The following is a 71,281-nucleotide window of genomic DNA, read 5'->3' as shown; positions in this document are numbered from 1 at the left end:
TGGGCCTCACCGCCTCACCTTTGACGCATGGTAGCTCCTCACTAGCTCCCAAGGTCGGTTCCAAGGGGAATGGCTGCATTCTCCGGACGAAAGCAGCATGTACCCCCTCTATAAATATGAGGGGAGGGGTTCCATTTGAAGACATCCATCATTTGCTCACTTCAATCCTTCTCTTGGTTTAGAGTTGTCCTAGAGTAGGGAGAGGGTAGAGGTACTCCGAGGGGCACCGGTAATCAGCACTCTTCTCCATTTTGTACCTCTACAAGAGTGAGAGAGTAGTTCGGAAGAAGTGCCGGGGTGTCGGAACTCTGCTCCCAGCTTGTACCTCTGCGGATGCTGCTACATTCTTCGAGTTTACTAAGTATTTGTGGTTCCTATCTCTAGTTTTATACTTGGTATAGTATATGCTAGTACTGCTTGTAGTTGAGTGAGATCAATTCTCTTACTTTCGGGTTCATCTCTCTATATTCATACAGAGTGCTGTAGTTTGTTATGGGATATCATATGTAGTTAGACTACAGTAGTAATCAATAGTGTAGGCGTGGTGTCTAGGCTAAGGGTTATCCTTCGTTTGCCTTATATCCCACGGTTTGTAGAGGTAGGCTGTAGGTGGTGGCAGCCCTATTGGTCCTCTGTACTCCTCCACGTTCGGATATAGCGTAGAACTGTTGGCCGGAGTCCACTGGCAGACTAGTTGTAAGCCGGTGCCTGTTGACGGTCACTAACGACCTATTTTGATCGTCAACTATCGTGCAAAAGTCGAGCATCAGAAGGAATAAATGTTAGCATAGGATGATTATTTGACAAATTCCACAGATGCTGGTCTAAGAATGTGTGCAAAAGAATTTGGGCCAAAACCGCATGTGACAAGCATATTATCCAAGGCATAAATTCTTGGGCCAAGCACAAGCAATCCCAAAGGCCAAAAGGGCCCACTTGGCAGCTGCACATGAGAGGGAAACTCAACCCACACGCGTGACACGTTATCGATCCAAAGCAATTCCACCTCGACCAATCAGATGCGAGCAAGAAGATCCATGGACCCACCAGGGCATGCAACCGACATAGTTTCGCGCCAAGTCACCAAGAACCGACCTAAGGGCCCACTCATCAGTCACGTGTCCAAAATTGGGGGCGAAAGGCGGTGGCCAGAGGTCGGCCGACCAAGTGGTCGCCGACCTGGCACTGGGCCCTCTCGCCTCCAGCTTCCACGTGTCACTTCCCTATTGGCTCTAGAAGGTGGTTTGAGGAGGATTGGCTGCATTCCCAGGGTGGCTCCCTCCTATAACTACAAGGAGAGGGGGCTCAAATGAAGACACACTCAGACACACACCACACACCACATCATCTCTTCTCTTGAGTCCTCACTTGAGGTGAGGAGTTGTCTTAGGGAGTTTAGGAGTAGAGGTACTCAGGAGGGGCGCCGGCAACGGCGCTCTTCTCCAAATTGTACCTCTACGAGAGTGAGGGAGATAGTCGGGGGATGTGCCGGGCTTGTCGGCGCTCTTCTCCGCTTGTACCTTGACGAATGCTTATTCGGTTGTAAGTGTTCGAGACTTTCTTTGATTATTTAGAATTAGAGTTTAGATCGCAAGTTATCATCTCTGCCTTATATTAGTTGATGTGTATGCTAGCGAGTAGCATTTGACTCTAGAGTTGGGCTCCGGATAGAAAAGGATAACCCTGTATGCCTCTAGAGTTAGTAGGGAAAGGCGTAGACATGGTGTCTAGGCTGGACTATACCACTCAGTTGTCTGATAGTCCCATGGTTTGTAGAGGTAGCTGGCAGGTGGTGATAGCCCTGTTCGAGCCTTTTAGTAATCCTCCACGTTCGGATATTGGATAGAGCACATATTGGAACTATCGGCTTGTATAAGCCGGTCGATACCTTTAGCTCGAAGTATAACGGCGATGTGATTTCTTCTTCTAAACATAGATTCTAGATCTTAGAAAGTCATCTCTTTCCTATCCTCCTACATCCTTGTGTGTGTCCTTGGACAGCCTGAACCCGTAGGTAGTGTACTCACGTTCCCTAGTGGATACGATACCCGGGAATACTCTTGGGTGAAAGCTACAGCGGTATCCGTGCGCTTGCGGATTTTATTCGTGACGTTACAAAATACCAACAGTGCCCGAAGCGAGTATTGTGCCCGAGAGATCGACCTTTAACTTATCTGTAGTGTTATCTTAGGAATGCTCTCTTCCCTTCAACCTATCTTGGTGTGTCCTTGGATTGACTAGATTAGAAGATAGTGTGGATTCGATAACCCTTGGAATATTCTGAGGTGAAAGCTACAACAGTATCCGTGCGCTTGCGGATTTATTCGTGATGCTAAAATACCCAACACCAAACAATTACACATACAGGTTCTATCCTGGCGTTGCGATGCTGTCATTTGGTCTTTGGGTCTTGTATCGTGTTGGAACCAATTAGGGGTGAGTACAGGGGGTTCTTGCGCGACCCTAGAGTCTTTACAAACAGTATCCGCCACACTATTAGTGTTTGGATTTTTCTTGGATTAATCTGTCAAGAACCGTTTTTTCATCATCGGTTTGTGAAACCCCACATTTGAGTTCTTAATCCATGGATTTCTGCAATTGAGTTGCCTTCTTCCTTGTTCTTGTTTGTGTTCTTCGATTCACAGGTAAGGATTAGTCTGCGTGGTGAGGTCAACCTACCAGCACATGGTTGACAACCAAGAGATGACGTGATGCCTCAATTTCGAGCTCGGATCTTGTTAATCGGAAGCTGGATCACTTGTGTTGTGCCATCGACCAATTGATAGTTATCTCATGACGGAAGATTGGGCATCCCTCACTTACCAATAAGTAACTTTTAAGGAATTGCGAGCCAATGGCCTAGTTGCAGGCTCGTGGCTGCATGAGCAAGAGCAACCATTTTCATTCTCCCTCATCGCCACAACTGCTGTTGGAGTGCCTATATGCTATGGTGGGTGCATTTGCAACATCGACACACTGTCGTGGCTGAGTCCTGGCACATGAACTTCCAGCGTCTCCTCTGCCCCGCCGGGCGGTGGTGAGAGGACATGAGGCTACGACTACAACATAGTACAGAAGCACGGCTAGCGGTATTTTTAATTTGATATCCTAGATCTACCACGTTGGCATGGGAATCAAACGATGATGAAAACGGCAATGTGGCCTAATGTCTAGCTTGAGCTTGGTGCAGATTTCTGGATGACCACAAAAACTGCGCGACGTGCATGTCTAGCTTGAGCTCGGTGCAGATTTTATGTAACACCCTAATTTAAATTTCAGCATTTAATAATAAATTTAATTGGCTTTATTTAATTTTCTAAGGTTTATTGGGTTTAGTTGGCATTTAATCTAAATTTTGTTCCTTAAGTAATTAAAATTTTATCATAGGTTTAAATTTTGGTGTTGCATTCATGCTGGTGCATGGTTTTAATTATTTGAGTGTGGTTTGAATTCAAATTTTGATTTGAATTCAAACTTTGTTTGAAGTAGAAATAGAAAAGAGAAAGGAAAATAGAAAAGGAAAGGAACCCAACAACCCAAACCCAGCCCAAACCACCTTCCCAAGCCCAGCCCAGCACTCAGCCTGGCCCGCTCCCTTTCCCGCTTAGCAGGCCCGCTCGCCCTCTCCTCCGCTGGCCCAGGCCGTCTCGGCTCCGCTCGGTCCAGCCCAGAGCGCAACACCTCCACCAGCCCAGCGCCCGCGTACTTCGGCCCAGTCCCGCGTCGTGCGGCCCGCTCACCCTGCTCGGCCTGCAGCCGTGCTCGCTCCGCCCCGCGCGCTGCACCCACTGCCAGCCGGGCCCGCAAGCCAGCGCGCCCGCTCTCACCCGCCTGCCACCGGGCCCCGCTTGCCAGGTCCTCCTTCCTCCTCCCGCACCCCCTCTTCCTATTGCACGAGTTGTCGTAGCCCGTAGGCCACCCTCGCGGCACGAACACGCTCGCCGGCGCTGTTCCACCGCCGCCGAGCCACCCCTGTCGGTGAGACTCCCTCTCCCAGCCCCGCAACGCCCCGCTTTACACCTCAGTGGTTTGCGCATACCGCGGGCATGCTTCCCGGCCCATCCCTGGCTCAAACCCACCCCCGGAGCGCCGGATGGGCGAACTCCGGCGGCTCCGCGGCCGCGCGCCGCCGCGCTCCGTGAGCAGCGCCGCCGCCCCGCGCGCCCAAACCCCCCAGCCACCCGATCCGAAAGCGACGCCCTAGATTAGATCTAGGACCGAGCCACCCTGAGCCGTCGGATCTAGATCCAAGCGCCCTGAATCAAAGATAACGGTTCGGCCTATGTATTTTCCTTAAGAGCCCCTGAGGTTTTCCACAATCAACCCGCGGTCCAGCCTTAGTCAAAAATAATTACGTATAGGTCCTGTTTTTAATGTTTAGGCCCCTGCTCTTTCCGGAAATAGTGCCCGCCGTCCCTGTCCTCGTGTTTTTGCACGTTAGCCCCTATAGCTATGCTTTAATTACGTTTTAGCCCTTGGTTTTTGCAGAAAACCCCCTGGAACCCTGTTTTTCTTACAAATAAGCCCCTAGAACTTGTTTTTAGCCTAGAAAATGCGTTTTAGCTCCGATTTTAGCGTTCTTTATATCCACGCGATCGTTGTAACGCGTAGAACAGTATTAGAGTAGTTTAGTGCGCTGTTTTTATGTATTGATGTACTGTTTCTTAGCTTTTTGTTAGTGTTTGCTTGTATGCTTATTATTGTGCATTGTTTTGGCCATGTGTTCGTGAGTAGACGCTGAGTTACCTGAGGAGCCCCAGTACCAGTACCAGGAGCAGCCGTCTTTAGAGCCCTTTGAGCAGCAGCAGGAGCAGTACGAGGAAGGCAAGTATAACATGAACAACCTATCACTTTTAAATACAATTTCATACTGCATCTTAATACTGTATGCCTATAAGGATTTCCTAGCCACTTGATATCCTTTATATATACCTTTGGGTTGCATTTTGGTTAGTTGTGCTAGGTTGCTGCGCTATAACACACTCTGGTCCTTTTTAATTAATTTGATTAATGGTTTACTTGAACTTAATTCTGAGAGTGGCACTCTGTGTGGCTTGAGTGGCTCACGTCTCGTTAAAAGATGGTTTTTGTAGAAACATGGTTTAGGGGGCCAGCACGGTGCTTACTGCCTGGTTGGCCACTCTCCATAAGGACCGGTTCATAGAGCGACAACCTGGGACAACAGCGCTACCACAAGGCTAGAATGGGATAGACTTGGCTTACTAATTAGATCTTTTTGGTTTGGAGTAACTTACCTGCGGGGCAAGAGTAGTAAGCTTCAATGGTCCCTGCTCCTCCGGCTGGTCTGTGCTTGGATTGCGCTCCTGTGCTTGTACCCCCGGAGGTGGGCCCCATCGTCGCTGACCTATCTCTCGCGGTTACGCCTTACCAACGAGATTCTTTGTAACGGCCTCGTAGTGAGTCGCTAGTCATCTCACCTAAGGAAGTGTGATGAACCTCTAGCGTAGCTCACGACTTGTGGGTAAAGATGTGCAACCTCTGCAGAGTGTAAAACTGGTATACTAGCCGTGCTCACGGTTATGAGCGGCCCAGATCCTCCTTTTGATTAGTGGAGTTATCTCCTTCCGACGAGGGAGGTGCTTCTCGGGGTGACTTTGGTGGCTTGGTTTTGGTTTGGATCTCAGTAGTATCATATTTAATTTGATTAATTACTATGTAACTGGGTTAATGGTAATTCATCAACTCGTAGTAAATAGCTTTAATAAAATTTTGCCAACACTTAAAAGCTAATGCAGCTGAGTCAGCCAGCCTTAGAGCCTCATAGTTTGTGTTAAACTTGTTGAGTACAAGTTGTGTACTCACTCTTGCCTCTTCTCTACTTTTTCCTCTTGGCTACGCTACTGCTGCTCAGTTCCTGCCGACACGAGGGAGTTCGTCCAGCGCTACCAGGACTACGAGGACTTCTAGGTGTTCGTCTCCCAGTCGACGTCCCTGTGGCGCCCTGCTTCAGCTTCGGAGAGCTTTATTCGTATTTTGTACTTCGCTTCCGCTGTATCAGACATTCATGTCATTAATGTAATAAATAACATTCGTATTTCGATTTATTATATCTTTTTACGTGATATGTGCTATGATATACTGTTCATTCTGTTGTATATACGTGTGACTTGATCCTGGCACGTATATGATTGCTCGGTTTATGTTCTTTTATAAACCGGGTGTTACATTTTACTATGTCAGAAACCCATTTGCTGACACAGCTCAAAGTTTATTCTTCAAATTCATGTCACTGATGTGGGGCTCATCAGCGACGCACTTTCTTACATAGTGTTTCCTTATGCAGAGATTCATGCATAGAACAAGACTTCTATTTTAATCTGAAGCATAACTCAACTTTCTCTTGGACCAAAATTAAAGTTTAAGGATCCATTGAATGAAATGTTTTGAAACATTCAGAATTAACCATTATGCATCAAAGTTTTTGTTTATCTAAAGTTACCAGATGGAATATTGATAAATTCATCATCAAACAAACCTGTACATCAATCTTACTCATCTATACTTTGCCTAGATACCGCCATCACCTAAACCACTGTTGGATTGTCGATGGTTTGGCTAGGCGAGGTCTGCCACACCCGACCACATTTGGTCACTGTTGACGCAAAAATCTGGTCACACACTCGAATGCGCTAGAATGCGCGGATCGTCGATATGATCTTCACCAATGGGCTCCCTACGCACCGACCGGTCAGACCGGTCAGGGCAACCGGTCAAACCGGTTCTACAGAGAACGTCGCGAGGACCTAATACCTCGAGCTTAGGAGGGACTCCATCAGAGCTTGTGGATCTAGGGTTGCTCTGAGGTCGGCAGGCCACTCAGAACGCCATCAAACACCGTAGAGACGAGCGAAGAACAGCAGATAGGGTTCAAAAAGTTAGGGTTTAGAGACAAAAAGTAAGGTACGAGTTGATGAATCGATTGGGATTACCCTCAATCGGATGTGGCCCTTCATATATATAGGGTGGGGAGGTCTGTACCCATTAGGAGTCGAAACCCTAATAAATCTTGTGTCAAAATACAACTCCTAACTCGGATTGTGACATTTTGGATCGGTCTGACCAGTCTCTGGACCGGTCTGACCGCCCCAAGACCGGTCTGACCGGGGTGCAGGTCTTCCGGGAGGCATAACTTCCTCATCCAGACTCAAAATTGGACGTTCCATATATGCATATCAATCGTCTCGACGAGATCTACATCATGGTGCAGTCCAATTGGCAATTTGACAAACTTTTTCTGACCGATTTGTATAAGAGGTCTGACTGGTCTTCCCAGATTGTCCAGAAAACCTGAGTCGTGCCAATTTTGGGTGTCAACACTCACCTCACGTGTCGATGCTACACATGGAGAGAGCGAGGTTTGGCATAGATATATATGTTGCTGACAAACTTTGGCTGGCCCGATAGATCTAGCAGCACACTGATCCAAATGGCTTATCTTCAACAATGGAGTGTCATCATTAAGGAGACTAGGTGCATTTGGTTGGAGAACGAGATAGAATCGATCAATTCCATTCTAGATTAGAGGGATGGAATGGATCTATCTCTATGCTTGGTTCGAAGGATGGAATCGCTCCATTTTTTGCTTGGTTGCAAGGATAAGGATCAGCTAGTTCTTGTTCTGTTAACTACTGTTTTATTGGGCCCATCTGTCATAGACTAGTCTACGCCATCCACTCTCCTAAGCATTCCTGCCCACTGCCACAACCATGCTTGGTGTCTAGTTGCGCCACCGCACCGCAGCAGGGGCTGCTCCACCGCTGCAGCTAGGCCTCTCCTGGTGCTCGAGCAATGATAACATGGACATTGGGAGGGTCTGTCATAGCTTGATTTGGTCCGCACTGCCGCATGATTCATCTCGCCATCTTCCAATTTGTCGCCCCACCACCTATGGATTCATCGGTCACCGATTAAATCAGTCGGCCGCAAGCCAAATCGGCCCGTCGTAGCCTTAATCGTCACCCCGCCGCTGGATTCGTTGCACTAACACCAAATCTAAGCTGTGTTGCCTGTGGGAGGCAAAGCTTGGGCACATCGCTACCCAACGCACCTGCGCTCAGGTATCGGTTGCGGGGCCTGGCTCCAAGCAGTCTAGCGTCCCGGAGAGCAGGGGATCACGAGAAGAAGGACAATGCAAAAGGAAGCAAGAGAGGAAGAGGTGGGAGAGACATGGTTGAACAGGGATGGACTGGTTAGGTTTTTTTGTGAAGCGAGTCCATCCTGCATATTGAGCAAATATTCCCTTGCTGGTAAGGCTCTGCTCGCATGTCTGCGAACCAAATGGAGGGTGGAAACTCTCGGTCCCGATCGGCTCCCCAACCAAACCCTTAGTTATAGGATCGGATGAGGAGGATGTGAAGCAATGGATGACTATAGTGCTTTGGTGGAGCTGAGACTTTGTATCCTAATTGTGAAAAGGATGAATGTACCATTGAAAATGTTTGAGACAACATGACAAATAGTTGTTTTGCGTGTTGGAGAAAACAAAACCGACACCAACACCCACCCACCCATCATAACCACCACCAAACTTAGCAGGATAGTTGAAGAGATTAATGTACCATTGAAAATGTTTGGTACAAAATGATGTGCTCCAGTATGAAAATGTTATGTGTTTACAATCTAGTTGCGGTACAATTTACATGTCATATATATATGAATGGTGTACGCTAGATAGTGTCTCATGTAAATGAATGTAAAGTATATGACATGTATTAGTATGACATATACTAGACAAGTGATGAAGATGATAAGCCATCTCCATCAACATGCAGTTTCCTAGTATATATGTATACTAATAATGTCAACTCTTGTACGGAAGCCATCTCCCATCACAATGCTGCTCAAGCAATGTTTTTTCTGTTCTATCTCATTTTATTGGAACAACGTTTACCACATGCATTCTCATTGACAGCTAACCATTTGATGGTTTAGCTATGGCGAGTTTTATATACACTCGTGTGTAGCTACTGTCATCATCAGTATACCATCGTGTGTATGTCCGCATACTTATTTATCACTTTGAGTATGTTTATATACTTATTATAAGATGCTTCAAAGGTATATATATGAAAATTTTCAAAAGCAGCCTTTTTAAAAAATGTATAATGGTTATATCTCATGCTTGTAGCTACTCCACGCAATGCGCGGCATGAGGCGCGTGCGTAGGAGGTCCGCGCAGGGCCAAGCCGGCTACGACGGTGCAGCAGAGGCGTATCGTGCGAGGAGCAGCTGCAGGGAGCGGACGAGCGGCGGCGGGCTTGTGCAGCAGGCCACGGCAGCGCAGCGTGGGACGCACGCAGGCTGGAGGTGGTGTGGGGAAGCGTGGAGCAGAGCGCGCCGGCAGCGTTCGCGACAGCGTTCTCCCCAAGTAACATGGTGAACACCAAGGCACGGCAGTCGCGAAGTGCGCCGAGGCAGCGTCCCTCGTTGGTGTTCTGGTTCGCGGCGGCGTCCTCGCTGTCCCTGTCGTGCTGCGAGCCGCAGTCGCTGAGTCGGGGCAGGAGTTGTGGGAATAAACCCATCGCCGTTGACACGATCATGGCGACGGAGTGTGCGTGTGTTCAAGCCTGGTGGCGTGTGTGCGCGCCAGGGCGTTGTGTGTGTGCGCCAAGCGCGTGGTCTGTGCGCGCGGGCGTTGTGCGTGTGTCCAGTGCGTGTGTGCGCGCTGCGTGTGCGTGCGTCGTGCACGGATGGCTGTGCACGAGCCAGTCCGTGGCGCGCGTGTGATTGCAGGTGAGCGTGTGTGTGCGCGGGAACTGTGGCGGAGCTGATCGTCTGGCGATCGGGCGGCGGCGTGATCGGGAGCCGATCACGTGGATCGTTGAAGACCGGGCCGTGCGGGCGATCAGGACGGAGGAAGATGGCGGCCGTTGGAGCGGGCGCATTGGGCGGGAGCAGTTCCAGCACGCGGCGTGTGCGCGTCAGAGCGTGTCATCCGCGTCGTGGCGAGGCTGGCGGTCCATGCCGGCGTTCTAGGCTAGATGGTGGATCGTGGGTGCGTCCTTTGGGCTTTATATGCCCGTTGTACTCCGGTGATGAAGCTTGCGAGTTGAATTGGAGAACGGTGTGCGGCACCGTGCGTTAGAGCGCGAATTCCTCTCGTGTCTACTGTTCATCTTCTTCCTCCCGCCGAGTCAAATTCGTTGCGTGCGTGAGTGAATTCGCCTAGCGATCGGTTCGGTGAGATTGAGTGTGAACTGGTGTGTCGATTACGCATCAAGTTCCTGGCCGGGGATCGCCGGAAGGGTGAGTTCACCGTCGACCCCCCCGGCGGAGCTCTGTTCGTCTCTGTTCGCCGTCGTCGCGGAGCAAGGCTAAGCTCTAACAAGTGGCATCAGAGCCGGTTAGTTCCGGGGGGCAATGTCATCCTCACCACGGCACTCGGCGACTCCACCTCGTCAGCGATCGCGTGGTCGTTCTCCACCGAGGAAGCTGCGGACGCGCGAGGTCATCGTCGAGCGGGTGGCGACGTCCGGCTCCGTGAGCTATCCGGTGCTAACGCCGGCAGGCTACACGGCGTGGGCGATTAAGATGGAGGCCATCCTCGACGCGCAGGGCCTCTGGGAGGTCGTGTCTACGTCAAGCGGCGCCGAGGTGGACGCACGGAAGAGCAAGACGGCGCGGGCACATCTCCTGCAAGCGTTACCGGAGGATATCTTGATGCAGGTGTCGACCAAGGCCACGGCGCAGGAGGTGTGGGAGGCGCTGAAGACGCGATTCGTCGGCTCGGATCGTGTGCGGACGGCGCGCCTCGCCACGTTGAGAGGGGAATTCGACTCCCTGATCATGGCGGACGGCGACGCGCTGGACGTCTACGCCGGCAAGATCAGTGGAATGAAGGCGAGCTTCGCAAGTCTCGGATCGACGCTCGATGACGCAGCGCTAGTCAAGAAGCTGCTCGACACCGTGCCTGACCGGTTGTATCCGGCGGTGGCCGGCATCGAGCAGTTTTGCGACGTGGCGTCCATGCCGTTCGAAGAGGCGCTCGGGCGGCTCAAGGCGTTCGACGAGCGATCAAGGCGGCGGGCTCAGCTGATGGGCGCACAGGCAAAGTCCGGTGATCAAGGCAGCGAACGACTTCTGCTCACGGAGGAGGAATGGCGGGCACGGCGCAAGGCGAAGTCAACCATTGGCAAATGTTTCAATTGCGGCGTCCGTGGCCACTTCGCGCGCGACTGCCGCAAGCCGAAGAAGGAGGTCGTCATGGCCGCCACGGCAGATATCGGCGACGAGTCGACCGAAGCAGCTCTTCTCTGAAGAGTCCGGCGTCGGTGGCGCTGGGATCCGGCGTAGGGCGCTGGGTTTAGGGGGTGAATGTGGGAATAAACCCATCGCCGTTGACACGATCATGGCGACGGAGTGTGCGTGTGTTCAAGCCTGGTGGCGTGTGTGCGCGCCAGTGCGTTGTGTGTGTGCGCCAAGCGCGTGGTCTGTGCGCGCGGGCATTGTGCGTGTGTCCAGTGCATGTGTGCGCGCTGCGTGTGCGTGCGTCGTGCACGGATGGCTGTGCACGAGCCAGTCCGTGGCGCGCGTGTGATTGCAGGTGAGCGTGTGTGTGCGCGGGAACCATGGCGGAGCTGATCGTCTGGCGATCGGGCGGCGGCGTGATCGGGAGCCGATCACGTGGATCGTTGAAGACCGGGTCGTGCGGGCGATCAGGACGGAGGAAGATGGCGGCCGTTGGAGCGGGCGCATTGGGCGGGAGCAGTTCCAGCACGCGGCGTGTGCGCGTCAGAGCGTGTCATCCGCGTCGTGGCGAGGCTGGCGGTCCATGCCGGCGTTCTAGGCTAGGTGGTGGATCGTGGGTGCGTCCTTTGGGCTTTATATGCCCGTTGTACTCCGGTGATGAAGCTTGCGAGTTGAATTGGAGAACGGTGTGCGGCACCGTGCGTTAGAGCGCGAATTCCTCTCGTGTCTACTGTTCATCTTCTTCCTCCCGCCGAGTCAAATTCGTTGCGTGCGTGAGTGAATTCGCCTAGCGATCGGTTCGGTGAGATTAAGTGTGAACTGGTGTGTCGATTACGCATCAAGTTCCTGGCCGGGGATCGCCGGAAGGGTGAGTTCACCGTCGACCCCTCCGGCGGAGCTCTGTTCGTCTCTGTTCGCCGTCGTCGCGGAGCAAGGCTGAGCTCTAACAGGAGTGGCGGTGCAGGGCATCGCTGGTCCTGCCGGGCACACCCCGGAGCTCCACAGGGCGCTTGGAGCAATGCGCGTCGCGGACAGTGGTGCCAGCCCGCGCGAGCATGGGCCCTGACGCCGGCACATCGCTCCGTGGCTATGAGTGTCGGTCGTCGAGAACTGTCGGTCACCGTGGTAGGGTGTAGGAGGCATGGTATAGATGACCAATGTTCACGCGTGTATATACCACCTTGCTGACTTCTGTGACATGTCTTATATGACCTGTATTGTTGTCATCACGGCCAATTATGATTTGTATCGCTGCTTCTATGACATTTCTTATATGACCTGTATCACTGCCTCCTATGACATCAGCAGAGTATAAACTGCCTTCTAGGACCTTCTATGACCTGCCTTCTATGACCTGTATTGCCTCTGCCTTCTATGACCCATATTGCTGTCTTATATGACGTGTATATCGTACAAACTGCCATCTATGACATGTATCACTGCATTCTATGACTTGTATAATAGTGTGATTTCTATTGATCAAGAAGATTCGAAGTTCAAATTCTATGACATGCTACTGAGATTTCTATGTGCCAATTAGATTCAAAATCCGAATTTTTCCATCCCCTAGCTTTTATATGCACTTCTGTGGGTGTACGTACAAATTTTTATGACATGCTAGATATTTGTTTCTATAGTGTAGAAACTTATTATAAATTCTAATAAGATGAAGCTCAATTTGTCTGGATGTTTTTCTAATATTGATTATAAAAAGTGCATAGGTTCTGTTTATTTAATAAATTTATCCAAAAATGAGAGTTAGCTGGATCCTTGTGGAGGTACAGCGGCTAATGAGTACGGGTTCTTATCATTAATTAAGAACCATTTTCAAAAGAAGATCGAGGAATATTTTAAGATGCATATCTACTTAGTTCTTGACTGATTGTGAGTACGCATATAATCGTAGCGTTTCAAATGAAAAGAGGGGCCTTATTATTCTGAGCTTTCCATTGCATGCATCATTATCACATATTACTAGCTTAGCTGATGCCGTCCATGATGACCGTGCAGATATTGTCGATCATATTATTATTAAAAGGTGGCTCTAGCTGTCAATGTACATGCGTGTGCCGTACATTATAGTCCACTGGATAAATTTATAAAGAGTTGATTCCATCGGTTGGTTGAGGTCGTACACAAGTACGGCGACTGACCTAGTCAAGATAGTTTTATAAGAAGCTCACACTATTTTTACTGAGATGTCGACATTTAATTTTAATTTCTTAATCTCATGCTGTCAGTCCGTTCAACGTAACTTGGATGTAGCTTGTTTCACCGTACCAACCCCTTCAGCCATACGTATTATTTTACCTAAAATATGTGTACTTGTCTGTCACCTGCTAATAATAGTTAATACGACTATATTCACCTCAACAATATGTTTATTCATAAATATTTAATGCAAATTAACCACCTTCTTGTTGGAAATGTGAAAATCTCTCCAAAAATGGTCCTACGCGAATAAACTCATAACTTTTTCATACAATAGCGGATGAAGTCAAACTTTATATCAAAATTGTGTAGAGACTGACGAGACCTAAAATTTTGTAGTTGATAACTTTTTCATTTAACGTTATTCAATAGTCTAGAAACTTATTATAAGTTCTCGAATTTTAAAATCTAGAAGTTTTAATTTTTGTCCAACAACCTCGATTGTAGAGTAGCGCCATATCAAAGTTGTAGTGGTAAGATCTAAAATTTTATAGTTTATAAATAATTCATTTAAGACTGCTTAGAGTCACAAGATCATTTAATAATTGTGCCCAACACATGGTTATGACTATATAGTATCTCATACTACAACTCAAGTCATACTTTTAGGTTTCCACAATCTTAATTTTTATATACACTAAATTTACTTGGCATTTTTTCTATATCTATAGTTCACAATAATCATAGTGTAGAAGTTTTAGTTTTTTTATTTATTTTCCTATATTTAAAGATATAAATGAATTTTTGGATTAAAATAGAAAAATATTTTCAAAGGTGGGTGGTGGCATCACCCGTCCCTGGAAATGGATTTCTAGGGGTGGGGCGGGTGATGGCTACATGTAGTTTCAAAAGGTAGAAACCGGGACTGCAGCATACGTCTCTAAACATGATATTGTTTTATCCGCTCCTAAAATTTAAAAAGTCTTGTTATCGATTTGAAAGAGCCCGGAGGTAGGAAGGAAGCTTCGTTGTTTGGTGTTTTGTGTGACACCATGCTGGTGACGCTAGAGAAATTATTCATTATGGTGAACATCTAAGTCAAGATCTACTAACTTCGTTTTGGGATGATTAGATAAAATATTTGTAGCTAGTGTTTTTCATGAGGGGCTGGCCGGCTTGCAGCACCACTGCACTAGCAGTCGCCTGTGGACGTACGGTGAGAAGTACGGCACCTTATCATGCCAAAGAATATAATGGTAGTATACCCCGCAGACCGCAACTCGTTTTGAAAAATAAAGGTTGTCGTGACATGTAATCTTTTAGGGAGAAGCTAGCCAGTGGTGAATTTAGGATCTAAATTTAGGGGGGGTTTATTTTTCTCTTTTTCTTCCTTTCTTCTCTCTTTTTCTTCTTCTTCCTCCTCTTTTTCTTCTTCCTTTCCATCATCATGGTTAAAAATTGTTGGGGAGGCTTTGGGGGGCTCCATGAGCTCCATGGGAGTAGAGGGACTGGAGCACCCCCAGCACCCCCTCGCTCCGCCACTGAAGCTAGCTATGTTACTTGTAATAACGAATGAGTAGTGTTATTTGCTATACTGGTCGCGTATACGTATCTTTAATTCTTTTTATTTCACATACTGACACACATATTTTCTTGTAAATAGAACCACTAAGTAGCATATAAATCTTTTTACACATCTATAACATTCTACCTAATGCGAGTACACTTTTGTGTGTGTGTTCCTCTGGAAAATGTGGAGAGGGAAAAATAGGCAAAGAAAGAAACCACCATGACTATTTTATATCTCGCCCCTTTGACATTTTCAGCAAAGCTAAGTGACCATGCTACCCCCACCCCTTAAGTCACTGAGAGGCTGTCAACCAAACCCCCAATCAGCCAAGCCGCCATCGTGTTGATCCTTTTTTGCTTCCGGTACGCCGTACACCCCTCTCTCTCTCTCTCTCTGCAAGTCAACGCCCGCTCGATCTCTCCTCCGTACGGAAAGAACTCAAGAAGCTGGGCTATGGAGGGCGATCTGCCCTGGTGCTTTGGAAGCAGCAGCAACAACTGGGACCTGCACGCCGTTGTGCGTTTCGCCTGTGGCGGTGGCGGCCGAGTCACCCCGGCGCCGGACTCAGACGAATCCTTCTTGTCTTGGCTGCCGCCGCAGCCGCAGCAGCAGATGGACACCGCCGCGTCGTGGCAGCCGCTTCCGGCTGACCCTGCCCTCGAAGACCTCTGCCTCCAGGCCCTCCTCGCCGCCGCGCCCAAGCCTGAGACGCCGCAGCCAGCATCGCCAAGAAACGAAACGCCGCCCAAACCACCCACTTCCTACCGCAACGCCGGCGGACCCACACGATCGAGGAGGAAGTACGTATCCGCTGTCAAATTAATAACCTCGATTGTCGATGATTTTCTTGCCAAATGCACCAGCTCTTCGGCTCATCTCATCGCGGGAAGTATCTGGATTCTGTTCTGTAGGAAGAAGAAGAGTCAGGTGAGCAAGGAGGTGACGCGGGTGCCCGCCGGCGCGCCGTCACCGGACCCCTGGGCGTGGCGCAAGTACGGGCAGAAGCCGATCAAGGGGTCGCCGTACCCGCGCGGCTACTACCGGTGCAGCACCGACAACGACTGCAAGGCGCGGAAGCAGGTGGAGCGCTGCCGCGACGATCCGGCCACCTTGATCGTCACCTACACCGGCGGCGACCACAGCCACCCCGTCCCTCTCCACCGCAACTCCCTCGCCGGCACCACGCGCAACAAGGCGCAGCCGCCAGCGTCCACCTCCCCCGGCGAGGAACCTCCGCAGCCGCAGCCGCAGGTTGCGCCAACCGCGTCGTCGGCCGACACCAAACAGCGGCAGGGCTCGCCGTCCGCGCCTGCCGGGATGTTCCCCGCGACTCCGCTACATTGTCCGCGGACGCGGGCGGGTGTGGAGCGCGAGGAAGAGGACGAGGCAGAGGCCGTCGCCGCCAGTCTGCTGCTACAAGATGCGGAGATGGAGGGAGAAGATGACGTGCTGCAGTTCCTCAAGCCCGCTGCGGGTCCCGATGACGGCACTGGCTGCAAGGACACCATGCTATTCCCGGAGCCCAACGAAGCAGATCTGGGCGGAGGCTGCTGGGTGGACGACGTCAAGCTCTCACCTCTCAGTCACGGGCCTTCCGCCGTGGGAGGCTGCTGCAGCGATACCGGCAGCGAGCAGCTGGGCGCCTGGGCCTGGGCCTGACTTTTGCATACACTGATACACATCTCGATCTCGATCTCCATGCACAGTATGCTATTAAATCTTGGCTCGTTGTAGCAACATCCAATAGTATATATATATATATATATATATATATATATATATATATATATATATATATATATATATATATATGTATATATATACACACACACGGAAGCTATATTCTATAGCCGGCCACAAAATAGCTATTTTGTGGCCAGTCCACATGGCGTGCTGTGATTTACCATCGTAATGCCCACGGCCACTAACACCCACGAGCCGAGCGTCCAGGATTCCTTTATGCGAGTAGCGCGAGCCACGCATGTGTCATGCGAGCCGAGTGTCCAGCGAGCCGAGCGGGATGATCATTGATGGCCTCATAGTAATTAGCATATTCCACTACTAGAAAACGGGCCTTGGGCACCGGCTGAGAAAGGTCAAAGGCACCGGTTTTCCAACCGGTGCCCCGCAACCGCGACCATTGGCCTCTACTTAAGACACCGGGTTTTTCAACCGGTGCCTTAGGCCTCCATTGGTACCGGTTGGAAATACCAGCCGGTACCAAAGAGGCTGCCACGCTGACGTAAGGTGGCAGCCCCTTTGGTACCGGTTGGTATTTCCAACCGGTACCAATGACATTTTCTCTTTTTTTTCCAAATCCAGTTTTGTTTGTTCTATTTATTACTGTTTATTCTTTTATAATTGCTAAACGCACTCAAGCTCTACAGTACTCTATGTTCATTGGTTGTTCGTGTTCGTTTTCAGAGAATGTTTGAAACTAACTAAAAGTGAAATGCGAGCATATAATTAAGCTAATTACATGAACTAATATATTTACAAATTTACAAACATCAAGGCATAATGTTTAAAAATATTTACAAATGTACAAGTCATGTTAGCCGTCCAACTACTAGTCCCCTCAGGATGTCGATGAAAGTCCTCTATCGATGTGACTGTCGTGGTAGAACTCGCCTCTAGGATCCAAGATCTCGTTCAAAATGAATCCGGCGAGCTGCTCGCACACGGCGTTGATCCGATCAGTAGAGTAACATTCATCCCCCATTTGAGACATCTATCATTTAGGAAAAAAGCATTAACATTCTGTGCGTTAGTACAATTATGAAAATATACTAGTGAACGGTTTGGACGTACTCTCGTTTCTTCATCAGTAGCCTTCCCGCATGGAGTCATGATGTGCAAGTAGTCGCATACGTAGTACCCGCACCAATCAGTTCATTGTTGTTGTCTCGCACACTTAAGGAGAAACAAATAAATTACTCAATTTAGAACAATTTGGGATTATATACTTAACTAGACAAATCTTTATGAATGAACATACCGGATAATCCATGTTAACGTTCAGTTCGGGCCTCCATTAACCACGTCCTTTGTTATTTTTCACAATTTTTTTCCAAACCCTGCGCTCAAAGTTAAGTTTGATATTCAGGAATTGTTATTAACAGAAAAAAGATTTGATTGTGCAAACTGAACTTACTTGTTCAAGGGGTCTATGATATGTTGGATTGCGGAATATGGATTTCTCATTGAGTCAAAGACTATAAGATTGCCGGTCTCTACGGAAAGTATGAGTAAAATCCAATGATAACTGCAGATATAGATAGGATATATACATAAATGTATTAGACAACTTAGTATTTATTTAGTAATATAATAGAGGTTTGAGTCGATCAAGGCTTACCCAAAGTTGTATAGTATGAATATATAGGATTTGTAACTTTGCCTAGTCAACGAATCGTACATGTTTTCGCACGTTTCCTTGTAACTTTCGTTGATCAATTTCTGGTTGACTAGCAAAGGAGACATAAAGCCAATCTGATGGTGCCATCCATGTTTTCAGCTTCTTTGGATCTTCTGTCTAAACGATGCAATACAAATTTTATAATGCACACATATAATTATGTTCTTGTTAACAAAAAGTATTAATGTAGAGGTAAGTGATACTTACAAAACCCAAATGGTGATGATAGAGGCGTCGAGGGCTTGTCGATGATAAATGTGATATAAATTTTGGAAGTACACCCAGAAGTCGTCCTCCCCGCGGAAAAAATCATGGTCACGATACTTGACTCCAAACATTTTCCCTTCGTCTTTCGCCATTCGCAGGTATCATCTATGCAAATTGAACATCTGCGTGCCTAGACTTTTCTCCTCTTCCTCAGTGACAAACGGTTTTCCATGCTGGAATGGAGTAATAGTGCGAGCGACAGGGATTTTTGCCTCCACATGCCCCGTTGCCTCCTCTAGCGTTAATCCAGTTTCAGAAAGAAATATTGCGGCCTGTAGGTCCACCTGGAGTTGTACGTCCGTCGGGTGTAAGAGTGCCAACCCTGGCACCCGGAGGGGCTCGAGTTCTTTTTGTTGTGTGCCAAGCTGAGGAATGGTCTTGCCACATTTTTTCTTCAGATTTCTCACCCTGTGTGCCTTTGTCAGAGTACGATCATAGTACGAGGGTAAGCTTTTCGGTATTGGTGGGTTGTCTAGGTTTGCGAGAAGCTTTTTCCCTAGTTCTAGAGGTACCTTTTCCCTCAGCGAGGGGACTTTAGGCTTCAATTGTTCTTTTATATATCGAGCAGTCTCCTCTTCCAACTCCTCAGCGGTTTTCTCGTAGGTTAATTGTCTTTCGACCATTTTCTACTTCTTCTTTGAGGGTCCAGCCGCTAGGAGGGATGCTGTCTTTTTCTTTCCCTTTTCTAGTGTAGGAGGAGTTGGAGTACTCGTGGCCCTTTGCGCCGGCGGAGACGGTGGTGAAGGAGGTGGTAGTGGGGACGGCGGAGAGGTAGGCCGCGGAGACGGGCGATCGGTCTGCACGGGAGCCATTGTGCTTGCAGTAAGTTTGATGTCGGCCTTGCGCCATAGAACGACCCCGTGCAGTGCGTCTCCCAATGTCTTCTCTCCATCCCCTCCAACGAAGTCGAGCTCAAGGTCCTCATTGTTTCCAACTATCTGCTCGACTGTGATGGAGGTGTAGCCAGGAGGTATCGGCCTTCCATGAATTGTAGTAGAAGGATTCAGGGGCAGGGCTGACCCGTATGCGACATGAATGGATATATTTCTTGCTCGCACATGAAGCTCGCACGGTGTCGGCATGGTGACATCATCCACTGGATACCTCTAGTCATCTATCGCCGTTGGCTCAATCTGGGGTTGCTGTTCCGCTTGTACGTCGGGCGCCATCGTGGATGCACAGCTGCTCCGTCGCTGACAGGACGGGCTTATCACAACATCCGGGTGCGACCCAGCAGTGCCCCTTTGGTTCAGAGCTAGCTGCACCGCCTCATTGACCCTGGCGTCCATCTGAGATTCCAAGGACGCAACCTTCTTGTTCATCTTTTCTTCTATGGCACGAAGTTTCTCTTCCTGTTCGGCTTTGCTCTTTCGGTGAGTCTTGTAAGAGGGATCTCCGGCCCAAGCAACTTTCCATGGGACCACGCCGATGCCGCAGGCTCGTCCAGTGTGTTCCGGATTCTTTAATGCCCTTGTCAGCTCATCATTCTCCCTTTGAGGATGGAATGTTCCTTATTGAGTCTCATCTATTGCAGCGACTAGATCGCGGGACACTTCTTGCATATGCTCGGGCACGACCAAACTTCCATCCAACTGGTTTAGTGTCACGCCATTAGCAAATAACCACCACTTGGATCTATCCGGCCAATCCCAAGTCATCGGCCTGATGCCTCTATCTATAAGGTCCTGCTCCATCCTGCTCCATCATCTGCCATTTTTTAACTGACTTCTTGTACCCGCCAGCCCCAAGGTGGTGGCTGTACTTCTTATTTGCAGCATTCACCTTGGCTTGTTTGGATTTTTTTTGGGCTTCCTCTGATAGTTTGTATTGTTTGAACTCCTCCCAGTATGGTTTAACCTGAGGAAGATCGTCCCAGTTCGGCTCCTTATCCTTCTTGATGTAATTGGTGTACAACTTCTTCTTGAAAGTTGCAAAGGCAAGGGCCATCTTTCTCAAGGCACATTTCTTCACAAGTTCTTGGTCAACTCCTTCACAAAGAGTGAACATATCATTGAGTTCTGCCCATAGCATTTCCTTCTGATGTGCAGGCACAGCGTGTTGCTATTCTTCGGGTTTGGTCGTTTTCCATAGTCTTGTGGTGATCCGAATTCTTGCCCGAACAATAACCCCACATTGGTTGACAAATTTTGTGCTAGCATCCTCTGGAGCACTTGGACAGCCCTCTACGTCCACTTCTCTGATGACCTGTCTTCCCTCCATTTTCTTGGTTGGCCGGCGTCTCCCTTTTGACTGGCTCAACGAAGTCGATGCGGAGGTCGACTAAATTACAGAAAAGATATGTTAATCGCAAAACTAATCTACCGAAGTCACCATGCATATAGTTTTAAGATTCGTACTGGAACATGCTGCTGTTGATTGGGCGGCGGCGCAAAGTCATCATCTTCTTCATCGGCATCTCCAGACATATTCAGGAACGAATCAGCTGTCCGAGCATCTTCTTCAGCGATTGGCTGGGTGGTGTTGGCCCTCGTATCTTCGTTTATTGCGTCCAACATGTATTGCCCGGCGGCCTGCTCATCACCGAAGGGGTCCATCCTTAACTGAAACCGTAAAAATGTGTTAGAGTATTTGTCCATCCTTAAATGAATCAGGAGAATAAAATTCTTTGAACGAATATGCGTGTTTGAGAGAGAGAGAGTGTGTGTATGTTAGAGGGACAGAGAAAGAGAGAGAGAGTTAGTGAGTGTGTGTGTGAGTTAGTGTGTGTGTGGGTGTGGGTGTGTGTGTTTGTGTGTTAGTGGGACAGAGAAAGAGAGAGAGTTAGTGTGTGTGTGAGTCAGTGTGAGTGTGTGTGAGTGAGTGTGTGTGTGTGTGAGAGAGAGAGAGAGAGTCTGTGTGTGTGAGTGTGTGTGTGTGTGTGTTCGAGGGTCGAGGGTCGACGGTCGATAGTTTATACAATTGCGGTACGAACGGGGTCGAGGAACGGAGTCGAGGGTCGAGGGTCGAGGGACGGCGAATGCATTAGTGAGTTAGAGAGCGAATATGAACGGGTTCGAACTCGAGAATTAATTTAACTCAATCTAAATTACACATGCAATACAAGTACATCTAAATTACACATATCGAACAACAGATTAGAAAGACTCTTTTTTAGCTCCTGTTCTAGTCAGGAACTGGGGCTCAAACTTCATGTACAAGCTAAACTATCCAAAAAGGTCACTCAGAAAATATTTTCATGATTTAACATCAGCATAAACTATTTATCATGATTAAAGTCTACTAAACAAGGATTAAATTAAATAAATAGCTACACAAGAGAACTGATCATGAAATTTTTATAGCAACACTAGTGTTACAAGAACAAACTACCATAAAAGTTTCACTGCAAGACATGGCTTCAATCATCAGTTAGGAAAAAGATAAAACATCTAGTATTTATTTACCTAGTGACACAAAACCATTTATACAGCAAAAACTTGCAACAAACACCTACCATATTATAGTTCTACTGCAAAGAGCTTTACACAAGGATTCCAGAACATCAAGATTTTCTATTTTACAAATTTCCTACGAATTTCTACAGAATTTCAAATTCACTGCTAGAAATTACAAAGAAGTCTTTAGAGCACTATTCAACTGAGTCACGGTCTACTCAAATAACCCCCTGGGGTTTCTGGAATTTCAAACCCGAAGTCCTTGGCCGCAGGGGAGAACAGGGGAAAGGGAGGCCGGCCGATTCCCGGCGGCGTGGGTCGCCGGCGGCGAGGGGAAGGAGGCCAGGGAGGTGAAGTGGGCCAGGGCGAACCTGCTGATGGGATCGAAGTGAAAGATTGGGGGTTGGATGGTGCTCGTCGACGTTGAGTAGGGCGCGGCGTCGGAGGGTGCTTGTCGACGGGGTGGTTCCAGTAGGGGATTGGCGATGAGAGGAGGGGGATTAGCTTCACTAGAACTTGGTGAAGCTCTCCGAGGGGTTGTAGTGGTCGGGCTCGGCTTGGAATGGCTGGTCCACGGCGGACAGCAGCCGGCGGTGAGCTGTGCTCGTCGGGGATGGGATTCGGGTGGAGAAAAGACGCAATTGAAGGGTCAATGAGCTTTACTGAGGCACCATGAAGCTTCCTAGGGGGGTGATGGGGTCAATGCGGTGTTGTGGTGGTGGATCCGGGGTGGAGGGGGGGCGGCGTCGTGGTGCTTGCCGGCGCGGTGGAGGGGGGCGGCGTCGACGTCGGCGTCAAGGCGGGCTAGGGAGGGCGATCGAGGATGGCGTGCGGCGTAGAGGCGGGCCGGGGAGGGCGACCACCGGAGAGGATGGCCCGACGATGTGCGGCGAGGGACGGCGGCACGACAATGCGGCGGGAAGGTAGACGTCGACGCAGTAGGGCGGCGGAGGCAATTCTCAGATGAGGACTTAGGCGAGGAAGAAGGGGATGGAATATATAGGGAGGGCCTTTGGTACCGGGTGAAAACATCACCCGGTACCTATGGCAGCCTTAGGCACCGGTTGGAATCTAACCCGGTGCCTTAATAAAGCTTTAGGCACCGGTTTCTGTTTCACCCGGTGCCTTAGGTCCCCAACGGGCGGGAATTGAAATACCCTTTGGCACCGGGTGAGGACAACAAACCTGTGCCTAAGGCTTCCTTTCCCTTTATTTGGACTGATGGAATGCTAAAAATTGAAATCTCTAAATGGCGCAATGGTTTCTCAAAGTGTCTTTGGGCGCCGAAGCCGGGGTTCGACTCCCGCCCAGAGCACCTTTTTTTTTGACGAAAAAAGCCTTTGGTACCGGTTGAAACTACCAACCGGTACCAAAGGAGTTTTATTTTTCTCTTTTCCCCATTTAGTTTTCTATTAATTCTTTTAATATTCTGTGAATTCGGTATTTGCCTAGTAAATCAATTAATTGCCCAATAAATATTATAATTGTCTAGTAAATCATTTATTTGCCTAGTAAATCAATTACTTGCCCAATAAATCTCAATGGTAACTCGCGGAATTCGTTAGTATCTCAATGGTAACTCGCGGAAATTTGGGCTTCGCGGCCACGGTTCGACTCCCGCGCGACGCCCCACTTTTATTTTTTACCCAAATAGGACCCAAAGGTACCGGTTGGATTTTCCAACCGGTACCAAAGGTTATCTTTTCTTTTCCCCTTTCTTTTTCTCTTGTAAATCTATTAATTGCCTCATAATTCGTAATAAATCTGATATTTGCATAATAAATCTGATAATTGCCTAGAAAATCAGATAATTATCTAATAATTTAAATAATTGTCTAATAGTTAAAATAATTGTCTAATAAATTTGTTATTTGCTCAATAAATTTATTAACTGCCTAGTAAATCATTCAACTAATTATTTGCACAATAATAAATCATTTAAATGTACAATAATTTTAATTACTACATAATAAATCATTTAGGTGCATAACTAATTATTTTAATTGCATAATAAATCAAATAATTGCATAAGAAATCTAATAATGTTCACAGAAAATATTACAAGACATAATCATTCAACTAAGGGAATATTAACGATGGTTCACTTTACAATCGTCCCTTCATTATGATCATGACGTGCATACGGAGCCTCCTCTTCGGCTAAAAGAATACTTGTGTCAACCTCCACTGCGAACGGAGTCATATCTTCAACCTTATTGTATTCTTCTTCATCTGTGACATCGTCGACTCCCACAATTTTTCTTTTTCCTGCCAGAACAATATGGCGCTTTGCCTCATCTCCGGCACCTACAAAACTTGATTTATTCCTAGACTTGTCCTTTCTCGTTTTGCTAGACATGTCCTGTACATAGAAAACTTGAGTGACATCTTTAGCTAGGACGAATGGTTCGTCTTGATAGCCAAGCTCTTTGAGGTCTACCGTTGTCATTCTGTACTCGTCGATATCGACACCTTTTCCTGTGGGTTTAACCCATTGACAACGAAATAGAGGTATCTTCAACGACCCATAGTCGAGTTCCCAGATCTCTTCAATGTAACCAAAATATGAGTTCGTTTGGCCACTAGAGTCGGTGGCATCTATACGGACACCACTATTTTGATTGGTGCTCTTGTTATCTTGGGCTTTTGTATAAAATGTGTAACCATTAATTTCATATCCTTGGTACATCAGGATTGAATTTGCCGGACCCCTGGCCAGCCAAGCTAGCTGCTCATGAATTTGATCGTTGGCCATGACTTCCTTCTGCAACCAGGTGGCGAATGTATCGTTATGATGTTTTGTCATCCATGTCTCAGACTTCAAAGGGTATATACTTCGCACAATTTGTATGTGCTCCTCCATGTATGGAGCCACCAAGGCTGATTGTTGCAGAACTGTGAGATGTGCTTTGCTCAACGTGGCATGATCTGTGGCATTTACTGATTTTCTTCCAAGTGTGCCCTTTCCAATCAGCCGCCCCTCATGACGTGATACTGGAATCCCAATTGGGCAGAGTTCTTCCACATAGTCAACACAAAAATCAATGACCTCCTCTGTGACGTAACCCTTCGCAATGCTTCCTTCTGGACGAGCCCGATTACGAACGTATTTCTTTGGTACTGCAAAGTATCGTTCAAAAGGGAACATATTATGAAGGAAAACAGGACCGAGAATACCAATCTCTTTGACCAGGTGAACTAGAAGATGCGTCATAATATTGAAGAATGATGGAGGAAATATCATTTTAAGACTGACTAAACTTTGGACAACATCCTCTTGTAGCCTGCTTAAACTCGATGGATCGATTGCCTTCTGAGAAATTGTGTTGAGAAATGCGCATAGCTTTATGATTGTTGCTCGAACATTAGCTGGTAGAATACCTCTAAGTGCAATTGGAATCAATTGCTTCATCAACACGTGTCAGTCATGGGACTTTACGTGTGCGAATTTCTTCTCTTTCAAGTTCAGTAGCCTCTTTATATTCGAAGAGTAGCCTGATGGGACCTTGATACTATTCAAACAGTCGAACATACTTTGCTTCTCTTCCTTACTAAGAGTGTAGAACGCAGGACCTAGATAATGACGTCCTTTATCCCTTTTTTCTGGATGTAGGGCGGCCCGTTGTTTCATACGTTGAAGATCTTGCCGCGCTTCCAATGTATCCTTTGCCTTACCGTAGACACCAAGGAAACCTAGAAGGTTCACACAAAGATTTTTTGTTAGGTGCATCACATCAATTGCGTGGCGGACGTCTAAGACTTCCCAATAAGGTAACTCCCAAAAAATACTCTTCTTCTTCCACATAGGTGCACGTCCGTCATCACTCTGCACTGATTTGTTGTTGGGTCCTTTTCCGAATACTACTTTTATATCTTTGACCATTTCAAACACCATTTTCCCACAACGGTGCCTAGGCTTGGTACGATGATCTTCATTTCCATCGTAGTGAGCATGCCTCCTCCTTAATGGGTGCTTGATCGGAAGAAATCGACAATGACCCATATACACGATCTTCCTACAGTGCTTGAGGTACATGCTGTCGGTTTCTTCTAAACAATGGGTGCATGCCCTATAACCCTTATTGGATTGTCCGGAGAGGTTACTTAGTGCTGGCCAATCGTTGGTGGTTACGAAAAGCAATGCACGCAGGTTAAAATGATCCTCTGCGTGCGCATCCCACATATGAACACCCTCATCTTTCCACAACAATAGAAGATCCTCAATCAGTGGTTTCAGATACACATCTATATCGTTACCGGGTTGCTTCGGGCCAGGGATAAGCACCGGCATCATAATGAATTTTTGCTTCATACACAACCAGGGAGGAAGGTTGTATATATAGAGTGTTACAGGCCAGGTACTATGACCACTGCTCAGCTCACCGAAAGGATTCATGCCATCCGTACTTAAGCCAAACCTTATATTCCTCGCTTCATTTGCAAATGTTGGGAATGTTCTTTCCACTTTTCTCCACTGCGACCCATCAGCGGGGTGTCTCAACATATTGTCTTGCTTACGTTCTTCTTTGTGCCATCGCATCAATTTAGCATTCATTTTGTTCATGAACAAACGTTTCAGACGTGGTATTAGAGGAAAATACCACATCACCTTGGCAGGCACCCTCTACTTGACACGCATCCCCTCAACGTCGCCTGGATCATCTCGAGGGATCTTATACCGGCATGCGTTGCATACAGGGCATGAATCCAAATTTTCATACTCACCTCGATATAAGATGCAGTCATTAGGACAAGCATGTATCTTCTGTGCCTCTAATCCTAAAGGACAAACAACTTTTTTGCCTCGTATGTTGTCTCCGGCAAGGTGTTATCCTCAGGGAGTAAGTTTTTTATAAGTTTCAGCAACTCCTCGAATCCCTTGTTAGACAAACCATTTGATGCCTTCCATTGCAATAATTCCAATGTGGTACCCAACTTCTTTTGGTCTTGTTTGCAATCAGGGTACAACAATGTTCTGTAGTCCTCCAACATACGCTTCAGATCTCTAGATTCCTTTTCTGTTTCGCAACCTTCCTCAGCTTCGCGCAGCATCTGACCAAGATCATCTTCTACAACGTATCCTTCAGTATCTTCTTCAGGCTCGCCCATTGCAGTGTCGTTGAAAAAGGAATTATAATTGGCTGCAAAGTCAGGAATCCTGTCCTCTTCTTCTACATTATTATCCAGCTCAATTCCTCTTTCGCCATGCTTGGTCCAAACATAGTAGTTTGGCATAAAACCACTATTGAACAAGTGACTATGGATGGTTCTTGATGATGAGTAATCCTTCTCATTCTTACAGAATTTGCATGGACAACGAACGAAACCGTCATACTTGTGTTTCTCGGCCGCTTCTATGAATTCATGCACGCCATCAATGAACTCCTTTGAACGCCGATCGGCCATGTACATCCATTGCCGACTCATCTAGGTCCACAATACATTTATATACATCATTGTAGTGTACAAATAGTACATTCATACTATAATAAATTTGAATTCAAATATATAATTGATAATGCTTATAACTATAATAAATAGATACTATTCACTTATCAAATAAATTAAATGATAACTGCTTCTAAAAACCAATTGCTAAGTTATGGAGAAAAATAACTAACCTTTTTTGAAAAAAAACAAAAAATTCGCCTCCCCTCCCCTCACTCAGCTGCCATGAACATTGAGTTCACGGCAGCTTGGAGGGGGGAGGGGTTGGGGTATTTATAGGCGTGGCTCAAAGGCACCAGTTGGTGCTCAACAACCGGTGCCAAACAAAAGGCATAGGCACCGGTTGATGTTACTAACCGGTGCCTTTGTTGTGGACACGTGGCGGCACCGGGCTATGGCAAAATCCGGTGCCATTGTCTACCCTTTAGGCACCGGTTGGTTCCACCAACCGGTACCTATTCCTCCTTGTGCTTTTGGTACCGGTTGGTGGCACTAACCGGTTCCTATATTGAAGTTTTGGTACCGGGTGATGCTTTAACCCGGTACCAAACACCTTACCTTTGATCACCGCTGGCCAAAGGTACCAGCTGCTTTTGTAGCCGGTACTGATGCGTGGCATTAGTACCGGTTGCAACACCAGCTGGTACCTTTGGCCAGGACCTTTGGCCTGTTTTCTAGTAGTGTTCATGAGCCTTTAACTACCTGCGTAGCCCATGCTCTCTAATTGGGTTACCAATTCCTCTCGTTTTTTTAGCTTCTGTAGTAGTAAAAAATCAGATTGAAAACTTCCAAGATGAAGCCTACTGAGCCAGCACTTTCGTTCGATTCTAGTGCACCTTAAGGAGCTTCAATGGTTGTCATCAACGGCACGTCCGCCGCAGTACAACCTGCATCAGCAAGTGCTCCTGCACCAATGGCGCTCTCTCAGGAGACCATGGAGGTCTCGCCGTCGGCTCCGCAGGTCTCGCCGTTGGCTCCGCAGGCATCGCAGATGATGCATGGTGATGTTGCGTCCCACTGCATTGCAGATGTCGTAACCCCAAGGCTGAGGACATGCAACAGAGTTGGCTCGATCGGGCAGGGCACATCCTGTCAATCTCTTGGGACTTCGACCAAGTTGCCAGCCGGGACATTTCCACAAGCCGTATCACCGTCGATGATGATGACTCCTGATCCATATAAGACGTGCATGCATGTAAGTTTTCTCCAACCAATTGATTTAGCTTAGTATTGACTCTTGCAACAATATTATACTATAGTAACTTACGTTGATTAGTTTGATTCAATTTAATTTTGTTTATGTCGGCTGTAAATGATGAAGGTACCAGGTTGATTAGGTTGTAGGTTTCAGATTTATTTTTGGATTCCTGATCTCTGTAATAGTCCATAATACCAGATGGCATAGGTGATTTACTTTTTTTTTGCATTACGTTTCTATCTCTATAGGCATTCAGTAGGCATGGTTCATTTATCCGAAATTTGGACAGGCCTCACCAGGCTGATTTACGTCAGGATTTAAGGTTCATAAACCATCCTAATCTAAAATGTGCGTCAATCTAATTGTGTGACCATCCTTGCAGGATCCCCTGTTGCCTGCCGAAGTTGTCCCAAATGAAGATCTTCATTTCGAGAGCAGCGCTGAAGCTTACAAGTTCTACTACTACTATGCGGGCAAAGCGGGGTTGATGTATGGAAGACAAGGACTAATAGAAAGACTGTTGCAGAGTTTTCATGCAATAAACAGGGCCATTGGGAATTCTATAAGCCTAATGAAGAGAGGACACGTGAGAAGATGTCAATGAGGTGTGAACGCAAGGCATTTGTGAAGGCTAAGAAGAACACTAAAAAGTGATATTGGTTCTTTGAGAGGATTAGGTTGGAGCACTCCCACCCATTGCATCCATCACCGCGACTAACACAGTTCATGAATGCACATAAGAACAAGGATCCGGTGATCATGGGAATTGTTGACAAGATGCAACATGCTGATGCATCCCACAATACCACAGTCAATTGTTTATCAGATATGTATGGTGGTGTCCAGAACTTCACATTCACTGAGATGGACCTGAAAAACAGGTAATGTATATAATAAATTTCTTGAGTGCATAATGATATAGTAATTATTTTAGAATTGAAAATTGCAGTAACACATTCTCCACATTTTATAGGAGGGCTGCATCTGCAAGGTCGGAGAGGGAGAATGACATACCAAAGCTGATGGAATTCTTCAAGGAGATGAAGGCCCGAAATCCATACTTCTACGAAGAGGTGCAAGTGGATGAAAATAATGTGATAAAAATGTATTTTGGAGTCATGCAAGCCAGCGGGCAGAATACAAGGATTTTGGTGACGTGATTACGTTTGACACCACTTATCGCACAAATATGTATAGCATGCCTCTAGCTATGTTTGTCGGCTCAAACCATCAACTTCAGAATGTAGTGTTTGGCCAAGCACTTCTGCACGACGAGAAACCTGACACATTCGAGTGGCTGTTTAAAGCATTCAAGAACTGCATGTCAGGGAGTGAGGACCCACAATGCGTACTTACTGGTGAGAACAATAAAACAATGGTTTTGTCGTAATGACATGTCATCAACTATATACATAAAGTTTTTACTAACTCTGTGATCAACTTTGTGGCTCAGACCAGGACAGCTCTATGGCTGCTGCAATATCAAGGATGTTTCCAAATACGCAACACAGGATACGCCAATGGCACATGCTTGAGAAATACAGAGATGATCTAAAGAAGCTGTACAAGGAGCATGAAGGTCTGAAGATCAAGCTCCTGACAGTGATAAATCACCCACTGAAGATCAAGCTCCTGACAGTGATAAATCACCCACTAACACCTATAGAGTTTGAGGCGGCATGGAGTGAGCTGCTAACAGAGTATGGGTGTAAGGAACATGGCACCATTTATGCCATTTCAAGTGATTTTGGTGACCGAATGACAACAGAACACTTGGACTAATATGATTGTTAAGATGACCATTCTCAGGTTTTTAGGTTCAAGTGATGACAAAGAGAAAGAAAAGATAGGCAAAGTGAGGCCCGAAGGGCCGCCCTCAGGAGCACCAGAAGAACCGACGCCAAGGGCATCGGTGCATCCGACGCTTGTCGGAAGAACCAGCGCTATGAAGTTTGGTGCATAAGGGAATCAAAGCCAAGTCAGCCTATAGGCACCGGTTGAACCGTCGGGTCAAAAAGGGGCATCGGTGCATTGGGCGTCCTATGTTCCAGAGACTATGTCAAGAGCCCAGGAGAAGTTTCTTCAGCACCGGTTCAACCGACGGAGCATCGGAGTATACCAACGGTGCAATGACGTCAGCGCCCAGGAAAAGATCCTTAAGCACCGGATGAACCGGTGATGCATCAGAACAAAGCATCGGTTCAACCGGTGGTCACTGCGTCAGCTGTCAGGACTTCAACGGCTACTTCAGTTTATGAGTGACCGGAAGAACCGATGCTACCCCTGCCAGAGGCATTGGTTCTTCCGATGATACGCAAATTTTAGCTGACCGTTGGAGCAACGGCTACAAGACTTGGTGGCCTATATATACGCCTCACCCCGGCCATTTGAAGCTTGCTGGAGTCCCAAGACACCTCATACACATCCAAGAACATCTCCAAGCCATACAAGAGCTCATAGATCATATCCTTAGCTTATAGCACTAGCTTTGTAAAGTGTGAGTGCTAGATTAGCTCTTAGTGAGTGTGATTGCAAGGCCTTGAGCCTTTGTGCTGTGGTTCTCTAGTGAACCAAAACAAGAGCTTGGTGCGCCGGCACCTTGGAGCGTGAAGCTCACCGGCAACGTCATCGACCCTCCGACTTGGTGTGGAGCGGCGACGACACTTTGTGCGGGGGACGTGGAGACCCCCATCTTTTGTGGAGAAGCTCCTTAGTGGAATCCGGGGCCAAGGTGACCGTGATTGTGTTCACGGAAGAGACTTGGTGGCCAAGTAGCAATACTCTTAGTGAGTGCTACAACAACGTGGATGTAGGTGTGCCTTTGTGGCTAACCGAACCACGGGATAAACACACGCGTCAAGAGTTTGCTATCTCCTATCCCGCTCTTTAAGCTTCCGCATTTCATACTAGCAATTTGTGTGCCTTTACTTTCATAGAATAGTTTCTTGATAGGAAAAGGCTATAGGTTGCTAAACTCTTTTGGGATAGGGGTTTCACACTAGAACAACCTAGTTGCACATCTAGATAGCATGTTTTAGTTTAAGTTTTGTGCAAACTAGTTGGAGCCATAGGTCTAAGTTTTTATTAGAGCCTAATTCACCCCCTCCCCCTCTTAGGCTAGAGCACCCGATCACTTTCAATGGGATAGGAGAGAATGATGCTATAAAGGGCATTTGGGAGTCCAGGCATCTGTGGGTTTCAGCCTATTTGAAGCCTCTGTACTGTGGGAGGATGACATCAACACAAAGGAGCGAGAGTGTGAACAAGGCAGTCAAAAAAAGGGGTTTTGCAATGAGGAAGACATGCATGAGTAAATTTGCTCGCATGATGCTCGAGTTCATTCAACACACGAATGATGTCTCAGCTGGTGAAACACATTGTTCATAGGTACTGAAACCTTTGGTCCATCATATAAACTTCTTTGTAGAAGTCAGTTTATGAGCTACTTTTTAGAAATGCGGTAACTGGTCATTAATTGTTGCTAATGAAACAGGCAGAGAACTTTAGAGTGACATTGCAACCATTCGACAAACAATTGAGCCGGGTATATACCCGTGCAGTGTTCAAGAAGTACCGGGAAACATACATATATAGTACTGCATTCCGTATTGATCCCGAGGAAGGCAAGGCAAACAGTTACCTGGTAACCCACACTAATCAGTCCAAGGCATATTCGTGGTTTCAGCATTCTTTCAAAGTGGAAGCCGATGTGAACGCAGGTGAATATACGTGTGAGTGCAAGACATGGCCACACACAGGTAAAAAAAAATTATACTTAGTTACATGTTAAATCATTGTCAGGAAGTAACACATGAATAGGCTAGAGCACAATTATCAATTTACAATTTGTTTTATTACTGGTTAGTGATGGAAGTCAATGTTGTCTATTTCAGGCATGTTCTGTCCCCATCTGTTGAAAGCGTTCACGCATCTACAGATTACTAGTATACCTGCAAAATATGTGCTGAAGAGATATAGTAGGGATGCAAGGTTCTTCGTTATGTGGGACAGGCATGACATAGTAACTATGGGTCCAAACTACACAACTGAGCAATCCAGAACAACAAAGCTAGTAGAACTCGCAATAGCTACAATGTGGGCGTGCTGTAGGTCAGCTACAGGATTTGATAGAGGATGTGATGATCTAGCTGCATTAGCTACATGGGCTGAGGCTATTCCAGGAGATTCTGGATCATCTCGAGTGGTGGAACATGAGAATAACCAAAATGTGGAAAATGAAACTAGAGAGGGCTCTAGAGCACCCCAGATTGCAAATGATTCGCAAATCTCAGATTATACGCCTAAAGAGGTTAGAACAAAGGGTAGGAAGCGCGGGGCGCAGATGAAGGTACAACACAAGGCATCCGTGTTTGTAGCTACTGTGGAGGCAAGGGACACTATATTTCTGGATGCAAACTAAACCCAGACAATGCAGAAAAGCAAGCAAGCAAGGGGATGCGCGGCTTGATGGGACGGAAGAGAGGACGACTGTAACACCCTAACTTTAAATTTCTGTATTTATTAATAAATTAATTGGCTTTATTTAATTTTCTAAGGTTTATTGTGTTTAGTTGGCATTTAATCTAATTTTTGTTCCTTAAGTAATTAAAATTTATCATAGGTTTAAATTTTTTTTGTTGCATTCATGCTGGTGCATAATTTTATTTGAGTGTGGTTTGAATTCAAATTCAAATTTGAATTCAAATTTTGTTTGAATTAGAAACTAGAAATAGAAAGGAAAAATAGAAAACCCATAGCAACCCAAAACCCAAGACCCAAACCCAAATCTGGAAGCCCAACCCAGCTCCCCGCGGCCCAAGTCCCCGCTCAGCCCACTTCGGCCCAGCTCGCCGCGCTCCGCCCGGCCTGCTCCGCTTCAGCCCAACCCGCCGCCTCCCTCAGCCCAAGCGGCCCAGCGCCCCCGCGCGCTCCCTCTCTCCCAGGCCCGCCAGCGCGCCACCCGGCCTGCTCCCGCGTCGCCTCGCGCGCGCCTCGCCCGCCCGACCCTGCCGGTCCCACCCGCCAGCGGCACCCCGCTCGCGCTCGCCCCGTCTCGCTGCGCCGGGACCCCACCGGTCAGCCCCGTCTCCTTCCTCCCGCATCTCCCGTGCGCCCGTCACGCCGAGATCCCCGGCGGGCGTTCCCTCTGGGCACGCACGCCTAGGATCCCCCCCGGCCCTTTAAATCACGCCGCGCCGCACCCTCCTGACCCATCCACCCCCGCCGCCACTCCCAAAACCCTAGCGCGCCGCCCTGCCTAACTCCGCCGTGCAGAGCCCGAGCGCCGCCACGGTGAGTTGGCTTCTCACCGGTTTTCCTCGCCGTCGGCCCAGCTCCGGCCATCCTGACCCCTAGATCACTTCGCAGCGCCGCCACTCGACGATCCGAACGGCCCAGGAGCTCGGAGGAACCCAGCACCGCCCGGACCGCAAGACCCGCCCCACCGCCGCCGCACGACCACGCCGGCGTCCACCCTGCGCGGCGTCTCCGGCCACCAGAAGCCCCGGTGAGAACCCACAGCCCTCCCCGTTCCTTTTGGCGTTAGAGTTCGTGGCCGTAGCCCTTGGAGTCGCCTAGAACGCTCGAACCGGCGAACGCCGCCGCGTCCGCCCGCCATCGCCGCCGCTCACAGCGTCCCGCGGCCCAATCCTTTCCCCTGTGAGCCCCAGTGGATTACACGTACCACGCTCTCTCTTTTGCACCAAACCGCGGTCCAAACCAAGCTCTGTAGCGCCTGTTTCACCAGCTCCGGCGAAGTCCCCGCCGCGGAGCAGAGCTCCGGCGACGGCGCCGCCGCGCCCCGCGCGCCCAATCGCCCTGGACCGTCCGATCCGTCGCGCACGACCGCGATTAGATCGGGGCACCGCCTCGCCCTGGGCCGCGAGATCTAGATCCAACGGCTTAGATCCAGAAATACCGTTTCGCTGTGGCAATTTTGCTAAAGAACCCCTGAAGTTTTCTACAATCAACCCGCGGTCCTTTTCCTTTGAAAAGTAATTACGGATCGGCCCAAAACTTTGCAAGAACGCCCCTGATCTTCCTAGAATTAGCACCCGCAGTCCAGGCCTTGTGTTTTTGCACGTCAGCCCTTAGATTTAATGTTTATTTACGTTTCAGCCCCTGGTTTTTGTAGAAAAGCCCCTGAAACTTCAGTTTTCTTACAAATAAGCCCCTGAACCTTGTTTTTAGCCCAGAAAATGCGTTTTAGCTCCGTTTTTAGCGTTCTTTATGTCCACGCGATCGTTGTAACGCGTAGAATAGTTCTAGAGTAGTTTTGTGCGCTGTTTTTATGTATTGATGTACTGTTTCTTAGTTTTTGTTAATGTTTGTTTGTATGCTTATTTTTGTGCATTGTTTTGGCCATGTGTTCGTGAGTAGACGCTGATCCAGTTGAGGAGCCCCAGTACCAGTACCCGGAGCAGCCGTCTTCGGATCAGTTTGAGCAGCAGCAGGAGCAGTACGAGGAAGGCAAGTATAACATGAACAACCTATCATCTTTAAATACAATTTCATACTGCATTTTAATACTGTATGCCTTTAAGGATTTTCTAGCCAGTTTATATCCTTTATATATACCTTTGGGTTGCATTTTGGTTAGTTGTGCTAGGTTGCTGCGCTATAACACACCCTGGTCCTTTTTAATTAATTTGATTATTGGTTTACTTGAACTTAATTCTGAGAGTGGCACTCTGTGTGGCTTGAGTGGCTCACTTCTCGTTAAAAGATGTTTTTTTTAGAAACATGGTTTAGGGGGCCAGCACGGTGCTTACTGCCTGGTTGGCCACTCTCCATAAGGACCGGTTCATAGAGCGACAACCTGGGACAACAGCGCTACCACAAGGCTAGAATGGGATAGACTTGGCGTAATAATTAGATCTTTTTGGTTTGGAGTAACTTACCTGCGGGGCAAGAGTAGTAAGCTTCAATGGTCCCTGCTCCTCCGGCTTGGTCTGTGCTTGGATTGCGCTCCTGTGCTTGTACCCCCGGAGGTGGGCCCCATCGTCGCCGACCTAACTCTCGCGGTTACGCCTTACCAACGAGATTCTTTTTAAAGGCCTCGTAGTGAGTCGCTGGCCATCTCACCTAAGGAAGTGTGATGAACAACTGGCGTAGCTCACGACTTGTGGGTAAAGATGTGCAACCTCTGCAGAGTGTAAAACTGGTATACTAGCCGTGCTCACGGTTATGAGCGGCCCAGATCCTCCTTTTGATTAGTGAAGTTATCTCCTTCCGACGAGGGAGGTGCTTCTCGGGGTTTACCTTGGTGGCTTGGTCGTGGTTTGGTTCTCAGTAGTAGTATAATTAATTCTGATTAACTACTATGTAACTGGGTAAATGGTAATTCATCAACTCGTAGTAAATAGCTTTAATAAAATCTTGCCAACACTTAAAAGCTAATGCAGTTGAGTCAGCCAGCCTAGAGCCTCATAGTTTGTGTTATACTTGTTGAGTACAAGTTGTGTACTCACTCTTGCCTCTTCTCTACTTTTTCCTCTTGGTTACGCTACTGCTGCTCAGTTCCTGCCGACACGAGGGAGTTCGTCCAGCGCTACCAGGACTACGAGGACTTCTAGGTGCTTCGTCTCCCAGTCGACGTCCCTGTGGCGCCCTGTTTCAGCTTCGGAGAGCTTTTACCGTATTTTGTACTTCGCTTCCGCTGTATCAGACATTTTGTCATTATTGTAATAAATAACATTCGTATTCGCTTTATTATATCTTTTTACGTGATATGTGCTATGATATACTGTTCATTCTGTTGTATATACGTGTGACTTGATCCTGGCACGTATATGATTGCTCGGTTTATGTTCTTTTATAAACCGGGTGTTACAGAGTGGTATCAGAGCCATATCGACTGTAGGACGAAGCCTAGATAGAACTGGTCGAGTTTTAGGACTTTTTCTCTCCAATCCTTGCCTGCTGAAATTATTTTACTATTATACCCCTTGACTTCTTTGACTTTTTACCCGTCTTGCCTTGATTTCTCCCTCTGAAGAATAGTTTCGTAGATTTTGGCCTGAATCAGTCATCTGACCACCATGAGTTAGCTAGGTGACCTATTTAATAATAATACGATAGCACGTTCTGCGACGCGTTGTGTTAGTCGAGTCTTTTGCTAAACTCGGCTAAGTTGTGAAAATTGTCTGCTTGTTATTATGCTACATGTTTGATTTGGATTTTTGACTGATTGCATAGTTTAGTAGTTTAAATTTGTTTAAAGAAAATCACTCAGATGTTAAAGTTAACTAATTAATAAAAATGAGTTAGATCGTTGGGGGTAAAACAGTCAACTCTATCCTGTCTACTTTATCATGGCTGAGTCTTTTTCCGCAAAGAGTTATCATATCCATCTGAGTTTATTCCTGCAGTATCCTTACTCGTGAAATCTTTTGTTCAAATCAGATGGTGAACACCAGGAGCACCGGTTCCGGTTCTGGCCAGCAGCAGGGTCAGAACAACCAGGGTACTGGGATCCCGATGCCTCCACCTTTGACTCCGGAGCAGTACTTCCAGCTCCAGATGCAGATGATGGCTACCCTGAACAACACTGTTCAGGCTCTTCAGCACGCTCACACTCAGCCTCCGCCTCCTCCACCGCCGCAGCCTCGCGACAGGCGTGCTGAGTTCCTGAGGGGTCACCCGCCGACGTTCTCTCACACGTCCGACCCTCTTCAGGCTGACGACTGGCTCCGTGCAGTGGAGCGTCAGCTGGACATCGCCCAGTGCGATGATCGTGAGCGTGTCTTGTACGCAGCAGGACAGCTGCGAGGGGCAGCTTTGGACTGGTGGGAGTCCCACCCAGTTCACGACCGCGAGGCTCTCACCTGGCTCCAGTTCCGAGAGCGTTTCCGCAGCCACAACGTCCCCGCGGGCGTTATGAAGACGAAGCAGAAGGAGTTCCTTGCACTGAAGCAGGTAATCTTAAATATAATCATTCAGCGGTTTCTTTTGAGCTAATACCCCTTGTTCTATCCTTATGAATCCTGAGTTAATTTTCCGATATCTATCTGTCTTTGTGAATTCAGGGGACTATGTCGGTCACAGAGTATCGTGATCGCTTTCTTCAGCTGGCACGCTACGCCCCTGCCGAGGTTGCGGATGACCGCAAGAAGCAGGAGCACTTCATGGAGGGTCTTGAGGACTACCTCCAGTACGCGCTGCTCAACCTCCGCTTCGACGACTTCAACCATCTGGTTGACAGTGCGCTCAACACTGAGCGTAAGCACTTGGAGATGGAGGACAAGAAGAGGAAGGTTGTCCCCGTTGCTTCCGGCAGCAACACTCGCCCACGACTCCAGCAGCCCCAGCAGTACCAGCAGCAGTACCGGCCTCCTCAGCAGTACCAGCAGAGGCCACCGCAGCAGTACCCGCCTCGACAGCAGCAGGCAGGTCAGGGCCCGAGGTTACCGGCACCTCCGGCTCGTGCTCCACCAGCTCCACCAGCACCGCAGGCTCCACGTCCGGCAGCTCCTACCGGACAGCAGGCTCAGGGACCTCCACGCACCTGCTTTCACTGCGGCCAGCCGGGGCACTACGCCAACGCTTGCCCCCGGAAGGCGCAGGCGGGACAGCAGGGGCGCCCAGCTCAGCCCAGGGCGCCAGCACAGGGCAGGGTGAACCACGTGACGGCCGAGTCAGCGGCCGAGGCTCCCAACGTGGTTATTGGTACGTTCATGGTTAATTCATATCCAGCTACAGTGCTTTTTGATACTGGTGCTACGCATTCCTTCATTACTCAGTCTTTTGTCGAGCATCATGGTATTCATACTAGCACATTAAAGAGGTGCCTGTTAGTATCTTCACCGGGTGGACAGTTGAGGTCTCATACTTACTGCCCGAGAGTCAGTATTTCCTTGAGGGGAGTAGAGTTCTGTACTGATCTGATGGTGCTAGACACCAAGGGCATTGATGTCATTCTGGGAATGGAGACTCTGGCCAAATGGGGAGTTCGGATAGATTGTGCTCAGAGGACAGTCTTGTTATCAGCTTCCAGTGGCCAAGAGGTTGTTATCAGTGCAGTAGAGCCTTCGGGATTTCTTCACCATATGGAGGCTAGACCCACGGACGGTATTCGCGTGGTGTCTGAATTCCCGGATGTCTTTCCGGATGATCTGCCAGGTATGCCGCCTGAACGCGCCATTGAGTTTTGCATTGATCTCTTGCCTGGCACAGCTCCTATTGCAAAGCGGCCCTACCGTATGGCACCTATAGAGCATGAAGAAGTTAAGAAGACTATTGATGAGTTGCTAGCCAAGGGCTATATCCGTCGCAGCTTCTCTCCTTGGGCTTTTCCGTTGTTGCTGGTAGATAAGAAGGATGGCTCGAAGAGGATGTGTGTGGATTATCGGGAGCTGAATGCAGTTACTATCAAGAACAAGCATCCACTGCCCCGTATTGAGGATCTCTTCGATTTGCTTCGAGGTGCTCGTATATTCTCGAAGATTGATCTTCGTTCGGGCTATTTTCAGCTGAGGATCCGTCCTGGGGATATTCCGAAGACGGCATTCACCTGCAAGTACGGGCTATATGAGTATACAGTCATGTCCTTCGGCTTGACTAATGCCCCGGCTTTCTTCATGCATCTGATGAACATGGTCTTCATGGATTATCTGGATGTCTTTGTGGTGATTTTCATTGATGATATTCTGATCTTCTCCAAGACAGAAGAAGAGCATGAGGAGCATCTGAGACTCGTATTGCAGAGATTGAGAGAGCATCAGTTGTATGCCAAGTTCAGCAAGTGCGAGTTCTGGATTGACGAGGTTCCATTCCTCGGTCATGTTATATCTCAGGGAGGCATTGCTGTTGATCCGAGCAAGGTGAAGGATGTGCTCGAGTGGGAGACACCGCAGACAGTGAAGGAAATCAGGTCTTTCTTGGGCTTAGCAGGATATTATCGGAGGTTCATTGAGAATTTCTCCAAGATCGCGAAGCCTTTGACTTCTTTGCTAGAGAAGAATGTGGCTTTCGTATGGACTGATGAGCGTCAGATGGCCTTTGATGAGCTGAAGAAAAGGTTGACTACGGCGCCAGTCTTGACTCTGCCAGACCAGACGAAGAGGTTCACGGTGTATTGTGATGCTTCGAAGGATGGTCTTGGGTGTGTTCTGATGCAGGAGGGCAGAGTGATAGCTTATGCTTCACGGCAGCTACGCCGGCATGAGCTGAATTATCCTACTCATGATCTTGAGTTAGCCGCAGTTGTGCATGCTCTGAAGATTTGGAGGCATTACTTGTATGGGCAGCGGTGTGATATCTACACTGATCACAAGAGCCTCAAGTATATTTTCACGCAGAATGAGCTGAACATGCGGCAGAGAAGATGGCTAGAGTTGGTCAAGGATTATGATCTGGAGATTCACTATCACCCGGGCAAGGCCAATGTTGTAGCAGATGCTCTGAGCAGAAGAAGTTATGTCAACATGGCCGTGGCTTTCCAGATGCCTCCAGAGTTATGCGAGGAGTTCGAGCAGCTGAGTCTGGGCTTCTTGCATCATACTTCCAGTGCAGCATTTGAGGCAGTACCGACTCTAGAGTCAGAGATCAGGCAGCATCAGAAAGATGATGAGAAGCTGCAGGAGATTCGTGAGTTGCTCAAGAAGGGCAAGGCTCCTCATTTCAGAGAGGATGATCAGGGTACCTTGTGGTACAAGAACCGGATCTGTGTGCCAGATGTGAAGGATCTCCGGAAGTTGATTCTGAGTGAGGCCCACGATACAGCTTACTCTATTCATCCGGGCAGCACGAAGATGTACTATGATCTGAAGGAACGTTTCTGGTGGTATGGGATGAAGCGTTCAGTGGCAGAGTACGTGGCTATTTGTGACACCTGTCAGCGTGTCAAGGCTGAGCACCAGAGGCCAGCAGGTCTGTTGCAGCCTTTGAAGATTCCAGAGTGGAAATGGGAGGAAATCACTATGGATTTCATTGTTGGATTGCCCCGTACTCAGAAAGGGTACAACTCCATATGGGTAGTAGTGGATCGTCTGACGAAAGTTGCTCACTTCATTCCAGTGAACACTACTTACTCCGGTGCTAGACTTGCAGAGTTGTACATCTCTCGGATTGTCTGCTTGCATGGTGTGCCCAAGAAGATCATATCTGACAGAGGGTCTCAGTTCACATCTCGTTTCTGGGAGCAGCTCCATGATTCTCTGGATACGAAGCTGCGCTTCAGTACGGCTTATCACCCTCAGACAGATGGGCAGACAGAGAGAACCAACCAAGTGTTGGAGGATATGCTGAGAGCTTGTGCTATTCAATATGGTACTAGTTGGGATAAGTGCCTATCGTTTGCTGAGTTCTCATATAACAACAGCTATCAGGCCAGTCTGAAGAAGTCACCATTTGAGGCATTGTATGGCAGAAAGTGCAGGACTCCTCTCTATTGGGATCAGATCGGTGAGAAGCAGCTCTTTGGCCCTGAGATCATAGATGATGCAGAGCAGATGGTTCAGGCTGTGCGAGAAAATCTGAGGATTGCACAGAGCAGACAGAAGAGCTATGCAGACGGCAAACGGAGAGACCTGACTTTCAGTGTCGGTGATTATGTATACCTGAAGGTGTCTCCGATGAGAGGAATCCGTAGGTTCAATGTCAAGGGAAAGTTAGCACCTCGTTATGTGGGGCCATTCAAGGTGCTAGAGCGGAAAGGCGAAGTTGCTTATCGCCTGGAGTTACCTCTCAGCCTCTCAGGAGTTCATGATGTCTTCCATATATCTCAGCTGAAGAGGTGTCTGCGAGTACCCGAGGAGCAGGCACCCCTGGATGGAGTAGATGTCCAGGAGGATCTGACTTATACTGAGCATCCGGTGAAGATTCTGGAGACATCAGAGAGGGTTACTCGGAACAAGCGCATCAAGATGTGCAGAGTTCAGTGGAGTCACCATAGTGAAGCTGAGGCTACATGGGAGCGAGAAGATGAGTTGAAGAAGACATATCCAGATCTCTTTGCTAGCCAGCCCAGCTAAATCTCGGGGACGAGATTTCTTTAAGGGGGTAGGGTATGTAACACCCTAACTTTAAATTTCTGTATTTATTAATAAATTAATTGGCTTTATTTAATTTTCTAAGGTTTATTGTGTTTAGTTGGCATTTAATCTAATTTTTGTTCCTTAAGTAATTAAAATTTATCATAGGTTTAAATTTTTTTTGTTGCATTCATGCTGGTGCATAATTTTATTTGAGTGTGGTTTGAATTCAAATTCAAATTTGAATTCAAATTTTGTTTGAATTAGAAACTAGAAATAGAAAGGAAAAATAGAAAACCCATAGCAACCCAAAACCCAAGACCCAAACCCAAATCTGGAAGCCCAACCCAGCTCCCCGCGGCCCAAGTCCCCGCTCAGCCCACTTCGGCCCAGCTCGCCGCGCTCCGCCCGGCCTGCTCCGCTTCAGCCCAACCCGCCGCCTCCCTCAGCCCAAGCGGCCCAGCGCCCCCGCGCTCTCTCTCTCTCCCAGGCCCGCCAGCGCGCCACCCGGCCTGCTCCCGCGTCGCCTCGCGCGCGCCTCGCCCGCCCGACCCTGCCGGTCCCACCCGCCAGCGGCACCCCGCTCGCGCTCGCCCCGTCTCGCTGCGCCGGGACCCCACCGGTCAGCCCCGTCTCCTTCCTCCCGCATCTCCCGTGCGCCCGTCACGCCGAGATCCCCGGCGGGCGTTCCCTCTGGGCACGCACGCCTAGGATCCCCCCCGGCCCTTTAAATCACGCCGCGCCGCACCCTCCTGACCCATCCACCCCCGCCGCCACTCCCAAAACCCTAGCGCGCCGCCCTGCCTAACTCCGCCGTGCAGAGCCCGAGCGCCGCCACGGTGAGTTGGCTTCTCACCGGTTTTCCTCGCCGTCGGCCCAGCTCCGGCCATCCTGACCCCTAGATCACTTCGCAGCGCCGCCACTCGACGATCCGAACGGCCCAGGAGCTCGGAGGAACCCAGCACCGCCCGGACCGCAAGACCCGCCCCACCGCCGCCGCACGACCACGCCGGCGTCCACCCTGCGCGGCGTCTCCGGCCACCAGAAGCCCCGGTGAGAACCCACAGCCCTCCCCGTTCCTTTTGGCGTTAGAGTTCGTGGCCGTAGCCCTTGGAGTCGCCTAGAACGCTCGAACCGGCGAACGCCGCCGCGTCCGCCCGCCATCGCCGCCGCTCACAGCGTCCCGCGGCCCAATCCTTTCCCCTGTGAGCCCCAGTGGATTACACGTACCACGCTCTCTCTTTTGCACCAAACCGCGGTCCAAACCAAGCTCTGTAGCGCCTGTTTCACCAGCTCCGGCGAAGTCCCCGCCGCGGAGCAGAGCTCCGGCGACGGCGCCGCCGCGCCCCGCGCGCCCAACCGCCCTGGACCGTCCGATCCGTCGCGCACGACCGCGATTAGATCGGGGCACCGCCTCGCCCTGGGCCGCGAGATCTAGATCCAACGGCTTAGATCCAGAAATACCGTTTCGCTGTGGCAATTTTGCTAAAGAACCCCTGAAGTTTTCTACAATCAACCCGCGGTCCTTTTCCTTTGAAAAGTAATTACGGATCGGCCCAAAACTTTGCAAGAACGCCCCTGATCTTCCTAGAATTAGCACCCGCAGTCCAGGCCTTGTGTTTTTGCACGTCAGCCCTTAGATTTAATGTTTATTTACGTTTCAGCCCCTGGTTTTTGTAGAAAAGCCCCTGAAACTTCAGTTTTCTTACAAATAAGCCCCTGAACCTTGTTTTTAGCCCAGAAAATGCGTTTTAGCTCCGTTTTTAGCGTTCTTTATGTCCACGCGATCGTTGTAACGCGTAGAATAGTTCTAGAGTAGTTTTGTGCGCTGTTTTTATGTATTGATGTACTGTTTCTTAGTTTTTGTTAATGTTTGTTTGTATGCTTATTTTCGTGCATTGTTTTGGCCATGTGTTCGTGAGTAGACGCTGATCCAGTTGAGGAGCCCCAGTACCAGTACCCGGAGCAGCCGTCTTCGGATCAGTTTGAGCAGCAGCAGGAGCAGTACGAGGAAGGCAAGTATAACATGAACAACCTATCATCTTTAAATACAATTTCATACTGCATTTTAATACTGTATGCCTTTAAGGATTTTCTAGCCAGTTTATATCCTTTATATATACCTTTGGGTTGCATTTTGGTTAGTTGTGCTAGGTTGCTGCGCTATAACACACCCTGGTCCTTTTTAATTAATTTGATTAATGGTTTACTTGAACTTAATTCTGAGAGTGGCACTCTGTGTGGCTTGAGTGGCTCACTTCTCGTTAAAAGATGTTTTTTTTAGAAACATGGTTTAGGGGGCCAGCACGGTGCTTACTGCCTGGTTGGCCACTCTCCATAAGGACCGGTTCATAGAGCGACAACCTGGGACAACAGCGCTACCACAAGGCTAGAATGGGATAGACTTGGCGTAATAATTAGATCTTTTTGGTTTGGAGTAACTTACCTGCGGGGCAAGAGTAGTAAGCTTCAATGGTCCCTGCTCCTCCGGCTTGGTCTGTGCTTGGATTGCGCTCCTGTGCTTGTACCCCCGGAGGTGGGCCCCATCGTCGCCGACCTAACTCTCGCGGTTACGCCTTACCAACGAGATTCTTTTTAAAGGCCTCGTAGTGAGTCGCTGGCCATCTCACCTAAGGAAGTGTGATGAACAACTGGCGTAGCTCACGACTTGTGGGTAAAGATGTGCAACCTCTGCAGAGTGTAAAACTGGTATACTAGCCGTGCTCACGGTTATGAGCGGCCCAGATCCTCCTTTTGATTAGTGAAGTTATCTCCTTCCGACGAGGGAGGTGCTTCTCGGGGTTTACCTTGGTGGCTTGGTCGTGGTTTGGTTCTCAGTAGTAGTATAATTAATTCTGATTAACTACTATGTAACTGGGTAAATGGTAATTCATCAACTCGTAGTAAATAGCTTTAATAAAATCTTGCCAACACTTAAAAGCTAATGCAGTTGAGTCAGCCAGCCTAGAGCCTCATAGTTTGTGTTATACTTGTTGAGTACAAGTTGTGTACTCACTCTTGCCTCTTCTCTACTTTTTCCTCTTGGTTACGCTACTGCTGCTCAGTTCCTGCCGACACGAGGGAGTTCGTCCAGCGCTACCAGGACTACGAGGACTTCTAGGTGCTTCGTCTCCCAGTCGACGTCCCTGTGGCGCCCTGTTTCAGCTTCGGAGAGCTTTTACCGTATTTTGTACTTCGCTTCCGCTGTATCAGACATTTTGTCATTATTGTAATAAATAACATTCGTATTCGCTTTATTATATCTTTTTACGTGATATGTGCTATGATATACTGTTCATTCTGTTGTATATACGTGTGACTTGATCCTGGCACGTATATGATTGCTCGGTTTATGTTCTTTTATAAACCGGGTGTTACAACGACCCCCCACTAAAAGGCATTTGGTGGAGGAGTTTGACGAAGCTGCATGAGGTAGGCATCAGAATGGACATAATAATGGAGGTGCTAACAGTGGGCAAAGGCGATGATGTGTTTACTATATTTTGCTTATTTTATTGTACATGGTTTGTTCCTGCATGCACCTTATGATTTTGTTTAGTGTGTTGACTGGGAAATTCCTTTGGAATGAAAGGTTAATCGATGTGCTCTTGTTAAATTCTTTGTATGTGTCACTCGTGGCGAAGTATTCATGTCCCTAGTGCACAGTGGCACACATATGGACCTTGCCTTCTGCCTCGCTAGCACTTTATATTTAGCTCATCATCCTAATTATTGTCTCCTGATTACATAGGTGTATCACGTAATTCAAGTAAAATGAGTCACCATAGTGCACTAATTCTGGTCAACAATAGTTTGTTAGTATGCCATTGTGACAACCATATGGCTAGAGTCAGTTAAATCCAGATTTTAGTAAATGGACATCATAATTATCGGAACAAGGTGTTTTATATTTCATCTTGGACTTTTCCAATTAATGTAAGTCATAGCTATCTCTTTGCCATCGTTATTGTATAACAAGTTAGGTAGATACTAGGAAATAGACTACAATTATCAGATGAAGTTGAGAAGTAGTCATCAGATGAAGTTGAGAACTAAATATCAGTCAAAATTGACAAGTCACTTATAGTTATTGGTACCCGCAGGATGCATATTGGAGTAAACACATAGCATAGTTAACAGACTGAGTTAACAAGCATAGTGACTAAGTTATGGTAATTAGGCATCTTATTGCAGTAACTTATAATACAAGGTAGTAGATTGGTACATAATCATGATAATTAACATTGAAAAGTAGTATTTCCATGCCATAGATATGGGCATAGTATTCTAGAATTTTTTTTATAGATAACTATAATTACCCTGGGACAACTCAGTCTTGTCCTAGTGGGAAAAAATTGATAACAGACTTGTTCACTTGCACACATATTTTGACGATAATTTGGAGGAGACAGGAGGGTCACAGACGAGGCATGTATGCTTCTAGTCCAGCAGGGAGCTTCTTGATAGTGTTCAGTGGATGGTAGAGGCCGTAGAATAAGAGCTCAGACCTATACAAACGTCCATTTGCCTACGTTTGAATTCGTGAAAAACAAAATCAGGACTTAGGATGTTGGAGGAAAAGTAAACCCATGGATATTTGGTAAAAATGGTAAGCCTTACCGTGAGGATGGGAACATGGAAAGATTCACCATTCCAAAGCTCCATGAACTTGATTGCAAAGAATCCACAATCATTCTCGTGTGAGTGCATACATACGTCAATTATTGGGCGCTTGAATCAATTAAACTGCTTGACTCTATAATCCATGGCCAGCTGGAATAGGAGATTAAGCCTTCGAATGATCCGGTCACCGAGAACATTATGATAAATTGTGTGGTCTTCTGGACTAGAATCAAGTACATCTATCCGATCGTGAATGAAATTGATGCAGTAGACACTATAGTAGTCCTCCTCCATCACATGCAAAAAGAACTGTATATGATAAAAAAATATTTTAGGTAGGAAAAAGTAATCACTATCATGTGAGGTTGTTTTGAGGTACTTACAAGCTTTACTTTGGTTGGGCCAACGTGCTCAATATCATGCTGTAAAATGGCTAGGGCTGGTGGAGAATCCCACTGGGAAAAGTCCTCATCTTCCTCTATATTTACATATTCCTGCTATGCAATATAAAGGTTAGTACACAAGGATTATGTTATTGGCTGAGCACTGGAGTAGTTAAGGTGCCATTCGTGTGGACTCACCCTAATCTCTGGAGATAGGAAGACCCTGTATCCAGCACCCTCATGGCTCAAGCAAGCAACAAAGTAGGACATGAATTTAGTTGAAAGCCATTCGTCATCAACGAACGATTCGAATATTTCTTCTCCATTGAATTCTTTCAGACCATAGCGGATGAACACATCACTAGTAAAGCAATGATTGTAAGTTTAAGCTAGTTGCATATAATGTTTAGGAGTTATTTCGTAAACAATACCTTAAACACTTTAGGCGAGGGTGGAACTTCTTCCTTACAGCAAGTGCTTTTGACATAGGAACTTTTGGTCGTTGTGGATCACCTTTAAAAGGTGACACGTACATGGCTGGGCATTTGGTAAGGCGTTGTGGTCTAGGAACAATTGATGGACGCTAGATGGGCTCGTTTTGAGTGCAAGGATGGAAAAGAATAGGGCCTAGGGTGTCGTCAGTTGCCATATCAGTTGCTTCCATCTGCCAACATTTGAGTAAATGTTATGACATAAATGAAATGCACCAAAAATGTATATAAATTACAGTGGGAGGTTAAGTTGTGCAACCTGATATGGTTCTGGATCGTCGGTGTCCAAAACAACACCTGGTGTTGGTATAGTCACGCTGTAGTTTGAGGTTGCAGCATCAGCATTATGATGGCTTCCTGCAACTGACATGAGTAGAATACATGTGAAATGTGGGAAATATATGCGAAATGTGGGACAAACAAGTTAAGAAGAAGTTACGTACTGCCAGCAATGTCTGGGCCAGTAGCTCCTTCAGCTGCAATAGGAGGCACGAGTTGATCAATGGTTACATTTATGGGAACCTGCATTTGTCAAATAAAATCTGTGTAAGATATTTAACAGATTGTGGTAAATGTTAGAAGTGTTCACTGTAAACATCAGATGTCACCTAAGAACAGATAGGTGAAGGTTCGTCTTCAATTTCCTTATCATCCTGTATATTGTGATTCTTTTGGAGGGAGCAAGGAGGAATTAGGGAAAAATCATGAAAGTGACAACCAAAAAAGTAAATCAGGTTAAGTGAATTACATCAGAATGAGGGAAACTATCGTCATGGCTATTGTGCTGCGCTACAGGGATTGGGATCCCTGATTCTAGGGCCATGTGTTGTTCCAACTGCATAGGTGTGGCGTGGTTGATGTCTTGGTTGGTGTGGTCACCTGAAGCACAGAATATGTATTAGTGAATCTATAGTATTTAAGGTGCCTTTATGATTATGTGGGACTGGCAAGTTTGATTTGAAAAGGGAATTACCAGAATGCAATTCATTCATTGCCTAAGGTTGTTAGCCCAGTTGGTGCGAAGCAACCAGCAGCACTCCACAGGTGGGGGGTCCGCAGCACTCCACTATGGGAAAAAAACCCCCTCGCTGTGCTTCCGTTGAGCTTGGCTGTGCGACACGGCTCTTGGGCGACGGAACCCGGCCCATGTGGCTACGGCCCGGCCCAGTGGGCGATGGAACCCGGCCCATGAAGGTTACGGACCGGCCCAAGGCCAAGGTGCCGCCAGTCCAAGCCCGGAAGCCGGCTTTCGGGGGTTTTCTCGGCCGGGGTCAACTGGCCTCTTCTTAATTGAAAGCCGTGGGGGCGTCTTTCCCCCGCCGGTCGAGTATTTTTTTAGAATGCAATTCATTTGCCCTTGTTTCTAATTGAATTGGCATGTCAAACTCATGTTCAAATCCCATATTGTGCCCAGTGTGAGTATCATGCATATAAACGTCACCGGCTTGAGCTTCATACAATAAGTAAAGGAGAGAAGAAATGTTTTAAGAAATAAGCAAATTTTAGTTGAAATGTTGAAGAAAGGGGTTAAGAAGAATACATACTAGTAATTGGCAAGGCTGCTGTTGTGTCTCCTTCAGCCATGTCAGGAGGTAGTACATGATCACTAGTCAGACCTGTGTGAACATGCACATGTGGAATTCAAATGGTAAGATAGGCCACAGAGTGCGGTAAACAGTACAATTGTTTACTGAAAAAAGCGTACCCTAACCTGAGAGGAAACTAGTGAAGGTTCACCTTCCATGTCCTTATCACAATGTACATTCTGATGAGAGAAGGGGAAAATTTAGGAGCGAAGTTAAGACTGAGACCATAAAGCAAGAAATTAGTTTTATTTACTTACATCAGCCTGAGGGAAAGTTTCATCATGGGTATGGTGCAGAGTTGCATGGTTTGGCAGATCTGGTTCTCGTGCCCCGTTTTGTGCGAACTGCAAAGGCCTATCCTGATTAGGGTGGCCACCTGAAATGCAGGATATAAATGAGAGGAAGTGGCATATGTCAGATGCGTTCTTTAATTTGTGCAAATGATAACTAACATTCGATGTCGGCAATCGGGATTAGCAGAATGCAACTCATTTTCCCTTGTTTCAGATGGAACCTCTTTGTCAAATACATGTATAGATCCCATGTTATGACCATTACGGCTTCCATGTATGCTGACATCATCGGCCTGAGCTTCATACATGGAATGGAAAAAAATGAATAAACAAAGATATTTAATGAAGATGACAATGAGCTGGACTCATCCCAGTACCTGTATCAGAAGTGTTGGGTTGATGATGATGATCTTGACCAATGTTGCCATGTGCCTTGTCCTGCAAAATTGCCCGTAGATTTCGTATAACTTCCTGGTGTGCATTCTATAACATCAGTTGCCCCATGTTCATATAGCTTGACGCTTTCTTGGATTTGGCATCAAACTTTGCCAGGGCTGCCCTTGCCTGCGACTGCCTTGTCCTGCTATTAATCTGATCAACAAATCCACCCAGTTCTGCGAGTATACTTGGGAAATAAGATGCAGCCAATGGTTCATTGTTTGCTGGCACATCTGAAAATGGGTGATGGGTCGTATAGTAGCAAGTATTGTTGCTACTCTTAAGCTGCACACGGCAAAAGTGGAGTGAAACAGTGGCATTACAAAACAACATGGATACAGGAAAAAATTTAAAAAAATGTACGGAAACTGAGTAATAGAACTCACCGGTAATAGCCCAAACATAGCCTTCCCTTGTTGGTCCTTGGTCCTATCAGCAGAAGTGATCTTTTGTATAACATTTTGATCGAAGTACTTTGCACGAGGAGTGTTCATGTGTTCAATCTGGTGTTTGCATTGTAGGTTATCCAAATACAATATCTATAATGAAAATTTTAAAAATATTTACTGGAAAGTGTAGCACTGAATTGTTATAGTAATTGAAGAACAACCCAGTAATTGATTGACTAAAGTCACTTCAGACTTATGGATGACACAATGGTATACTCACAATCAGTAATATAGCACATCCAGGGAGCAATGGTGTCCCTTTCTTTGTCTTGTCAATATGATATGCATGAGCAGCATGTCTAAGGTCATCCACAACCGTCTTGCACCAGTTCATATCCGATAAACGAGACAAGTGTAACACCCGGTTTATAAAAGAACATAAACCGAGCAATCATATACGTGCCAGGATCAAGTCACACGTATATACAACAGAATGAACAGTATATCATAGCACATATCACGTAAAAAGATATAATAAAGCGAATACGAAGGTTATTTATTACAATAATGTCAAAAATGTCTGATACAGCGGAAGCGAAGTACAAATACGATAAAAGCTCTCCGAAGCTGAAGCAGGGCGCCACAGGGACGTCGACTGGGAGACGAACACCTAGAAGTCCTCGTAGTCCTGGTAGCGCTGGATGAACTCCCTCGTGTCGGCAGGAACTGAGCAGCAGTAGCGTAGCCAAGAGGAAAAAGTAGAGAAGAGGCAAGGGTGAGTACACAACTTGTACTCAACAAGTATAACACAAACTATGAGGCTCTAAGGTTGGCTGACTCAACTGCATTAGCTTTTAAGTCTTGGCAAAATTTTATTAGAACTATTTACTACAAGTTGATGAGTTACCATTAACCCCGTTACATAGTAATTAATCAAATTTAAACATGTTACTACTGAGAAACCAAACCACCAAGGTAACCCCGAGAAGCACCTCCCTCATCGGAAGGAGATAACTCCACTAATCAAAAGGAGGATCTGGGCCGCTCATAACCGTGAGCACGGCTAGTATACCAGTTTTACACTCTGCAGAGGTTGCACATCTTTACCCACAAGTCGTGAGCTACGCCAGTTGTTCATCACACTTCCTTAGGTGAGATGACTAGCGACTCACTACGAGGCCTTTACAAAGAAACTCGTTGGTAGGGAGTAACCGCGAGGGTGGATCAGCGACTATGGAGCAGGTCTAGTGGGCGTCAAGACACGAAGCACAGACGAGGCCACTCAGCACGAGGGCCATAGAAGCTTACCGCCCCTGCCCCGCAGGTAAGTTACTCCAAACCAAAAAGATCTAATTATTACGCCAAGTCTATCCCATTCTAGCCTTGTGGTAGCGCTGTTGTCCCAGGTTGTCGCTCTATGAACCGGTCCTTATGGAGAGGGGCCAACCAAGCACTAAGCACCGTGCTGGCCCCCTAAACCATGTTTCTACAAAAACCATATTTTTACGAGACGTGAGCCACCCAAGCACGAAGCACAGAGGGCCACTCTCAGAATTAAGTTCAAGTAAACCATTAATCAAATTAATTAAAAAGGACCAGAGTGTGTTATAGCGCAGCAACCTAGCACAACTAACCAAAATGCAACCCAAAGGTATATATAAAGGATATAAAGTGGCTAGGAATGTCCTTATAGGCATACAGTATTAAAATGCAGTATGAAAATGTATTTAAAAGTGATAGGTTGTTCATGTTATACTTGCCTTCCTCGTACTGCTCTGGCTGCTGCTCAAAGTGCTCAGAAGATGGCTGCTCCGGGTACTGGTACTGGGGCTCCTCCGGTAACTCAGCGTCTACTCACGAACACATGGCCAAACAATACACAATAATAAGCATATAAGCAAACACTAACAAAAACTAAGAAACAGTACAACAATACACAAAAACAGCACTCTAAACTAGTCTAAAACTATTCTACGCATTACAACGATCACGTGGACATAAAGAACGCTAAAAACGGAGCTAAAACGCATAATCTAGGCTAAAAACAAGTTCTAGGGGCTTTTCTGCGAGAAAAACTAAGTTCCAGGGGGTTTTCTGCAAAAACCGAGGACTAAAACGCAATTAAACACTAACTCCAGGGTCTAACTCGCAAAAACTACCAGGCTGGACGGCGGGTTGTATTTTAAGGAAACCCAGGGTGTTAAGTGCTAAAAACAGGACCTAAATCTAATTTCTTTTGAACTGGCTAGGAGCTCGGGTTGAATAACAAAAAGTACAGGGGCTCTTTAGCAATTAAACCAGGCCGAACCGGTATCCTCAGATATCGGTCGCTGGATCGCGATCTGGCGGTCCAGATTGGATCGGCCCAAGTCCTAATCGTGCGCGTTGATTCAGGATATAGCGGCTCAGGGCGAAAGGGCGAGTGGGGCGCGGTAGCGCCGTCGCCGGCGACCCTGTTCGCGGCGGCGCGTGGCCGGAGAAGGGGGAACGGGGGCTGCCGGACTCGGTCTGGGCCCCGGTTTGGCCGTGGAGGATCCTCGTCGAATGCGTAACCCACCTCTGCACCTAAAACGAGGCTTCCCGGCTTGGACAGTGCTCGCTAGGGTGAGGGGCGGTTCTGCGCGGCGGCGCAGCGCCGGCGTGCGGCGTCAGGGCAGCCAGGGTGCGTCCCGGGCTATGGGAATGAGCGCAAAGGAAGGAGAGGGTCAGGGTGCAGCTCACCAAGCTCGATCTTGATGAGGGAAACGGCGCAGCGGCAGCGACGGTGAGGTCGGCGGCGGCGATGTGGCGGAGCTTCGCGGTCCGAGTGACGCCGGCCCCCTCCGGGCTTTGAATCCCCTCGAATCAAGGCGTCTAGGTGCTGCAGAAGTGGAGCGCGGTCAGGGGGGCAGGAAAACCTTCGGAGGTGAGGAATTGCGGCGGCGCAGTGTCTTACCGGCGGCGAGGCACAACCACGATTCCGGAGATGCGGGGTTCTAGGACTGGCGCAGAGGGTTCGAAGAGCTTCACCGAACTCCGGCGATGCTCCTGCGCGGGCTGTAGTGGTGTGGAGCGCTACAGAATGGCGTGACCACGGCGGCGCCGAGCAGGGAAAGCAGCGGGGCTAGCAATGCTCGGCGTGTTCTGGTTCTGGTTGCGTAGATGGGGGAAGGTGAGGCGTAGGGGGGGTCACAGGGTCAAATAAAGGAGAAGGCCGTGATCCTCGGCGCAGGGCGGTGGCGGGCGAGCTCCGGCGATTTCGGCAGGATTGGGTTACTGCTTTGCGGATCGCGCAGATCACGCAACCGCCGATGCGATCCCGGTTTCCGGGCGGCTTCTAGAAGAGGAGGGCTCTAGGAGGCCAGCCAGTGGACCGGTGGAGGTCGGGCGGCCCATAGGGCAAAGGGGAGAGCGGGGCTGAGCTGCGCGGACGAGAGCGCCAGCGGGCGTCACGGCGAGGAAGACGGGCCTGCCAGGTGGGGCCGACGCGTCAGTGGCGGGGCACTAGCGGGCCGTGCGTGGGGTGGAGCCGGGCTGCGAGGCTGGGCCAAGGGAGAGAGGGGGGGGCCTGGGCCTGTAACACCCGGTTTATAAAAGAACATAAACCGAGCAATCATATACGTGCCAGGATCAAGTCACACGTATATACAACAGAATGAACAGTGTATCATAGCACATATCACGTAAAAAGATATAATAAAGCGAATACGAATGTTATTTATTACAATAATGACAAAATGTCTAATACAGCGGAAGCGAAGTACAAAAATACGATAAAGCTCTCCGAAGCTGAAGCAGGGCGCCACAGGGACGTCGACTGGGAGACGAAGCACCTAGAAGTCCTCGTAGTCCTGGTAGCGCTGGACGAACTCCCTCGTGTCGGCAGGAACTGAGCAGCAGTAGCGTAGCCAAGAGGAAAAAGTAGAGAAGAGGCAAGAGTGAGTACACAACTTGTACTCAACAAGTATAACACAAACTATGAGGCTCTAGGCTGGCTGACTCAACTGCATTAGCTTTTAAGTGTTGGCAAAATTTTATTAAAGCTATTTACTACGAGTTGATGAATTACCATTGACCCAGTTACATAGTAATTAGTCACGTTTAATCATGTAACTACTGAGAACCATACCAAAACCAATCCACCAAGGTAAACCCCGAGAAGCACCTCCCTCGTCGGAAGGAGATAACTTCACTAATCAAAAGGAGGATCTGGGCCGCTCATAACCGTGAGCACGGCTAGTATACCAGTTTTACACTCTGCAGAGGTTGCACATCTTTACCCACAAGTCGTGAGCTACGCCAGTTGTTCATCACACTTCCTTAGGTGAGATGGCCAGCGACTCACTACGAGGCCTTTAGAAAGAATCTCGTTGGTAAGGCGTAACCGCGAGAGATAGGTCGGCGACGATGGGGCCCACCTCCGGGGGTACAAGCACAGGAGCGCAATCCAAGCACAGACCAAGCCGGAGGAGCAGGGACCATTGAAGCTTACTACTCTTGCCCCGCAGGTAAGTTACTCCAAACCAAAAAGATCTAGTTATTACGCCAAGTCTATCCCATTCTAGCCTTGTGGTAGCGCTGTTGTCCCAGGTTGTCGCTCTATGAACCGGTCCTTATGGAGAGTGGCCAACCAGGCAGTAAGCACCGTGCTGGCCCCCTAAACCATGTTTCTAAAAAAACATCTTTTAATGAGAAGTGAGCCACTCAAGCCACACAGAGTGCCACTCTCAGAATTAAGTTTAAGTAAAACATTAATCAATTTAATTAAAAGGACCAAAGTGTGTTATAGCGCAGCAACCTAGCACAACTAACCAAAATGCAACCCAAGGATATATATAAAGGATATAAACTGGCTAGGAAATCCTTAAAGGCATACAGTATTAAAATGCAGTATGAAATTGTAATTAAAAGTGATAGGTTGTTCATGTTATACTTGCCTTCCTCGTACTGCTCCTGCTGCTGCTCAAACTGATCCGAAGACGGCTGCTCCGGGTACTGGTACTGGGGCTCCTCAGACGGATCAACGTCTACTCACGAACACACGGCCAAAACAATGCACAGGAATAAGCATACAAGCAAATACTAACAAAAACTAAGAAACAGTACATCAATACATAAAAACAGCAAGAAAAACTGAGCTAAAACTATTCTACGCGTTACAACGATCGCGTGGATATAAAGAACGCTAAAAACGGAGCTAAAACGCGTTTTCTAGGCTAAAAACAAGTTCTAGGGGCTTATTTGTAAGAAAACTGAAGTTCCAGGGGGTTTTCTGCTAAAACCAAGGGCTAAAACGTAAAAACCAGAAAGATCCGAGGGCCAACGCGTAAAAAGACCCTAACTGGACGGCGGTTTCTATTTCTAAAGAGCTCAGGGGTTAAAACGTTAAAAACAGGACCTGAGTGGTATTATTTTTGAATAAAGGTGGACTGCGGGTTGATATCAAGAAAACCTAGGGGCTCTTTAACAAAAACGCCAGGCTGAAGGGGTACGCTTGAATCTGGGCGCTTGGATCTGGATCGGATGGCCAAGAACAGCTTGGATCTAGATCTAATCGTGTCCGCTGATTCTGGATCTGATGGTCAGGATGGATCGGGCACTCGGGTCGGCGGCGCTCAAACGCCGGCGACCTTTCCCGTGGTGGCGCCCAACGCCGGCTCGCCGGAGTTCGTGAATATGGTGCTCCAGGGGCTAAAACAACCTGCGCTTGGGCCTAGAGGGTACTACTCAGCATGCGTCGTCCACCCGTGCCATGTGCGGGGGCGGGGGTGCTCGGAACGGCACTGTAGGGTGCTTGCCGCGGCGAGGCATGGCGGCGTGGCGGCGAGAACGCCTGTGACAGGGTCCTAGCATCTAGGATGCGTCGCAGCCTATGCTGTCCAGCACAAAAGGAAGGGGGAGTGGCTTTGATGCTCACCAAGGGCCTGGGGTGGAGAGGGCCGCAGTGCAGGACGGCTGGCGGCAAGCTCCGGCGGCGGTCCGCGGCGGAACGTGCGGAGGGGTTGAAGGGGGGCGTCTCCGGGCGTCTGGGCGGCACGGATCGATGCACGGCGTTGCTGTGAAACAGTAGCCGGAGTCAGGGAGGTCCAGGGGTCACTAAAGACGACGAATTGCAGCGGCGCGGGGTCTCACCGTCGAGCGATCCCGGCGAAATTCCGGTGAGGTGGGGCCTGGGCTCCGGGGCCAGGAACTTGGGGAGTTCCCTGGGGCTACGGCGACGCTCTTGCGAGGGTTTGTCAGGGCTCCAGTGCGGCGGAGGGGCGTGACCGTGGCGGCGGGGCTACGCTCTGAGCAGGGCGAGGCGGCGGCTAGGTTTTAGGCGACGCTGGCCTGCGGGATAGGGAGCAGGAGATTACGGGGTGGTTTAAAGAGCCCGGACCGAGAATCTCGGCGAGCGGGATAGAGGGAAAGGGCTGCGGGGATTGCGGCCAGGGTCACGGCCGGTTTGTTGCGCGCGGTTGCAGAGTGAGCGGTGGGCGCGGGGAAGGAGACGGCCCTGACCCGTGGGTCCGGCCCGGCAGCGAGACAAGGTAACGGGGACGCGGCTGTAGGCCAAACGGGGTGAGGCTGGCCGCGGGCGGTTGGGCCAGGGTGAGCGTTGCACGGTCGGGGCAGGCCGCGGTGTGGGCCGTGCGAGAGAGGAAGCGGGCCGAGGGAAAAGGCCGAGCGGTGAGCGAGGAAAGAGTGGGTTGGGCCCAGGAAAAGGGTGGGGTTAGATAGGATTGAGTTGGGTTGGGTTTTGCCTTGGGCTGGGCTTCCTTTTCTATTTCTAATTCTAATTCTTATTCCAAAACTAACCCAAACAATATTGAATTCAAAATTCAAATTTGAGTCCAACACAAGCATTCAGACAAACAAAAGAGATGCTCCAGCATGATGCAACAACTATTAGACTTATGATAAATTTTAATTAATTAAGGAACAAAAATTAGATTAAATGCCAACTAAACACAATAAACCTTAGAAAATTAAATAAAGCCAATTAGTTTATAAATAAATGCTGAAATTTAAAGTTAGGGTGTTACATACCCTACCCCCTTAAAGAAATCTCGTCCCGAGATTTAGCTGGGCTGGCTAGCAAAGAGATCTGGATATGTCTTCTTCAACTCATCTTCTCGCTCCCATGTAGCCTCAGCTTCACTATGGTGACTCCACTGAACTCTGCACATCTTGATGCGCTTGTTCCGAGTAACCCTCTCTGATGTCTCCAGAATCTTCACCGGATGCTCAGTATAAGTCAGATCCTCCTGGACATCTACTCCATCCAGGGGTGCCTGCTCCTCGGGTACTCGCAAACACCTCTTCAGCTGAGATATATGGAAGACATCATGAACTCCTGAGAGGCTGAGAGGTAACTCCAGGCGATAAGCAACTTCGCCTTTCCGCTCTAGCACCTTGAATGGCCCCACATACCGAGGTGCTAACTTCCCTTTGACATTAAATCTGCGGATTCCTCTCATCGGAGACACCTTCAGATACACATAATCACCAACACTGAAAGTCAGGTCTCTCCGTTTGCCATCAGCATAGCTCTTCTGCCTGCTCTGTGCAATCCTCAGATTTTCTCGCACAGCCTGAACCATCTGCTCTGCATCATCTATGATCTCAGGACCGAAGAGCTGCTTTTCACCAATCTGATCCCAATAGAGAGGAGTCCTGCATTTTCTGCCATACAATGCCTCGAAGGGAGACTTCTTCAGACTGGCCTGATAGCTGTTGTTATATGAGAACTCAGCAAATGACAGGCACTTATCCCAACTAGTACCGTACTGAATGGCACAAGCTCTCAGCATATCCTCCAACACCTGGTTGGTTCTCTCTGTCTGCCCATCTGTCTGAGGGTGATAAGCCGTACTGAAACGCAGCTTCGTATCCAACGAATCATGGAGCTGCTCCCAGAAACGAGAAGTGAACTGAGACCCTCTGTCAGATATAATCTTCTTGGGCACACCATGCAAGCAGACAATCCGAGAGATGTACAACTCTGCAAGTCTAGCACCGGAGTAAGTAGTGTTCACTGGAATGAAGTGAGCAACCTTCGTCAGACGATCCACTACTACCCAAATGGAGTTGTACCCTTTCTGAGTACGAGGCAATCCAACAATGAAGTCCATAGTGATTTCTTCCCATTTCCACTCTGGAATCTTCAAAGGCTGTAATAGACCTGCTGGCCTCTGATGCTCAGCCTTGACACGCTGACAGGTGTCACAAATAGCCACGTACTCTGCCACTGAACGCTTCATCCCATACCACCAGAAACGTTCCTTCAGATCATAGTACATCTTAGTGCTGCCTGGATGAATAGAGTAAGCTGTATCATGGGCCTCACTCAGAATTAACTTCCGAAGATCCTTCACATCTGGAACACAGATCCGGTTCTTGTACCACAAGGTACCCTGATCATCCTCTCTGAAATGAGGAGCCTTGCCCTTTCTGAGCAACTCACGAATCTCCTGCAGCTTCTCATCATCTTTCTGATGCTGCCTGATCTCTGCCTCTAGAGTCGGTACTGCCTCAAATGCTGCACTGGAGGTATGATGCAAGAAACCCAGACTCAGCTGCTCGAACTCCTCGCATAACTCTGGAGGCATCTGGAAAGCCACGGCCATGTTGACATAACTTCTTCTGCTCAGAGCATCTGCTACAACATTGGCCTTGCCCGGATGATAGTGAATCTCCAGGTCATAGTCCTTGACCAACTCTAACCATCTTCTCTGCCGCATGTTCAGCTCATTCTGCGTGAAAATATACTTGAGGCTCTTGTGATCAGTGTAGATATCACACCGCTGCCCATACAAGTAATGCCTCCAAATCTTTAGAGCATGCACAACTGCGGCTAACTCAAGATCATGAGTAGGATAATTCAGCTCATGCCGGCGTAGCTGCCGTGAAGCATAAGCTATCACTCTGCCCTCCTGCATCAGAACACACCCAAGACCATCCTTCGAAGCATCACAATACACCGTGAACCTCTTCGTCTGGTCTGGCAGAGTCAAGACTGGCGCCGTAGTCAACCTCTTCTTCAACTCATCAAAGGCCATCTGACGCTCATCAGTCCATACAAAAGCCACATTCTTCTCCAGCAAAGAAGTCAAAGGCTTCGCGATCTTGGAGAAATTCTCAATGAACCTCCGATAATATCCAGCTAAGCCCAAGAAAGATCTGACTTCCTTCACTGTCTGCGGTGTCTCCCACTCGAGCACATCCTTCACCTTGCTCGGATCAACAGCAATGCCTCCCTGAGAGATAACATGACCGAGGAATGGAACCTCGTCAATCCAGAACTCGCACTTGCTGAACTTGGCATACAACTGATGCTCTCTCAATCTCTGCAACACGAGCCTCAGATGCTCTTCATGCTCTTCTTCTGTCTTGGAGAAGATCAGAATATCATCAATGAAAATCACCACAAAGACATCCAGATAATCCATGAAGACCATGTTCATCAGATGCATGAAGAAAGCCGGGGCATTAGTCAGGCCGAAGGACATGACTGTATACTCATATAGCCCGTACTTGCAGGTGAATGCCGTCTTCGGAATGTCCCCAGGACGGATCCTCAGCTGAAAATATCCCGAACGAAGATCAATCTTCAAGAATATACGAGCACCTCGAAGCAGATCGAAGAGATCCTCAATACGGGGCAGTGGATGCTTGTTCTTGATAGTAACTGCATTCAGCTCACGATAATCCACACACATCCTCTTCGAGCCATCCTTCTTATCTACCAGCAACAATGGAAAAGCCCAAGGAGAGAAGCTGCGACGGATATAGCCCTTGGCTAGCAACTCATCAATAGTCTTCTTTACTTCTTCATGCTCTATAGGTGCCATACGATAGGGCCGCTTTGCAATAGGAGCTGTGCCAGGCAAGAGATCAATACAAAACTCGATGGCGCGTTCAGGCGGCATACCTGGCAAATCATCCGGAAAGACATCCGGGAATTCAGACACCACGCGAATACCGTCCGTGGGTCTAGCCTCCATCTGATGAAGAAATCCAGAAGGCTCTACTGCACTGATAACCACCTCTTGGCCACTGGAAGCTGATAATAAGACTGTCCGCTGAGCACAATCTATCCGAACTCCCCACTTGGCCAGAGTCTCCATTCCCAGAATGACATCAATGCCCTTGGTGTCTAGCACCATCAGATCAGTACAGAACTCTACTCCCCTCAAGGAAATACTGACTCTCGGGCAGTAAGTGTGAGACCTCAACTGTCCTCCCGGTGAAGATACTAACAGGCACCTCTTTAATGTGCTAGTATGAATACCATGATGCTCGACAAAAGACTGAGTAATGAAGGAATGCGTAGCACCAGTATCAAAAAGCACTGTAGCTGGATATGAATTAACCATGAACGTACCAATAACCACGTTGGGAGCCTCGGCCGCTGACTCGGCCGTCACGTGGTTCACCCTGCCCTGTGCTGGCGCCCTGGGCTGAGCTGGGCGTCCCTGCTGTCCCGCCTGCGCCTTCCGGGGGCAAGCGTTGGCGTAGTGCCCCGGCTGGCCGCAGTGAAAGCAGGTGCGAGGAAGTCCCTGAGCCTGCTGTCCGGTAGGAGCTGCCGGACGTGGAGCCTGCGGTGCCGGTGGAGCTGGTAGAGCAGTACGAGCCGGAGGTGCCGGTAACCTCGGGCCCTGACCTGCCTGCTGCTGTCGAGGCGGGTACTGCTGCGGTGGCCTTTGCTGGTACTGCTGAGGAGGCCGGTACTGCTGCTGGTACGGCTGAGGCTGCTGGAGTCGTGGACGAGTGTTGCTGCCGGAAGCAACGGGGACAACCTTCCTCTTCTTGTCCTCCATCTCCAGGTGCTTACGCTCAGTGTTGAGCGCACTGTCAACCAGATGGTTGAAGTCGTCGAAGCGGAGGTTGAGCAGCGCGTACTGGAGGTAGTCCTCAAGACCCTCCATGAAGTGCTCCTGCTTCTTGCGGTCATCCGCAACCTCGGCAGGGGCGTAGCGTGCCAGCTGAAGAAAACGATCACGATATTCCGTGACCGACATAGTCCCCTGAATTCACAAAGACAGATAGATATCGGAAGATTATCTCAAGATTCATAAGGATAGAACAAGGGGCATTAGCTCAAAAGAAAACGCTGAATGATTATACTCAAGATTACCTGCTTCAGTGCAAGGAACTCCTTCTGTTTCATCTTCATAACGCCCGCGGGGACGTTGTGGCTGCGGAAGCGCTCCCTGAACTGGAGCCAAGTGAGGGACTCGCGGTCGTGAACTGGGTGGGACTCCCACCAGTCCAGAGCTGCCCCTCGCAGCTGTCCTGCTGCGTACAAGACGCGCTCACGGTCATCGCACTGGGCGATGTCCAGCTGACGCTCCACTGCACGGAGCCAGTCGTCAGCCTGAAGAGGGTCGGACGTGTGAGAGAACGTCGGCGGGTGACCCCTCAGGAACTCAGCACGCCTGTCGCGAGGCTGCGGCGGTGGAGGAGGCGGAGGCTGAGTGTGAGCGTGCTGAAGAGCCTGAACCGTGTTGTTCAGGGTAGCCATCATCTGCATCTGGAGCTGGAAGTACTGCTCCGGAGTCAAAGGCGGAGGCATCGGGATCCCAGTACCCTGGTTGTTCTGACCCTGCTGCTGGCCAGAACCTGAACCGGTGCTCCTGGTGTTCACCATCTGATTTGAACAAAAGATTTCACGAGTAAGGATATTGCAGAGATAAATTCAGATGGATATGATAACTCTTTGCGGAAAAAGACTCAGCCATGATAAAGTAGACAGGATAGAGTTGACTGTTTTACCCCCAACGATCTAACTCATTTTATTAATTAGTTAACTTTAGCATCTGAGTGATTTTCTTTAAACAAATTTAAACTACTAAGCTATGCAATCAGTCAAAAATCCAAATCAAGCATGTAGCATAATAACAAGCAGACAATTTTCACGACTTAGCCGAGTTTAGCAAAAGACTCGACTAACACAACGCGTCGCAGAACGTGCTATCGTGTTATTATAAAAAGGTCACCTAGCTAACTCATGGTGGTCAGATGACTGATTCAGGCCAAAATCTACGAAACTATTCTTCAGAGAGAGAAATCAAGGCAAGAAGGGTAAAAAGTCAAAGAAGTCAAGGGGTATAATAGTAAAATAGTTTCAGCAGTCAAGGATTGGTGAGAAGAAGTCCTAAAACTCGACCAGTTCTATCTAGGCTTCGTCCTACAGTCGATACGGCTCTGATACCACTCTGTAACACCCGGTTTATAAAAGAACATAAACCGAGCAATCATATACGTGCCAGGATCAAGTCACACGTATATACAACAGAATGAACAGTGTATCATAGCACATATCACGTAAAAAGATATAATAAAGCGAATACGAATGTTATTTATTACAATAATGACAAAATGTCTGATACAGCGGAAGCGAAGTACAAAAATACGATAAAGCTCTCCGAAGCTGAAGCAGGGCGCCACAGGGACGTCGACTGGGAGACGAAGCACCTAGAAGTCCTCGTAGTCCTGGTAGCGCTGGACGAACTCCCTCGTGTCGGCAGGAACTGAGCAGCAGTAGCGTAGCCAAGAGGAAAAAGTAGAGAAGAGGCAAGAGTGAGTACACAACTTGTACTCAACAAGTATAACACAAACTATGAGGCTCTAGGCTGGCTGACTCAACTGCATTAGCTTTTAAGTGTTGGCAAAATTTTATTAAAGCTATTTACTACGAGTTGATGAATTACCATTGACCCAGTTACATAGTAATTAGTCAAGTTTAATCATGTAACTACTGAGAACCATACCAAAACCAAGCCACCAAGGTAAACCCCGAGAAGCACCTCCCTCGTCGGAAGGAGATAACTTCACTAATCAAAAGGAGGATCTGGGCCGCTCATAACCGTGAGCACGGCTAGTATACCAGTTTTACACTCTGCAGAGGTTGCACATCTTTACCCACAAGTCGTGAGCTACGCCAGTTGTTCATCACACTTCCTTAGGTGAGATGGCCAGCGACTCACTACGAGGCCTTTAGAAAGAATCTCGTTGGTAAGGCGTAACCGCGAGAGATAGGTCGGCGACGATGGGGCCCACCTCCGGGGGTACAAGCACAGGAGCGCAATCCAAGCACAGACCAAGCCGGAGGAGCAGGGACCATTGAAGCTTACTACTCTTGCCCCGCAGGTAAGTTACTCCAAACCAAAAAGATCTAGTTATTACGCCAAGTCTATCCCATTCTAGCCTTGTGGTAGCGCTGTTGTCCCAGGTTGTCGCTCTATGAACCGGTCCTTATGGAGAGTGGCCAACCAGGCAGTAAGCACCGTGCTGGCCCCCTAAACCATGTTTCTAAAAAAACATCTTTTAACGAGAAGTGAGCCACTCAAGCCACACAGAGTGCCACTCTCAGAATTAAGTTTAAGTAAAACATTAATCAATTTAATTAAAAGGACCAAAGTGTGTTATAGCGCAGCAACCTAGCACAACTAACCAAAATGCAACCCAAGGATATATATAAAGGATATAAACTGGCTAGGAAATCCTTAAAGGCATACAGTATTAAAATGCAGTATGAAATTGTAATTAAAAGTGATAGGTTGTTCATGTTATACTTGCCTTCCTCGTACTGCTCCTGCTGCTGCTCAAACTGATCCGAAGACGGCTGCTCCGGGTACTGGTACTGGGGCTCCTCAGACGGATCAACGTCTACTCACGAACACACGGCCAAAACAATGCACAGGAATAAGCATACAAGCAAATACTAACAAAAACTAAGAAACAGTACATCAATACATAAAAACAGCAAGAAAAACTGAGCTAAAACTATTCTACGCGTTACAACGATCGCGTGGATATAAAGAACGCTAAAAACGGAGCTAAAACGCGTTTTCTAGGCTAAAAACAAGTTCTAGGGGCTTATTTGTAAGAAAACTGAAGTTCCAGGGGGTTTTCTGCTAAAACCAAGGGCTAAAACGTAAAAACCAGAAAGATCCGAGGGCCAACGCGTAAAAAGACCCTAACTGGACGGCGGTTTCTATTTCTAAAGAGCTCAGGGGTTAAAACGTTAAAAACAGGACCTGAGTGGTATTATTTTTGAATAAAGGTGGACTGCGGGTTGATATCAAGAAAACCTAGGGGCTCTTTAACAAAAACGCCAGGCTGAAGGGGTACGCTTGAATCTGGGCGCTTGGATCTGGATCGGATGGCCAAGAACAGCTTGGATCTAGATCTAATCGTGTCCGCTGATTCTGGATCTGATGGTCAGGATGGATCGGGCACTCGGGTCGGCGGCGCTCAAACGCCGGCGACCTTTCCCGTGGTGGCGCCCAACGCCGGCTCGCCGGAGTTCGTGAATATGGTGCTCCAGGGGCTAAAACAACCTGCGCTTGGGCCTAGAGGGTACTACTCAGCATGCGTCGTCCACCCGTGCCATGTGCGGGGGCGGGGGTGCTCGGAACGGCACTGTAGGGTGCTTGCCGCGGCGAGGCATGGCGGCGTGGCGGCGAGAACGCCTGTGACAGGGTCCTAGCATCTAGGATGCGTCGCAGCCTATGCTGTCCAGCACAAAAGGAAGGGGGAGTGGCTTTGATGCTCACCAAGGGCCTGGGGTGGAGAGGGCCGCAGTGCAGGACGGCTGGCGGCAAGCTCCGGCGGCGGTCCGCGGCGGAACGTGCGGAGGGGTTGAAGGGGGGCGTCTCCGGGCGTCTGGGCGGCACGGATCGATGCACGGCGTTGCTGTGAAACAGTAGCCGGAGTCAGGGAGGTCCAGGGGTCACTAAAGACGACGAATTGCAGCGGCGCGGGGTCTCACCGTCGAGCGATCCCGGCGAAATTCCGGTGAGGTGGGGCCTGGGCTCCGGGGCCAGGAACTTGGGGAGTTCCCTGGGGCTACGGCGACGCTCTTGCGAGGGTTTGTCAGGGCTCCAGTGCGGCGGAGGGGCGTGACCGTGGCGGCGGGGCTACGCTCTGAGCAGGGCGAGGCGGCGGCTAGGTTTTAGGCGACGCTGGCCTGCGGGATAGGGAGCAGGAGATTACGGGGTGGTTTAAAGAGCCCGGACCGAGAATCTCGGCGAGCGGGATAGAGGGAAAGGGCTGCGGGGATTGCGGCCAGGGTCACGGCCGGTTTGTTGCGCGCGGTTGCAGAGTGAGCGGTGGGCGCGGGGAAGGAGACGGCCCTGACCCGTGGGTCCGGCCCGGCAGCGAGACAAGGTAACGGGGACGCGGCTGTAGGCCAAACGGGGTGAGGCTGGCCGCGGGCGGTTGGGCCAGGGTGAGCGTTGCACGGTCGGGGCAGGCCGCGGTGTGGGCCGTGCGAGAGAGGAAGCGGGCCGAGGGAAAAGGCCGAGCGGTGAGCGAGGAAAGAGTGGGTTGGGCCCAGGAAAAGGGTGGGGTTAGATAGGATTGAGTTGGGTTGGGTTTTGCCTTGGGCTGGGCTTCCTTTTCTATTTCTAATTCTAATTCTTATTCCAAAACTAACCCAAACAATATTGAATTCAAAATTCAAATTTGAGTCCAACACAAGCATTCAGACAAACAAAAGAGATGCTCCAGCATGATGCAACAACTATTAGACTTATGATAAATTTTAATTAATTAAGGAACAAAAATTAGATTAAATGCCAACTAAACACAATAAACCTTAGAAAATTAAATAAAGCCAATTAGTTTATAAATAAATGCTGAAATTTAAAGTTAGGGTGTTACAGGGCCGTGGGGTGGGAGCGGGCCCAGAGTGAGAAGAGGGAGGTGCGGGCTGAGGGAGTGGGCCGAGCGCGGGCCGAGGGGGGCCTGGTGGGCTGACTGTGCTGGGTTTGGTTTTGGGTTACCTTTCCTATTTCTTCTTCCAATTCTTGTTTCTATTTCTAACTCAAACAAATCTATTTGAATTCAAACGAAAATTTGAATTCAACAACCTTATGCACACAAGCAAAAATAAATGCTCCAGCATGAATGCTCAACAAATTGTTAAACCTAAACAAATTTTAATTACTTGTGAAACAAAATTAAATTAAATGCAAGGCTAAACACAATAAATCCTAGAAAATTAAATAAAGCCAATTAAATTTATTAATAAATGCTGAAATTTAAATTAGGGTGTTACATACCCTACCCCCTTAAAGAAATCTCGTCCCCGAGATTTAGCTGGGCTGGCTAGCAAAGAGATCTGGGTATGTCTTCTTCAGCTCATCTTCTCGCTCCCATGTAGCCTCAGCTTCACTGTGATGACTCCACTGAACTCTGCACATCTTGATGCGCTTGTTCCGAGTAACTCTCTCTGATGTCTCCAAAATCTTCACCGGATGCTCAGTATAAGTCAGATCTTCCTGCACATCCACTCCATCCAGTGGTGCCTGCTCCTCGGGTACTCGCAGACATCTCTTCAGCTGAGATATATGGAAGACATCATGAACTCCTGAGAGGCTGAGAGGTAACTCCAGGCGATAAGCAACTTCGCCTTTCCGCTCTAGCACCTTGAATGGCCCCACATAACGAGGTGCTAACTTCCCTTTGACATTAAATCTGCGGATTCCTCTCATCGGAGACACCTTCAGGTACACATAATCACCGACACTGAAAGTCAGGTCTCTCCGTTTGCCATCTGCATAGCTCTTCTGTCTGCTCTGTGCAATCCTCAGATTTTCTCGCACAGCCTGGACCATCTGCTCTGCATCATCTATGATCTCAGGGCCAAAGAGCTGCTTCTCACCAATCTGATCCCAATAGAGAGGAGTCCTGCACTTTCTGCCATATAATGCCTCAAAGGGAGACTTCTTCAGACTGGCCTGATAGCTGTTGTTATATGAGAACTCAGCATATGACAGGCACTTATCCCAACTAGTACCATACTGAATAGCACAAGCTCTCAGCATATCCTCCAACACTTGGTTGGTCCTCTCTGTCTGCCCATCTGTCTGAGGGTGATAAGCCGTACTGAAACGCAACTTCGTATCCAGCGAATCATGGAGCTGCTCCCAGAATCAAGAAGTGAACTGAGACCCTCTGTCAGATATAATCTTCTTGGGCACACCATGTAAGCAGACAATCCGAGAGATGTACAACTCTGCAAGTCTAGCACCGGAGTAAGTAGTGTTCACTGGAATGAAGTGAGCAACTTTCGTCAATCGATCCACTACTACCCAAATGGAGTTGTACCCTTTCTGAGTACGAGGCAATCCAACAATGAAGTCCATAGTGATTTCCTCCCATTTCCACTCTGGAATCTTCAAAGGCTGTAACAGACCTGCTGGCCTCTGATGCTCAGCCTTGACACGCTGACAGGTGTCACAAATAGCCACGTACTCTGCCACTGAACGCTTCATCCCATACCACCAGAAACGTTCCTTCAGATCATAATACATCTTCGTGCTGCCCGGATGAATAGAATAGGCTGTATCATGGGCCTCACTCAGAATCAACTTCCGGAGATCCTTCACATCTGGCACACATATCCGGTTCTTGTACCACAAGGTACCATGATCATCCTCTCTGAAATGAGGAGCCTTGCCCTTTTTGAGCAATTCACGAATCTCCTGCAGCTTCTCATCATCTTTCTGATGCTGCCTGATCTCTGACTCTAGAGTCGGTACTGCCTCGAAAGCTGCACTGGAAGTATGATGCAAGAAGCCCAGACTCAACTGCTCGAACTCCTCACATAACTCTGGAGGCATCTGGAAAGCCACGGCCATGTTGACATAACTTCTCCTGCTCAAAGCATCTGCTACAACATTGGCCTTGCCCGGATGGTAGTGAATCTCCAGATCATAATCCTTGACCAACTCTAACCATCTTCCCTGCCGCATGTTCAGCTCATTCTGCGTGAAAATGTACTTGAGGCTCTTGTGATCAGTGTAGATATCACACCGCTGCCCATACAAGTAATGCCTCCAAATCTTCAGAGCATGCACAACTGCGGCTAACTCCAGATCATGAGTGGGATAGTTCAGCTCATGCCGACGTAACTGCCGTGAAGCATAAGCAATCACTCTGCCCTCCTGCATCAGAACACACCCAAGACCATCCTTCGAAGCATCACAATATACCGTGAACCTCTTCGTCTGGTCTGGCAGAGTCAGGACTGGCGCCGTAGTCAACCTCTTCTTCAGCTCATCAAAGGCCCTCTGACGCTCATCAGTCCACACGAAAGCTACATTCTTCTCTAGCAAAGAAGTCAAAGGCTTCGCGATCTTGGAGAAATTCTCAATGAACCTCCGATAATATTCAGCTAAGCCCAAGAAAGACCTGACTTCCTTTACTGTCTGCGGTGTCTCCCACTCGAGCACATCCTTCACCTTGCTCGGATCAACAGCAATGCCTCCCTGAGAGATAACATGACCGAGGAATGGAACCTCGTCAATCCAGAACTCGCACTTGCTGAACTTGGCATACAGCTGATGCTCTCTCAATCTCTGCAATACGAGTCTCAGATGCTCCTCATGCTCTTCTTCTGTCTTGGAAAAGATCAGAATATCATCAATGAAAATCACCACAAAGACATCCAGATAATCCATGAAGACCATGTTCATCAGATGCATGAAGTAAGCCGGGGCATTAGTCAAGCCGAAGGACATGACTGTATACTCATATAGCCCGTACTTGCAGGTGAATGCCGTCTTCGGAATATCCCCAGGACGGATCCTCAGCTGAAAATAACCCGAACGAAGATCAATCTTCGAGAATATACGAGCACCTCGAAGCAGATCGAAGAGATCCTCAATACGGGGCAGTGGATGCTTGTTCTTGATAGTGACTGCATTCAGCTCCCGATAATCTACACACATCCTCTTCGAGCCATCCTTCTTATCTACCAGCAATAATGGAAAAGCCCAAGGAGAGAAGCTGCGACGGATATAGCCCTTGGCTAGCAACTCATCAATAGTCTTCTTAACTTCTTCATGCTCTATAGGTGCCATACGGTAGGGCCGCTTCGCAATAGGAGCTGTGCCAGGCAAGAGATCAATACAAAACTCAATGGCGCGTTCAGGCGGCATACCTGGCAGATCATCCGGAAAGACATCCGGGAATTCAGACACCACGCGAATACCGTCCGTGGGTCTAGCCTCCATCTGATGAAGAAATCCAGAAGGCTCTGAAGCACTGACTGTCACCTCTTGGCCATCAGATGCCGATAAGCGAACTGTCCGCTGAGCACAATCAATACGGACTCCCCATCTGGTGAGTGTCTCCATGCCCAAGATCACATCTATCCCCGAGGAGTCAATAACTATCAAGCCAGTGCGGAACTCTACCCCCTTTATGACAATACTAACTCTGGAGCATATAGAACATGTACGAATCTGACCCCCAGGTGAGGTAACTACCATAGCTGTCCTCATACAAGAAACCGGTATACCATGCTGCTCGGCAAATGACTTGGAAATGAAAGAATGGGTAGCACCGGTATCGAAAAGCACTGTAGCGGGGTGAGAGTTGACCATGAACGTACCAATAACCACGTTAGGAGCCTCGGCCGCTGACTCGGCCGTCACGTGGTTCACCCTGCCCTGTGCTGGCGCCCTGGGCTGAGCTGGGCGTCCCTGCTGTCCCGCCTGTGCCTTCCGGGGGCAAGTGTTGGCGTAGTGCCCCGGCTGGCCGCAGTGATAGCAGACGCGTGCAAGTGTCGAAGCCTGCTGTCCGGTAGGAGCTGCCGGACGTGGAGCCTGCGGTGCCGGTGGAGCTGGTGGAGCACGAGCCGGAGGCGCCGGTAGCCTCGGGCCCTGACCTGCCTGCTGCTGTCGAGGCGGGTACTGCTGCGGCCTCGGCTGGTACTGCTGGGGAGGCCGGTACTGCTGCTGGTACTGCTGGGGCTGCTGGAGGCGAGGACGAGTGTTGCTGCCGGAAGCAACGGGGACAATCTTCCTCTTCTTGCCCTCCATCTCCAGGTGCTTACGCTCAGTGTTGAGCGCACTGTCAACCAGATGGTTGAAGTCGTCGAAGCGGAGGTTGAGCAGCGCGTACTGGAGGTAGTCCTCAAGACCCTCCATGAAGTGCTCCTGCTTCTTGCGGTCATCCGCAACATCGGCAGGGGCGTAGCGAGCCAGCTGAAGAAAGCGATCACGATACTCCGTGACCGACATAGTCCCCTGAATTCACAAAGACAGATAGATATCGAAGGATTAATTCATGACTCAGATGGATAGATCAAGGGGTTATTATCTCAAAATGAAACTCTGAATGATTATATCTGGGATTTACCTGCTTCAGTGCAAGGAACTCCTTCTGCTTCATCTCCATAACGCCCGCGGGGACGTTGTGGCTGCGGAAACGCTCCCTGAACTGGAGCCAAGTGAGAGCCTCGCGGTCATGAACTGGGTGGGACTCCCACCAGTCCAAAGTTGCCCCTCGCAGCTGTCCTGCTGCGTACATAACTCTCTCACGATCATCGCACTGGGCGATGTCCAGCTGACGCTCCACTGAACGGAGCCAGTCGTCGGCCTGAAGAGGGTCGGACGTGTGAGAAAACGTCGGCGGGTGACCCCTCAGGAACTCAGCACGCTTGTCGCGAGGCTGCGGTGGTGGAGGAGGCGGAGGCTGAGTGTGAGCCTGCTGAAGAGCCTGAACAGTGTTGTTCAGGGTGGCCATCATCTGCATCTGGAGCTGGAAGTACTGCTCCGGAGTCAAAGGCGGCGGCATCGGGATCCCGGTACCCTGGGTGTTCTGACCCTGGTTGTTCTGCCCCTGCTGGTCAGAACCACGCCTGGTGTTCACCATCTGATTTTGGACAAAAGATTTCACAAGTAAGGATACTGCAGGAATAAATTCAGATGGATATGATAACTCTTTGCGGAAAAAGACTCGGCCATGATAAAGTAGACAGGATAGAGTAGACTATTTTACCCCCAACGATCTAACTCATTTTATTAATTAGTTAACTTTAACATCTGAGTGATTTTCTTTAAACAAATTTAAACTACTAAGCTATGCAATCATTCAAAAATCCAAATCAAACATGTAGCATAATAACAAGCAGACAATTTTCAAGACTTAGCCGAGTTTAGCATACGACTCGACTAACACCACGCGTCGCGGATCGTGCTATCGTATTATTATAAAAAGGTCACCTAGCTATACTCATGGTGGTCAGATGACTGATTCAGGCCAAAGTCTACGAAAACTATTCTTCAGAGAGAGAAATCAAGGCAAGAAGGGTAAAAGTCATAGAATTCAAGGGGTATAATAGTAAAATAGTTTCAGCAGGCAAGGATTGGAGAGAAGAAGTCCTAAAACTCGACCAGTTCTATCTAGGCTTCGTCCTACAGTCGATACGGCTCTGATACCACTCTGTAACACCCGGTTTATAAAAGAACATAAACCGAGCAATCATATACGTGCCAGGATCAAGTCACACGTATATACAACAGAATGAACAGTATATCATAGCACATATCACGTAAAAAGATATAATAAAGCGAATACGAAGGTTATTTATTACAATAATGTCAAAAATGTCTGATACAGCGGAAGCGAAGTACAAATACGATAAAAGCTCTCCGAAGCTGAAGCAGGGCGCCACAGGGACGTCGACTGGG

General features: G+C 48.4%; 2 protein-coding genes and 2 long non-coding RNA genes across 4 annotated transcripts; 1 reads left to right on the top strand and 3 right to left on the bottom strand.

Annotated features, from left to right (window-relative positions):
• The first annotated feature begins 15,382 nt into the window (after positions 1-15,382).
• On the top strand, positions 15,383-16,588 carry LOC120702052 (WRKY transcription factor 22-like). The gene is made up of 2 exons (XM_039985826.1): positions 15,383-15,729; positions 15,841-16,588. Exons 1-2 carry the CDS (start codon positions 15,383-15,385, stop codon positions 16,586-16,588), a joined length of 1,095 nt encoding a protein of 364 aa, XP_039841760.1.
• A 29,286-nt stretch (positions 16,589-45,874) lies between these two features.
• LOC120703560 lies at positions 45,875-46,874 on the bottom strand. Its single transcript, XR_005687078.1, has 4 exons — positions 46,831-46,874; positions 46,633-46,743; positions 46,247-46,558; positions 45,875-46,154 (listed from the first exon to the last, which is right to left on the bottom strand). It is a non-coding gene; the product is annotated as an uncharacterized LOC120703560 (long non-coding RNA).
• Positions 46,875-47,215: 341 nt separating this feature from the next.
• Positions 47,216-49,162, bottom strand: LOC120702051. Its single transcript, XM_039985824.1, has 7 exons — positions 48,967-49,162; positions 48,835-48,888; positions 48,668-48,755; positions 47,872-48,002; positions 47,567-47,645; positions 47,383-47,486; positions 47,216-47,296 (listed from the first exon to the last, which is right to left on the bottom strand). Exons 2-7 carry the CDS (start codon positions 48,865-48,867, stop codon positions 47,216-47,218), a joined length of 516 nt encoding a protein of 171 aa, XP_039841758.1. The 5' UTR covers positions 48,868-48,888; positions 48,967-49,162.
• Positions 49,163-49,385: 223 nt separating this feature from the next.
• LOC120705158 lies at positions 49,386-50,214 on the bottom strand. Its single transcript, XR_005687811.1, has 3 exons — positions 50,110-50,214; positions 49,827-49,979; positions 49,386-49,725 (listed from the first exon to the last, which is right to left on the bottom strand). It is a non-coding gene; the product is annotated as an uncharacterized LOC120705158 (long non-coding RNA).
• Positions 50,215-71,281: the final 21,067 nt, after the last annotated feature.

Source organism: Panicum virgatum, chromosome 4K (genome assembly GCF_016808335.1).
Source record: "Panicum virgatum strain AP13 chromosome 4K, P.virgatum_v5, whole genome shotgun sequence".
In the NCBI taxonomy this organism is placed as follows: Eukaryota; Viridiplantae; Streptophyta; class Magnoliopsida; order Poales; family Poaceae; genus Panicum; species Panicum virgatum.
This window is presented reverse-complemented; position numbering and strand designations above follow the sequence as displayed.

Excerpts from the sequence above, each read along its gene's own strand:
- LOC120702052 (XM_039985826.1), top strand. The coding sequence starts at position 15,383 with ATGGAGGGCGATCTGCCCTGGTGCTTTGGAAGCAGCAGCAACAACTGG. Across the intron at positions 15,730-15,840 it reads CCCACACGATCGAGGAGGAA|GAAGAAGAAGAGTCAGGTGA; the intron begins GTACGTATCCGC and ends TCTGTTCTGTAG.
- LOC120702051 (XM_039985824.1), bottom strand. The coding sequence starts at position 48,867 with ATGGAAGGTGAACCTTCACTAGTTTCCTCTCAG. Across the intron at positions 47,646-47,871 it reads ATAGTTTCCCTCATTCTGAT|GTTCCCATAAATGTAACCAT; the intron begins GTAATTCACTTA and ends TGACAAATGCAG. Across the intron at positions 47,487-47,566 it reads TGGCCCAGACATTGCTGGCA|TTGCAGGAAGCCATCATAAT; the intron begins GTACGTAACTTC and ends TACTCATGTCAG.